The following is a 65,381-nucleotide window of genomic DNA, read 5'->3' on the forward strand; positions in this document are numbered from 1 at the left end:
CCTCCTCCAACACTGGGGATTGCAGTTCCATGTGAAATTTGAACAGGAACATGAATCCAAATCTGGTGACACGTTGCAGCCAGATCGCCCTCACATCCTCTCTACATTATTTCGGCTGCATTCTCTTTGATTACCCCTTCACAAAACAATGGTTTTATAATATCATTTTGTGTAGAAAGAATAGAAAGATAATTCAGTCTTCTAGCATGGTTAAATAAAATTTTCCTCAATTGCACAACGTTTTTCATTAGCAACAAAACTTTACTTGGAGATCTTGAGCTTTATCTTAAACCAAATATAAAAGGGACGATGACTTCTGTATAACTCATTTCCCAAAGAAAAAGGCACAAAGGGATTACCTGTATCAAATTCACCACTTGGCTGAATGACTTCTCTTTCATGAGAATCAATGAGGAAGGTGTGGCGAGACTGTTTGGGAAAAAAAAATCCCTCTTCACAGAACCAGAAAAACGGAGTTAGAGGATTCTCTCTCCTACTGTCGATGAAAAAATTTAAACTCTGTAAAATATTTGATAAGATTTATTATGAGCCAAATATAAGTGATCAATAGCCTGTGACATAGCTGTCAGGAGATCCTGAGAACATGAGCCCAAGGGAGTCAGCCTACAACTTGGTTTTTATACATTTTAGGGAGACATAAGACATTAATCAATACATGTAAGATGTACATTGGTTTGGTCCAGAAAGGCAGGACAACTGGAAGTGGGGGCTTCCAGTCATAGGCAGATTCAAAGATTTTCTCATTGGAAATTGGTTGAGTTATAATCTAAAGACCTGTAATCAATAGGAATGTCTGGGTAAAGATAAGGGGTGGTGGAGACCAAGGTTTTATCATGCAGATGAAGCTTCCAGGTAGGAAACTTCAGAGAGAATAGATTGTAACCATTTCTTATCAGACTTCTATCTCTTCTATCACCCTTAAGATGTGTTTTAATGTTACTGTTGATCAGATGTGTCTGAATTACAAAAGGGAGGAGGGAATAATGAGGCATGCCCAACTTCTGCTTCCTATCATGGCCTGAACTAGTTTTTCAGCTGAACTTTAGAATGCCCTTGGCTGAGAACAAGGGTTCATTCAAATGGTTGGAGGGCTTAGAATTTTATTTTTGGTTTACCTTACCTTCCCCAGCATTTTGCTCCAATAACTTTTTGGGCATAACCATTAAATCTATGGTCAAAAGAATGCTGTTGGTCCCCTTGGAGGAGAAGACCATAGTGGATCAGGGAGGTCCTGCTCCTACTTTCCTTCAAAACCAGGCCCTGCTGTTTTGCAGCTCATCTTGACTATATTGGCAGGCAGCACTGATTTTTGTCCTCAGAAAATTTCTCAAAGTGGCTCAGAAGCCCAGAAGTACATTTACTTTAAAGCAAATGAAATTTAAGTTCTAGAGCTCCTCCATTGTACAGGCCTCTTCAGAGGCTCACTGTATTCCATAGAGAAAAAAGCTAGGTCTTTATTGCCTTCTGCAACATCCCCAAAGATCTGGGCCTCAGGTGGCTCAAGCTGTCTTTCTGCCTGGAGAGAAGTGAAATTTGTTACAGAAATAAGGCAAGGAGAAACATAATTCTCTGCTTCTGACATGGAAAACAGGATTATGCAGCAAGATTTCAGCCAGGGGAGGCAGGCTATAGTGTTAAAAAGGGATTTTCTAAATGCCTTTATCCACCTTCCTTTTCCCTCACCCTAAGACCAAACATATCTTTTTCCCTGCTAAATCCCTAGTGCCTCCAGAGCTCCTGGGACAAAGTTGGCACTCAATTAATACAAGGTGAATGGGTCAGTGAATATATCCAGAATCTAATCCTGTTATGCATCAGAGCATATTGTCAAGAGAGTGAAAAAGCAACACACAGAATGAAAGAAAATATTTGCAAATCACATATTTGAAAAGGGATTTATACCCAGGATATATAAAGAACTCCTACAAAAAACAAAAGACCTAAATTTATAAAATGGGCAATGGACTTGAATAGGCATGCCTCCAAAGAAGACACATAAATGGTCAATAAGCTCATGAAAAGATGCTTAACATCACTAGTCATCAGGGAAACACAAATCAAAACCACAGTGAAATGCCACATCATACCCATTAGGAAGGCTATTATGAAAAAAAAAAAAAAAGGCCAGACATGGTGGCTCACACCTGTAATCTCAGCACTTTGGGAGGCCGAGTCGGGTGGATCACGAGGTCAGGAGATCGAGACCATCCTGGCTAACATGGTGAAACCCCACCTCTACTAAAAATACAAAAAATTAGCCGGGCGTGGTGGCGGGTGCCTGTAGTCCCAGCTACTCGGGAGGCTGAGGCAGGAGAATGACTTGAACCTGGGAGGTGGAGCTTTCAGTGAGCCAAGATCACACCACTGCACTCCAGCCTGGACGACAGAGTGAGACTCCATCTCAAAAAACAAAACAAAACAGAACAAAACAAAACAAAAACCCAGAAAATAACAAATGTTGGCATGGATGTGGAAAAGCAGAAACCGTCCCACATTGCTGGCAGTAATGGAAAATGTGAAGTGCTATGGAAAATAATTTGGCAGTTCAAAAATTTAACAGAATTAACATATGATCTAGTGGTTCTACTCCTAGGTGTATAGACAAAGCAATTGAAAGCAGGGGATGGAACAGATACTTGTACATTCATGTTCATAGCAGCACTATTTACAATAGCCAAAAGGTGAAAGCAATGCACATGCAACAACAGATGATTGAATAATCATCATGTTGTGTATGTATATATGTATGTAATATAACATCATGTGGTGTATGTATATATATGTGTATTGTAATATGTATATATGTATATAATTAGACATATATGTGTATATATATACACACACACAACAAAATATTATTTAGCCATAAAAAGGAATGGAGTTGTAATGTTAGCAGTGGTGAATTCATACGGGTCTACAGCAACCTCGATTCTTGCCTCCTCAGAAGAAAGAATTCAACCGAGGAGCATAAAGCAGAGGGAGAGACTGAGGCAAGTTTTAGTGCAGGAGTGAAAGTTTATTAAAAAGTTTTAGAGCAGGAATGAAAGGAAGTAAAGTATACTTGCAAGAGGGCCAAACAGGTGACTTGAGAGATTCAAGTGCGTGGTTTGACCTTTGACTTGGGGTTTTATATGTTGGCATTCCACATGTGCAGTGGCCTGCCAGCACTTGGGAGAGGCCGTGTGCACAATGTGTTTACTGGAGTTGTATGCGTGCTCACTTGAGGCGTTTTTCCCTTACCAGTTGAATGTTTCTAGAGGAAGGTCATATACCAGTTAAACTCTGCTATTTTGCCTCTTAGTGCAAATGCTGGAGCCCCATCTGCCTAACTCCTGAGATCTTATTGGGAAGCTGCTGATGACAGTTTTGGGTGTTTCTATCTATTGGGAGACTGCCGTTCCCTGGCACCGGTTGTGACCCATTATTATTTTAGAGAAACAGTATGACAACTGCCTGGCCATTGCCTGCTGGTTCCCTGACATTCCTGATGGAGGTGGGGGAGCCCTCTGCTGCGCTGCTCATGTCTACCTAACAACCTACTCTAACAGTGACACATGCCACATGGATGAACTTTGAAGACATTATGCTAAGAAGCCAGACACAGAAAGATTGTATGATTCCACTTATATGAGGAACCTAGAATAAGTATATTCATAAAGACAGGGAGTAGAATAGAGGTCACCAGGGGCTGGGGGAGGGAGGAATAGGGGTTGTTGTTGAATATGGGTACAGAGTTTCTGTTTGGACAGATGAAAAATTTCTGTGGGTGAGTGGCAGTGAGCCAATGGTGTCAATGTCCTTAATGCCTCTGAACTGTACTCTTAAATATGGTTAAGATGGTAAATTTTGTGTTATGTGTATTTTACCACCAAAAAAAAAAAAGAGAGAGAGAAAATTTGGGAGGCCACTGGGGGAAAAAAGTCCAATCCTATTGACTCAACTTACACATCTCTCAAATAGCTGTGCTCTTTTCTGTTCTCACTGCTACTGGCCTAGTGAGTCCAGCTCCCATGGCCTGTACCTAGATTATTGCAGTGGCCTCCTCATCTGTCTTCTGTGTTCATTCTTGCCCTTTCTAACTGATTCTCTGCAGAGCAGCCTGAGGGGAGACCTTCTTCGAAACGTAAATGGATCATGTCAGCCCTCTGCCTAATAAGTGCAGGATGCTGGAAGGTTCAAGCCAGGAGTGCCATGACTAGATTGACCCTATTTTAAAAACCGCGGCTTCTGTAGGGACATCAGATTTATAAGAAACCAAGAGAAGTGGTTCTCAGACTTTAGTGCCATCAGCTGGAGGGCTTGTTAAGAGCCAGATTTCTAGGTCCCACCCCTAGAGTTTCTGACTCGGTAGGTCCGGGGTGAGGCCTGGAAATGTGCATTTCTAACAAGCTCTTGGGTGATGCAGTTGCTTCTGGTCCTGGAACCACAGGGTTTTTTTTATTTTAAGTTTTTATTTATTTCCTTTTTTATTGTACATACTTAAGGCATATCACATGTTTTGATGTACACATACATGGCAAAATGATTACTACAGTCAAGCAAATTAACATATCCATTATCTCACATGTTCTTTTTTGTGTACATGTGGTTAGAACCTACTCTGTTAGCAAATTTCCAGTATACAACACATTATTATTAACTATTGTCCCCTGTGTGCAATGGATCTCAAAACTTATTCCTCCTGTCTAACTGAAACTGTTCATTTGTTTTCTGTTTTGAGATAGGGTCTTGCTCTGTCACCCAGGCTGGAGTGCAGTGGTGTGATCTGGGCTCACTGCAACCTCCGCCTCCCAGGTTCAGATGATTCTCATGCCTCAACCTCCTGAGCAGCTAGGATTACAGGTGCCTCCTATGACACCCGGCAAATTTTTGTATTTTTAGTAGAGATGGGGTTTCACCATGTTGGTCAGGCTGTCCTTGAACTCCTGACCTCAAGTGATCTGCCCACTTCGGACTTCCAAAGTGCTAGGATTAAAGGCATGAGCTTGAAACTTTGTCCCGTTTGACAAACATCTCCCCACTACCACCACCCCACCTGCCTAATTCCCGGCCCCTGGCAACCACCATTCTACTCTTTGTTTCTATGTATTCGACTTTTTTAGATTCCATATGTAAAGTGAGATCACGCAGTATTTATCTTTCTGTGCCCGGCTTGTTTCAGTTAGTATAATATCTTTTAGGGTCATCCATGTTTTCGCAAATGGCAGGATTACCTTCTCTTTAAAGGCCAAATAATATGACATTAATGTACATACCACAGTTTCTTTATTCATTTACCCAACAACGGACACTTAGGTTGATTCCATCTCTTGGCTACTATGTAGAGTGCTGCAATGAAAATGGGAGTGCAGAGAGCTCTTCAATGCGCTGATCTCAATTCCTCTGGATATCCATCCAGGAGTGGGATTGCTGCATCATGTGGTAGTTCTAGTTCTCATCTTTTGAGGAACCTCCAAACCATTTTGTGTAGTGACCAATTCACATTCTGGGACCACACTTTGAGAACCATTGTCCTTACATGTAAGCGGGGAGAGCGCAGCTCTTTGTGGCCTGATCTTACTGTCTTAATTCTTGCCCTTCTCTCCCTCAAATGGAATATTTGCCAACGTATCCATTTATATTTTCATGTTCCCCAGGCCTCCATCTAGTAAGTTCTGTCTGGCAGGAACACTCTTCTTTCTCTATTCCTCCAATCTCCTCTCTACCCCTGTGTTCTGCCTGGTTAATTATCATTCATCCCACAGGTATCTATCTATTTGGGTGCACGTTTGTGCATCTATTTTTAAAAAGCAAATGTATTGAGATAGAATTCACATACCATACAATTCACCCGCTTAAAATACACAGTCCAGTGGTTTTTGTAGAGTCACAGATATGTGCAGCTATCATGATCGTCAATTTTAGATGATTTTGACTGCCCTGAAAATAAATCCCTTAGTCTTAAGCTATCACCTTTCTGCCTCTCCCTTTTCCACTCCCAACCCTAAGTAACCACTAATCTAGTTTCTGTCTCTATAACTTTGCCTGGTTAGGATGTTTCATACAGACAGAATCTTACAATATGTGGTCTTTTGTGACGGGCTTCTTTCACTTTGTATAATATTTTTAAGGTTCATCCTTGTTGAAGCATGTATCAATACTGTATTCCTTTTTATAGTGGAAGATATTCCATGCCACATTTTGGTTCTCCATTTGTCCATGTGTAACCATGGACATTTGGGTTGTTTTCATCTTTTGGCTATTACAAATAATGCTGCTGTAAACATTCTTATTTTGAGATGGAATTTCACTCTTGTAGTCCAGGCTGAAGTACAGTGGCACAATCTCGGCTCACTGCAACCTCCACCTCCCAGGTTCAGGCAATCCTCCTGCCTCAGCCTCCTGATAGCCGGGATTACAGGTGCATGCCGCCATGCCCGGCTAATTTTTGTATTTTTAGTAGAGACAGGGTTTCAGCATGTTGGCCACACTGGTCTTGAACTCTTGACCTCAGGTGATCGAACTGCCTCGGCGTCCCAAAGTGCTGGGATTACAGGCATGAGCCACTGCACCCGGCCCTGTAAACATTCTTGTACAAGTTTCTGTGTGGACAGATGGTTTTATTTCTCTTAGATATATATCTAGAAGTGGAATTGCTGGGTCATATGGTAAGTCTATGTTTAATCGGTTGAGGAACTGCCATCTCTTTTCTAGAGCAGCTGCACCATTTTACATTCCTACCAGCAGTGTGTGAATGTCTAATTTCTCTACATCTTGCTAACACTTATTATTATCTGCCATTTAAAAAATCTTAATCATCCTCGTGTGTGTGAAGTCTTATCTTATTGTGGTTTTGATTTGCATTTCCTTGGTGTCTGGTGATGCGGAGCATTTTGTCACGTGCTTCTTGGCCACTTGTATATCTTCTTTGAGGAAGAGTGTATTCAGACATTTTACCCATTTCTAATTGGATTGTCTTCGTAAGAGTTCTTTAAATATCCTAGATACAAGTCCCTTATCAGATGTATGATTTGCAAATATTTTCTCCCGTTCGGTGGGTTGTCTTTTCACTTTACTGGTGGTGTCCTTTGAAACATAAAAGCTTTTAGTTGTGATGAAATTTAATTTATCTATTTTTTCTTTTGTTTTTCATGATTTTGTTGTCATATCTAAGAATCTTTTGCCAGATTTAAGGTCATGAAGATATATCTCTATTTTCTTCTAAGGGTTTTATAGCTCTTGCTCTTACATTTAGGTCTTCGACCCATTTTGAGTTAATTTTTGGATATGGTTTGGGTAGAGGATCCAACTCCATTCTTTTGCATGTAGCTATCCTGTTATCTCCACACCATTTGTGGAAAAGACTGCCCTTTCCCCACTGAATGATCTCAGCACCCTTGTCAAAAATCAATTAACCATGGGTATATGGATTTATTTCTGGAGTCTCTATTCTATTCCATTGATTTATACACGTCTCTGTGTGCCAGCACCACATTGTCTGGATTACCCTTTCTGCTTAAATGTTGTTACAGTATTTCATCAAACGCATTGTGATCTTGGAGATGTTAAAGTGTAAAAAGGAAGGATCAGTGTTTATTGTATCCCAACGCCTGAGATGGGAAGGTCTTAGGATTGATTACATGCATGTGTCTGGGAAAACGTTCTCTATCCCCATAGACTAGATTAATTCTCTGCTCTGTGCCCCTGTTTCACCCAGCACTCATCACAGCATTTACCATACTATTGTGACTGTTTCTCTTAAAGCCAGCAGTTCTCAAAGTGTGGCCCGCAGACCAGCAGTATCACCTTCACTTGGGAACTTGTTAGAAATGCAAATTCTCAGACCCCACCCCAGCCCACTGAATCAGATACTCTGGAGGCGGGGCCCAGCCATGTGTATTTTATCAAGGCCTCTGAGTGAATCTGACACACACTGAGGTTTGAAAGCCCCTTGATTCAGAAGGTCTGTGAGGGTAGGAAGCACACCTATCTGCCCACCATTGTGTCCCTAGCACCTGGCATGGTGCCTGGTATGGATTAACAATCAATAAATGTTGAATAAATAAATAAATGAAGTGACGTGATTTGCCCAAGGTCACATGGACAGTAGGTGAAAGCTAAGAGCTAAGTCACCTCTGTCTTGGTTGCCGGGCTTATGGTGTGAAGTTGACAGGAATATCCTAATTCATTCAACAAGCATTTGTTAAAGAATTACTGTGTTCTCAACATTCTGCAAAATTTGGTCAAATGCTCTAGCTTTGGTAATAAAATGTGAAGCATCAATAGATAACTTTGTAGGATCATTAGAAGCACTTCATGTTCAGAAAGAATTGGGGAAAGTTAGACTTTATTAAACAGCAGGGGGAGCTTTGTGAAGAAGAAAGCAGCCCACGTTGTAGGGCAAGCCAACCCAGCATAAGGACACTTACTTCTTTATTTAAGAACAAATTGGCTCGAAGCTGCTTATACACTGAATTCCTATAGACAAACCCTTCTTCCTACTGGATTTCATTATCTGGCCATTCTCTTTACCTAGGCTTAATAAAATCACTCTTAAGACAACAACAAACCTTTAAAGAACATATTTGTGAAAAAACAATAAATTCTAATATTCTGAAATAATAAAAAATGCAGTTAATCACAAAATAAATGCATGTCACTGGAGTTATATATGTTTTGCCTAATAGTTTTAAGTTCTAATGAGGTAAAAAAGGTGAAAGGTTAACTAAACAAAGGACATTGTTCTCCTTGATTTTTGAATCGTTATATGGATTCTGAGGATGTGATTTCATAATTATTAGAACACCGATGCTTTTCTTTTAAGTCTTTGAGAGTATTTAAAGTGCATTCTAAACAATGTTTGGCACAGTAGTAGGAAACCACTCCTGTAAATTTTATTAGATTGCTTTGGGAAGGTACAGGTTATCAGAACAGAGGAAACTGAGTTACGCAGAAGACAAAACACACAGTTTATGGCCAACTTCTGCATCCCCACACAGAGTTTCATTACTAAGCAAAAGCCTTCCTCAATCATCCAACTTTAATTTTACAATACTGTTTAATAGAAATCCACATTGTATCCTGCTTTATTGGAAGTGGATCTCATTTTGGTGGAGCCAGTACTTTGCACAAGGTTTACCCTGAAACCTCCTGAGACTTTTATCAGTGTGCAAAGGAGAGAACCTACAGCTGTTTTGTGTGAATTGGCTGCTGTTAAAACAAGACAGGCAAAAAAAGAGAAGGCAAATTTAAAGCTGTAAAGCAAAGACTTTGAAATCAGAGTGCAGTGCCAGTCAGTCATTCTGGAAATATTTTAATCATTCAGTAAGAAAAAAAGGTTTTCTCTAGAGTGAATGATTCTACAAAAATTTTCAACTATAAGCTTTCAACTTCAATGGAGATGGAACAACGAGTGTGTTTATTAGTCATATGACTTCGAACAAGTTACTTAGCCCATCCATGGCTCAGTTTCCTGATTTTTAGAATGGGGATAGTGATCAATAGCACTTACCTTGCAAGCTGGTTGCAAGGGCCACACATGTACAGAGCTTTGCAGAAAGCCTGGCAAACATTCACCATCCAGTAGATGTTCGCCACCATGTGCAATTGTTTTCTCTGATGCTCATGTTCACAATCCCTTATCTGCATTTCCCAAATCCCAAAAAAGCTCTATAAACCCCAAACTTGCTGGTACGATCTGTTCTGAATTGACAGGAGGCTGATGTGAGACTTTTTCTTTTTTTTAAATTCCATTTGTGATAAATATTTATATGTTTTGCAGTACAGATATAAATGTATTTACCCTTCTAAAATCCAAAATGTTCTAAATTCCAAGCCACTCTAGCCCCAGAGGTTTCAAATACATGATTTAGGGCCTATTTCTACAAGATGCCAATGCAACTCAGAGAAAAATGAACGAACGTTGGATACCTGGATTTGAATCCAGATGTGGTCATCCACGTTGTGGCCTTGGGCAAGCGACTTACCTTCTTTAAAGGCTCAAGTGATTGATACACAATTCCTATTACAGCACAGGGTGCAAACTTCTTCAAATTCTTGCACCTCCACTTACAAAGGTATCTTTCCCTTCATTCATCCTTACAACCAACCACTTTTGGGGAATTGCCACATGCCTAGCTTGTTCAAGGCCACTCTCCCACTGCACCCTTAGCTAACTATACCACAGGTGATCGGTGTATGAGCCAATGAGAAAGTTCTGTGGATTCCAAGAATGGAGGGAATGATTCAGAGGAAGGAATTGGGTTGATACATTTCTGATACCAGCTAACAATCAGCTGGGATAAATTCCCAAAGGGCTGCTGCCCCACAGTTAATTTGCACCAAGGTAAAAACGGTTAACAGCTCAAGGTGGTGATGGGTTTAATTCACTTGCAAATTAGGAAGGGAAAAAGTAGAGTTTCACCTCACCCTATCATTGCTGGCTGCCAAAAGATTGGAGAATAGGGGGAAAGGCAAGATCCAGAGGTGGTTCATTGGCCTGGACTGATTTATTAGAGAGGTTTCTTCAGGCCAGAGAACCTCAACCCTGACTGCACAGTAGACTCTTCAGCCAGCACCTTCAACGATACACATCCAAGGCGAGCAGATCGCTTGAGCCCAGGAGTTCAAGGTCAACCTGGGCAACATGAAACTCTATCTCTACAAAAAATACAAAAATTAGCCAGATGTGGTGGTGCGTGCCTGTGGTCCTAGCTACTCAGGAAACTAAGGTGGGAGGATCGCCTGAACCCAGGGAAGTCAAGGCTTCAGTGAGCTGTGATTGCACCACTGCACTCCAGCTGGGGTGACAGAGTGAGACCCTGTCTCAAAAAAAAAGAAGAAAAAAAAAAAGGCAGGTCCCTGTTCAGATCAACTGGATCAGAAGCTCTGGCATGGTGTGTGCAGGGGCGGTGGGGGTAGCAGGTGCACTGGGGGCTTGCAGGCAGATATCAGTAGTGTAAAAAAAATCTCCAGGTGATTCTATATTCAGCTTGGTTGTTACCTGCTCACTGAAGACACCTGGGAGTTTTAGGAAATAAATATCCCCCAGAGATGCTGAGCCAACTGGCTTGAATATAAATAGCCTGGAGTGTGATGGATCATCAGGATTTTTTTTAAAAGTCCAGAGTGATTCTCAGTGATTCAGGTTATCTCCCAAGGTGCAGTATCCATTTCGTTTCACAACTAGGTTTCTTGGAATTTTTATCAAGAATTCCAGCTACCGTAACAATAATGTTCACAGAATACAATTTGAGAGTTTATTTGGTTCCTTACTAAAAATTCACCTTTTCAGGAAAAGATTTAATTTTTGAAGTGCTTTAAATAGGTTGGGCATATTCTAGTGAAAATTGAAAATACAACTGACAGTCATTGAATTGATTACCTGCCTGGGTACTTTTCTCATTACCAAGAATCACTATTATCAGATGAAGGAATGGAAAGAACTGGGGAATACAGAACATGATTCATGATTGTTTTAAGTAAGTCTGCAAGGTTAGCGTGTGTCACATACATGACGTACCTTTACATATTACTATATATTTCATATTTAAGAATGTCTTATTTTTCACTGGCGCTAAATAGTTTATTGACATCCTTGCCTTTATGGCACTTCACAGGTACCTGAGACTGCTTGAAGTGAGGTGACAAACCCTGCCTCTCAGAGCTGAGCAGTGACTGAGCAGTGGAGACTGAGCTCACTTTCTCTGCACTTTCTCATCATTCAATGACTTTGCTTTGCATCTACTGTTGGCAGCTGGAAGGGCCAAGGGTCCTTGTGTTGCCTTGACCTTCAAGGGCTCCGGATTTCCTGTGAGAGATGTCCGAGCTCCTTATCTGGGCATGTATGGCCTTGTTGCATCATCAGCCTCTTGCCTGCCAGCCCCAACCATGCCAGCCACGTCGGGCTGCCCCCTGCTCCTCCAGGCCTCTCCTGGCCCCCGAACCTTTGCCACTCTCCACCTGTGGTGCATATAAATACCTCTTTGGGGAAAATAATAATTAAAGCCCTAGTCCCTTTATGATCCAACAGAAGTGTACTCGTTTTGCTTAAGAGAGCCCTGGTTTGTATCAATATATGTCGGCACTTTACCTTTCCTAGCACAAGAGTGTTTTATATTTATTTTGATAAAAACATAATTCAGAATATTAGGTGAGCCTTTTAGGAAGCTTCGATTTATTTAAGGCATTGGTGAACTCCAGAGTTGACACAAATATGCTCTTTTGGGTGAGAACTCATCCTGCCTCTTGTTTATAGGACCTAGTGAGATAGAATGATAACGTAATTTCTTATTTTATTTTATTTTATTTTTTAAGATGGAGTCTTGCTTCTGTCGCCCAGGCTGGAGTGCAATGGCATGATTTTGGCTCACTGTAACCTCCACCTCCTGGGTTCAAGCAATTCCCCTCCTCAGTCTCCCAAGTAGCGGGGATTACAGGCACCCGCCACCACGCCTGGCTAAGTTTTTATATTTTTAGTAGAGATGGGGTTTCTCCATGTTGGCCAGGCTGGTCTCAACTCCTGACCTCAGGTGATCCGCCCATCTCAGCCTCCCAAAATGCTGGGATTGCAGGTGTGAGCCACCGCACCCAGCCAATGTTTTTTACATATAAGAATCCTTTCCATCCAGTCAAAACTCTAACACTGACTGAATGGTCATTGTGGAGTTTGAGAAGGAAATCTACTTAGAGGATGAAAGACTGGCCTGATACCCTGGGCCTTCTGATTTCCGGTTTTGAGACATGTTCTTTGCAGTGAGTACTCACTCTTTCCTCTGTCTTCTCCTTGACTTTATTTCTCTCTGTGGGCTTTATGCTCACTAGGTCAGGCTCCAAAATCCCCAGATATTGCTTTATTTTAAAAATAAAACACAATTGCTGGTACACATGAACATAAAGATGGAGAAAATAGACTCTGGGGACTCCAACAGGCTGGGGAGCTGGGTTGAAAAATTACCTACTGGGTAAAATGTCCAAGATGTGGGTGATGAATACACTAGAAGCCCAACTCCCACCATTATGCATGTAATACCCATGTAATGAACAAGCACATGTATCCCCTGAATCTGAAATAAAAAAATAAAACACAATTGGTATTTGACAGGCAGTGTGGTCAGAACACAACTGGTATTTGACAGGCAGTGTGACAGGCAGTGACAGGCAATGGTAAGCACACAGAGCTGAATTCAGCCAGTTTGGGTTCACAGCCTGGTTCTGCCACTGACTAGTTCTATGATTGTGGCAGTGAACTTAATTTCTTTTTGCTTCAATGTGTGTGCGTGTGTGTATGTGTGCGTGCATGTATGTGTATGTAATGTAGGTTTCAAACTCTAAGCTCTAACAAATTGAAAGTTTCCAAGGTGGGGAGTGGCTAAAGGCTTGTCTTTCTGGGTTCTGAAATCGTGCCTGCTCCATCACTCACCTGTCCCAAGAGACACACCACCACCAGGTACTCACTCTTTATTTTGAAACCTAGCTCCTGCCCTGAAACTCACTTTCTTTCTCACCTGGTAATTGAGTTGAAAAACTAGAGCAGCCTGAGATGTCCACTTACTGGTTCCTTACTGGGGGTCCCAACTGGATCCCTGTTGGTTCCTGAAAATATAAGTCATTCTATACCCTGAAATATACTTCCACCCTAGAACAGTTTTCAAAAGACTATTGCCAAAAAATCCTTCCCTAATGTCTATTAGCTGTTATCAAATGTCTTTCCTTTCAAATATCTTACCCTCAGCTCAATCATTCATTCATTCAACCAACTGACCAACCAACCAACCAACACACCCAACAACCCACCAACTAACCAGTATTTCCTGAGTTCTAGGCACTCTGTGACAAGCCCATTCCCATTTGAAGTTAGGTATAAGTGATATAAGTTATAAGTTAGTAGGAAGCTCTGGTGACCTGGGAGCCTGGAGGAGAGACAGACAGTCCAGCTGAAGGGTAAAGGGATAGCCATGGCAGGCTTTCTAAAAGAGGTCACTTTGAGTTGAATCCTTAGGGCAAGTGGGAATTAGCCCTGGGAGGGGCTGGGATATGCAAGAAAGGCTTTCCAGGTGGAAGACAAAACAACCAGGTTGGGAGAGGTTGCTGCAAGCCAACTCCCATGGCTCCTTCTGGGAGCTGCAGAGGCTGAGTTCAAAGCTTAGTTCCACTCCTTTCTTACCAAATGAGCTGAGAAGTGGAAGACAGAATAATGGCTCTCCAAAGATGCTGCCGTCCTCATCTCTATATCCTGTGACTATGTTACCTTACCTAGCAAAGGGATTTTGCAGATGTGATTAAGTTAAGGATCTTGAGAAGAGGAGATTATCCTGGATTATCTGAGTGAGCCTAATGTAATCACAATGGCCCTTAAGAAAAGGAAGCAGAAGGTCAGAAAGGAGAGGAGGAAATGGATGATGGAATCATAGGTTGAGTGATTGTAGCCTTGTGGCAAGAATACAGACAGCCCTAGAAGGTGGGAGCAGTAAGAAAATGGATTTGCCCCTAAAGCCTCCAGAAGGAACGCAGCCCTGCAGGCACCTTCATTTTAGCTCAGGGAAACTGACTGTGGACTTCTGACTTCAGAACAGTAAGATAACAAATTTGTGTTATTTTAAAGCACTAGGTTTGGGCCGGGTGCGGTGGCTCACACCTCTAATCCCAGTACTTTGGGAGGCTGAGGTGACAGATAGCTTGAGGCCAGGAATTCAAGACCAGCTTGACCAACATGGCGAAGCCCCATCTCTATTAAAAATACAAAAATTAGCTGGGCTTGGTGGTGCACACTTGTAATCCCAGCTACTCCAGAGGCTGAGGCAGGAGAATAGCTTGAACCCAGGAGACAGAGGTTGCCTCAAGCCGGGATCGTGCCACTGAACTCCATCCTGGGCTACAGAGTGAGACTCTGTCTCAAAAACAAACAAACAAACAAAAATAATAATGACACATATAAATAAATCACTAGGTTTGTGGTAATATGTCACAGCAGCAATAGGAAACTCACATATGGACAAGATGAACATTCCAGCGCCCCGTTGCCTCTCATATATATAATGGGGCTAGGATAGCATTTCCATGGGAGTGCTGTTCTGAGAGGTAAGTTGAATAACAGAGTAGACAATGCTTAGAATAGTGCCCTGCATGTGGGAAGTACTAAATTATCATCTCTTGCTAAAAAGTTTGCCTTTTTATTCCACAGGAAGTAACGCTACAGGAGCATTTTAAGCAAGAAAATAACGTGAGGAGATTTTCATTTTAGGCAGATCCAATGGGAGGGTGTGGAAAATGGGTGCAGGGGGTGAGAGAGAGCAGGAGAGAGCTGCTAGTAGCTGGAAGACCAGTCAGGGGGCTCCTGCCATAGCCCCAGGCAGTGGCAATGGGGACAAGATCTAGGGCAGCCTTTCCCAAGCCCTCCGTCTCATTACCCTGTTGGGTTTTTAAATGCCTTTTTAGTGTTGTCAGTACCGTTGGCTGCCAACCCAGAATTTGTTTCCCTCCTCTTTCTCCTTAAAGGAACCCTAATTCTGGTCAGATTTCACCTTCCTACATACCTCCTTGGGGCAGAGACTCCATCCTGTTTGATCAAAAGTTAATTCGATTCCCTCTGCCAGTTTTTGGTTCTGGGATGCGCAAGTGACCCAATTCTAGTTAAGGAGACATGAAACAAAGTCTGTGAGATCTTTTAGCGAACAGTCCCTCTCTCCTTGGGGAGCCGTAAGAAGAAAAGGCCTCTTCTCCCTCTGGTCCTGGTTATACCTGAATGGACGCCTGAAGCTCCTGCAGCCATCTTGCTTCTAATCTTAGGATAAAGCAAAACAAGAGAGGTGGAAAGAACTCCAGTCCTTGATGACATTTTTGAACCACTAAGCATAACCGTTTGTAAGTTATTTTCATAGCTAGAATTAAGCCAGTTTCTTTTACCTAACAGAAAAGAGCAGGCTTATGTACAACCTGAAGCAATTTTATTTATGTGCTTATTATTGTCTCCCCTGACAAGACTGGAAACTCTTTCACTGTGAGGCCCTCATGCCTGCAACCCCCGAGTATCTTGACTGTGCTTGGCACATTGTCCCTGCACAGTAAATTTTTTTTTTTTTTTTTTTGAGATGGAGCCTCGATTTCAAGCAATTCTCCTGCCTCAGCCTCCTGAGTAGCTGGGGCTGCAGGCGTGCACCACCACGCCCAGTTAATTTTTGTATTCTTAGTAGAGACCGGGTTTCACCATGTTGGCCAGGATGGTCTCGATCTCTTGACCTCATGATCCGCCTGTCTCGGCCTCCCAAAGTTCTGGGATTACAGGCATGCGCCACCGTGCCCGGTTGTAAATATTTTTTATTTGACTTTTAAGACAAATCTGACAACTGTTGGATGCGAAATGGTGAGGAAAGGGAAGAATCCAAGATGACTTTGTGGTTTGGGGCGTGAGTGAGCAATCAAGTTGAAGAGTGTGCCATTAGCAGAGTGAAACGAGAGGTGGAACGGCCCAGACCTATGACCCCACTGGGCATTTTTATGGTGATCCTTTTGTCTTCTCTCTCTACTGAGTCCCTGGTTGTTACCACAGATGCTTTGTGAAAACAGTGAGTAAGGAAAAACAAAGACAAGGCTAAGAAACAGGGATTTGGCCATTTACAATTCCTCATCCCACCTTTTCCCATACTCCACTGTTCTGGGGACACACTAGTCTTTAAATATGGGCCTCATCCTGATTTGGCATTTTGTGAAATTGTTCTTCACTTGAGAGCAGTTCTTCTTGTCAAACAGTATCAGGATTTTGATGTTAAAGGTGCCTTGGGAGATGAAGCTGACTGACAGGTGATACAGGAAGCAGGAAAGCCTCCCTACCCCATTCAAATTAAATAAAACCCATTTTTATTGCTAACTACATATATAAATTCCTCTTCCAGTCTGCCCCCCTCCCTTGCCTGCCCAAATGTTACAAAGTTGTCACTTGGGCTTTGAGATTCCGGGTCTCCTAAATGGCCTGGCAGGCTGGGAGGGCCGCCCCAGGTTGCTGTGGGCCTCACGGTTTGGCCATAAGCAGGCCCTCCATTGCCTGTATTGTTTTGGGGCCCTGGAGGTTGCTTTTTGTTTTCAAGCTTGCTTACTCCTACTCTCTCTGTTTTCCTGATTATCAGGAAATACCTCCTTCCATGGTGACAGCCTGAGCTGTGCATGCATTTCCCGCCCTCTCCTTTCCCACTCTAAATGCTTGGCAGGCAGACACAACTCCCTATCAGAGGTGTTGGTGCAGAAGTTGTCACCTCTGCCTACGTTGACAACTAGACGCTGTCTGCTCCAGGACTGTGTAAGCGCAGCCGGTCTGGAAATTGATTTGCTCGTTGTTACTGCCTTCTTCTTGAATTCCATTTTTTTTTTTAAAGAAAAGTGAGAGAAGCTAAAAGTAAAAAGACAGATGCAGAAGAGAAAGACAGCTCTCAGATCTTGCTTTGACTCATCTTTCTTTTGGGAGAGGGGATTTTTTTCCCTTGTCTTTATGGAAATATAATTGACAAATAAAACATATGAATTAAAGGCATACAACATGGTAATTTGATATAAATATATATTCTGAAATGACTACTAGCATCAAGTTAATCAACACAAATGTCACCTTATATAGCTACTGTTTCATTTCTTGTGTGATGAAAACACTCTACTTGCTCTCTTAGCAAATTTCAAGTATATAATACAGGATTATTGAATATAGCCACCAGGCTGTGCGTCAGAGCCTCAGAACTGATTCCTCTTACAACTGCACGTTTGTATCCTTTGACCAAATCCCCATCTCCCCTCACTTCCCAGCTTCCCAAACCCCATTCTGCTCTGAGTTTGACATTTTTAGATTCCACATATAAGTGAGGTCATGCAATATTTGTCTTTCTGTGTCTGGCTTATTTCATTTCGCATAATGTTCTCATCTATGTTACAACTAACAGGATTTCCTCCTTTTAATGAATGAAATATATATATACACACATATATACACACATATATAGAGCACTTAATAATATAAATTTAAATATATATATATATATATAAATGTGTGTGTGTGTCCCGTTTTGTTTAACCATCCCTCTGTTAATAGGCACTTAGATTGTTTCTATATTTTGGCTACTGTGTGACTAACGCTGCAATGAACACAAAGGTGCAGATCTCTCTTCCACACCCTGATTTCACTTTTTGTGGATATATACCTAGAAGTAGGAATGCTGGATCATATGGCAGTCCTATGATTGCTTTTTGAGGAACCAACCCATTCTTGATCAAGGTGGAGGAACCAAGAAGGAAGTCCTGTTTAATATATGAGGTCAGGCAGTAAGGCCCTGCAGTCACTGATTGAATGCCACAAGAAAGGGAAGACGGCACAGCCCGTAGGAAAAGATATTGGTGCTTCTTTTAATGTTTGGTGTGCTTAACACAGTTGCTTTTTACTTTTTTCTTTTCTTTTTTTTTTTTTTGAGACGGAGTTTCGCTCTTGTTGCGCGGGCTGGAGGGCAATGGCGTGATCTCGGCTCACCGCAACCTCCACCTCCCAGGTTCAAGCAATTCTCCTGCCTCAGCCTCCCGAGTAGCTGGGATTACAGGCATGTGCCACCACGCCCGGCTAATTTTGTATTTTTAGCAGAGACGGGGTTTCACCATGTTGATCAGGCTGGTCTCCTACTCCTGACCTCAAGTGATCCGCACACCTCAGCCTCCCAAAGTGCTGGGATTAGAAGTGTGAGTCACCGTGCCCTGCCCACAGTTGCATTTTTAGAGAAAACATGAGCCAGAGTATATTGATAATGAAACAACTAGTGCTCAAACACTGCGTGGCTTTGGCTAAAGCCGTTGTGTGGGCAGGGTCAGGATGAGAGGGGCCATCCCCATTCATTCTCCACCTCTCTCTACCCTGACTGTGGCCCAGGAGATGCAGCTGTAGGGACAGCTTCACCAAAGCTCTTTGCCTGATAGCTTCTGGGTGTTCCTGACTAATGGGGGCACCTGGTGGGGATGGAAGGGAGGAAGGCCGCCCTGGCAGTGGCTTTGTCCCACAGCTCCTGGGAAGCAGTCCCTCTCCTGGTTCTAGCGGTAGTACTGGGCTGCGGTACTACATTCCATCCCTTTGCCCCTGCAGTGCTAGAGGGGGTAACCGCTCCCAGCGTCTGTTGTCTCTGGTGCCACACCACCCCGGCAGACTCCTTTCATCCTGCCTGCACTTCTGTAAACAGTCCCCTCATTACTTTTTTTTTTTTTTTTTTTTTTTCAGTTGAGCAATTTGGAGTGTGCCATCTGTTTCCTGCCCTGCTCTGGCTGATACTGTGACTAACCTTTTCACTGAGGCTTAAAATAAGTCGGTGACGCCTGTTTACATGGATTTAGTAGCCAACACCTGCAGTTTGCTGTTTTAGGTCTGAGCTTGCAAATGAGCCCCTCTTGCCAGGGTCTTAACTGTTGACTCTGTGCTTTTCAAACTTTTTTTGGGATGCTTATTATTTTGTTTCCTAGCCTGAGTTTGTGGTTTGCAGTGAAGTAGGAATAGCAAAAATATAGGAAGCTATAGGATAGAGTGGTATAGTTGCATAACCTCAGCCATTGCTTAACTTCCTCCTACCTCAGTTTTCCTCATCTCTAAAATGGGCATAATAATATCTCAACCTTATCTTATAGGCTTTTCCTGAGGGTTAACTAAATTTAAGTGTGTAAAGTACATAGCATAGGGCATGACACATAGTAAATGCTCAAAACAGGTAGCTCTTATTATTTTATTGGAGGAAGGATTTTACTCAGAATTATATGATAAGGTTAGAATCTCAGCTCTGCCATTGAGTTGATGGGTGACCTTGGAACTATTGCTTAAACTCTTAACTTAAACTCTTAAACTCTTCGAGTCTAAACGTCTACATGGGATTAGTCATACTTGTCTCACTTAGTGGTTGTCAGACGAAAATTTGATCATGTGTGGGAAAGGTCTTCATAAACTTTTGTTTTGTTTTGTTTTGAGACAGGGTCTCACTCCAGTGCCCAGGCTGGAGTGCAGCAGCACGATCTGAGCTTACTGGGTTCATTCAAGTGAGTCTCCTACCTCAGCCTCCCGAGTAGCTAGGATTACAGGCATCCGCCACTACGCCTGGCTAATTTTTGTACTTTTAGTAGAGACAGGGTTTCACCATGTTGGATAGGCTGGTGTTGAACCACTGTCCGCAAATAATCTGCCTGCCTCAGCTTCCCAAAGTACTGGAATTACAGGTATGAGCCACTACACCCAGCTGGTCTTTGTAAATTCTAAAGCACAAATATGAAGTACAAATTGAAGATAATCTGACCTACACATTGTAGAAGATTCCTTTTTGTCCTGCATGGGTCTTTGCTCTGGTTCATAAGTTTGGAGGGTTTTCTAATGGAAAAATGGGTGTTTGTTTCTCATCTAATCATTATGGGGAATGTAGTTTTATCCAGGGAAGAGAAGAGAAAGGCAGTGTGGTGATTTTCGAGGGAATTTGTCATGGGGATGGAGGAGGAGTGAGCTTGTGTCAGGGAAGTATAATTTCTTTTTCAGCTTTCTGGAAGCGTGATGCTCTTCAGAAGCCTGAGGCCAGCACTCCCTAGCTAGTTGGCAGGCATGCCTAGAAACCTGGGTGACAAGGAAGGATACGGCAGGAGAAGACCTGTGTTAAAAGGAAAACTTGCGCCATGTTGGCGAGGCTGGTTTTGAACTCCTGACCTCAAATGATCCACCCGCCTCGGCCTCCCAAAGTGTTGGGGTTAGAGATGTGAGCCACCACGTTAGCCGGGCATGGTGGTGGGCACCTTAATTCCAGCACTCAGGAGGCTGAGGCAGGAGAATCGCTTAAGCCTGGGAGGTGGAGGTTGCAGTGAGCAGAGATCATGCCACTGCACTCCAGCCTGGGCAACAGCGCAAGACTCTGTCTCAAAAAAAAAAAGAAAAACTTTAGACAGGGTGAATTTATTGGAGTTTAATGAAGCAAAGAATGATTTGCAAATCTGGCAGCCTCCGAAATCAGAAAAGGTTTGGAGAAACTCTGGCAATTCCGCATGGTCAGAGAGGATTTAGGGACAGAAAAATGAGAGGGACAGTGACTACCAAAACAGCCAGATTGGTTATCACCTGGCTTCTGCCTTATTTGCACACGGTGTGAACAGCTGGCTGCTTGTTGTGGTTGGCGGAGACTGCACTACTTCTTCCCAGAGTAATTTACAGTCTGTTTATACCTCTAGTTGGGTTACAGTTCACCGTGTATGGAGACACCTTAAAGCTGAATGTAAACTATGTAAGGAGGCAACTCAGGCTAAACTGGAATATTCAGCCATGAGAAAAGAGACAGTGCAGCTGGGTTGGAATGGACGGAGAGTTCATTCTGAGTCCCCTCTGAGGGGCTACAGAGACCACTGCTGCTTATCTGAAGGGCCCAGCCTGGGAGTGGACACTAGACTGCATGGGTGCCGAAGGCTGTCTTGGGATGTTTGTGTTTGCATTTCCTCTTAAGGGGGCCTCTCTCTACAGGAGCTGGTATATGGGATGCTGCTTAGATAGATCGCGCTCCCCACTCCCAAAAGTGGTCCTTGTCCACGTCTCCGGCTGTTTTTGGTACAGAGGTGCAGAAAAAAGGTTGCTGTTACAGTTTCCTGCTCTGGGATCCAACCACCCACATATAATTTGCTCTGGTCTTCTTGCCCTAGGTGATTTCTGGAAAATCCTGCCAGCTCAGCTCCTCTGTGATCTTGCTGACTTTTCACAGCATGGCCTGAGGCCCATAGCACGCTCAGAGCCCGCAGCTCTCCTTGAGCCTGGCCAGCTAGCAGCGGGACCTTGGTGGCCTGACACAAATGCTACCACTTACAATGACTCAAAGGCCATTTTTGAGGCTCTCCAAGCAGCTGTCTCCTAAAGGCCATCCTGCCAGCGTTTAAGTGACGCTCATACAAGTTTTCTTCATCTCGGGGCTCTCCTGCCTGCTCCTGCTGCCTTTTTTTTTTTTTTTTTTTTTCCTGGCAAACATATTATTCTGTGACTTTCTCTTGATTGACATGGGGTGATGGGATGCTTCTATGCTCCTATTTGGGTATTTTTAGAAGCTGACTGACTGACCTGCTCCTCCTTCCCAGAATGGTTTGTTTTTGTGTGTCACTTGGCAGAGACACTGCAGGGCACTGTGTAGCATCTGCCTGGTCTGTTTGTCAAACACCGGCTCGGGGTCATGGCTGTCAAGTCTGGAGGGCCCAGAGCACAGGCAGCCTTTTCCTGCAGCCCAGATGAGTTGACATGGGGCCTGGGCTCTCGCCGGGCTCAGCCCACACCTCATAGAACAGAAGGCAGCTGGAGGAGTGGAACAGCAGACTGAAATGTTAAATCAGGGAGCCCCAAGGTTCTCTACCAAAAAATTCATGCACCCTGATTCCCAATTTCACTTAGAAATAATTCTACTTAGTCCCGTCTTTCAAGCCCACTGGGCACCACCTATGAACTATTAGGGGCACCAGGCAGGTGAGCGACTTTCTGTCCACTTCAACATGTTCTGTGACCCAGCCCTGGCTGGGGTGAAATTTTTAAATGATTTTTTCGTTTGCATTATTTCAATATGGACTATGAGATTCCTGAAAATGCCTATGCTTAAAATAATGAAAATGGAGAATTAAAAATAATTAAAATGCTTCAACCTTCAAGAGTGCAGTTATTATTAGATAAAAAGGCTCCCATTATCCTCAAGGAAAAAAAATCAAAGATCCAAAATAACAACTTTGGTTTTGGTTGAGATATATATATATATATATTTTTTTTTTTTTGAGATAGAGTTTCATTCTTGTTGCCCAGGCTGGAGTGCAATGGCACAATCTCAGCTCGCTGCAACCTCTGCCTCCCAGGTTCAAGCGATTCTCCTGCCTCAGCCTCCCAAGTAGCTGGGATTACAGGCATGTGCCACCATGCCTGGATAATTTTTTTGTATTTTTAGTAGTGACGGGATTTCACCATGTTTTTCAGGCTGGTCTCGAACTCCTGACCTCCTACCTCAGGTGATCCACCCTCCTTGGCCTCTCAAAGTGTTGGGATTACAGACATGAGCCACCGTGCCCGGCCTGATATATTTTTCTTTTTTGTTACAGGATGCATATGATAATGTGGTACACTATCAAGGTCTTTGGAAGGCAAATCTCAAAACAGGGTTTCAGTTGCAGAAAACTGAATGACACACTCTGCCGTAGAAAGGGAATTTTTTTTTTTTTTTACAGTGTTCTTCCCACTATGTGATTTGATGATCACTGCAGTAAACCGTATGTCCTTGAGTCATATCCTAATGAGAAATTGCTAGCTGACTAGGAAAAAGGAAGCTACGAATCAGAGCTGTACAAAAGTACTTTAAAATTTTTATCATGAAAACATTAATCTTCCAAGGATACTTGGAAGAGGATGTATGAATTCTTCCTGTCATTGATGGGTTGGAACACGATGGTCTTGTGAATATTTATTTTAAGTGGTTTATGACAGAAAATTTCAGATGATAATGTGATGAAACTCCACCAATCTGTTGACCAATTTTAACAATTATCAACATTCTGTCAATCATGTTTCATCTGCCCTCCTTGTTTTGGTGTGTGTGTTTTTTCCCCAGTATTTTAAAGCAAATCCCAGCATATATAAATGCTTTTAAACGCTTTGATATGTATCTCTAACAGACAGGGGCCTCAAAAACAAAACAAAACAAAACAAAACAAAAACAAAAACAAAAACAACAAAAAAGACCCATGCACAATTATACCTAACAAAATTAACAGTAACTTATAATATCATCTAACACAGATCATGGTCAATTTGTCACACTTGTTCAAAAAATCTTTTTATCAGTTGGTGTGTTTGAGTCAGCGTTTAACAAGATCTACACAGATCTACACATTGTGTATGGTCGAAATACTTCTTGAGTATTTCTCCCTTCCACTCCTTCTTGCATTAAAAAGATTTTTTATTATAATGAAAAATTTCAAACATACACAAATGTAGAGAGAATAGAGAAGTAGAGCCCCAAGTGCCCATAACCCAGTTTCAATTGTTTTGTTTTTTCTATTAATCATGCCACATTATTTTTAATTACATACAAAGACCTAACATGTCACCCAGGGACCATTTCACCCACTGCTCTGTTTGGCCACCAGTCTTTTGTCTCTCTCTTCAGCGATGGTAAGGTGGATACCCTTTTCTCAAGGAAGAGAAATCCATGGTTTTTTGCCCTTGCCAATAACAAAAATGTTGGAAAGTCGAGTGGCAAAGTTGTGGCCATTGGCATCTTTCATGTGAACCACGTCAAAAGATCCAGGGTGCCTCTCTCTCTTGGTGATCACACCAATTCTTCCCAGGTTAGCACCTTCAGTCACCATACACAGGTTACCAGTGTAACTTAATGAAATCAAGTAATCTTGCCAGGTCTCCAAATCAATCTGAACGGTATTCACCTTGATGAAGGGATCAGGGTAGCAGATGGTGCGAGCATCATGAGTCACCAGATGAGGGATTCCTTTTGTGCCCACAAACATTTTTCTCACTTCGCGCAACTTGTACTTGACTTCCTCAGGTGTAATACAATGTTCAGCAAAGCAACCCTGGGGTGTCATACATCAGCCAAAAATTCTCTCCCATCTTGTCAATGCTGATGACATCCATGAATCCAGCAGGGTAGGTTATATCAGTTCGGACCTTGCCAGCGATCTTAATGAACTGCTGCATGCAAATCTTCTTCACCTCCTGTCAGGGGATACTTAAGTCTGTTCCTTAGGAAAATGATGAGGGGGAGACACTCTCTCAACTTGTGGGGACCGGTGGACGGACGAGGAGCAAACACATCAGTCAAGTTATCCAGTATCCAGTGCTTTGGAGCTGCTACCCACGTCAGATGCTTCTTGGGACCATGAGCCATGGCTGCGTTAGGCAAGGAAAGAGGAAAGATGACCTCGGTCTTCCGGTGCATGTAGAAATTCTTTTTTTTTTTTTTTGGAGACAGGTTCTCATTCTGTTGCCCAGGCTAGAGTGCAGTGGTGCAATCACAGCTCACTGCAGCCTTGACTTCCCAGGGCTCAAGCAATCCTTCCAGCTCAGCCTCCTAAGTAGCTGGGACTACAGGTCTGAGCCACCATACCCAGCTAAGTTTTTATATCTTTTTTAGAGATTGGATATCACTTTGTTGACTAGGCTGGTCTTGAATTCCTGGGCTCAAGTGATCCTCCCACCTCGGCCTCCCAAAGTGCTAGGATTACAGACGTAAGACACAGTGCCTGGCCTTCACTGGTTATTGATATATGGATGATCTGGTTTCACCTGTATCTCCTTTCCAACCTCTACTCCTACCCCTAATATGTTATTTTAAAACAAATCCCAGGCTTTCTATAATTTCAAAGGTAAATACTTTTGTATGTATCTCTAAAAGATAAAGAATTTTAAGAAAGCAACCACAACATTTTTGTTACATCTACAAAAAATTAATGATTCCTTAGTATTATCTAGTATCCAATAGGTGGGACGTTACTATTTCCCTGATGAGGCTAGGTGTAGTGGCTCACACCTGTAACACCAGCACTTTGGGAGGCCAAGGCAGGAGAATCACTTGAGCCCAACAGTTTTAGACTAGCCTTGGCAACACAGGGAGACCCCTTCTCTACAAAGAAAAAAAAAGAAAGAAATTAGCCAGGCCTGATGGTGTGTACCTATAATTCCAGCAACTTGGGAAGCTGAGGTAGGAGGATCACTTGAGCCCAGGAGTTTGAGACTGCTGTGAGCCATGATTACACCACTGCCCTTCAGCCTGGGTGACAGATGAGATCCTATCTCAAACCACCACCACCACCACCACCACCACAAAGACAATTTCCCTGATTGTCCCATAAATGTCTTCTTACAGTTGGTTTCTTGCAAGCAGGATTCAAACAAGGTCCATACATGGCATACGGCTGATACATGCTATGGACTGAATTGTGTCCCTGCTAAATTCATATGTTGAAGTCCTAACCTCTAACATGACTATATTTGGAGATAGGGCTTTTGAGGTCATAAGGGTCTTAATCCCATAGGATTGGCGGCCTTATAAGAGGAAGAGAGACAGACAGATCTTGCTCTCTCCACAAGCATGCGCTGAGGAAAGGTCACGTGAGCACACGTGAGAAGGCAGCCGTCTATAAGCCAGAAACACAGCCCTCACCTGAACCCAACCCTGCTGTCACCTCGAGCTCAGACTTCTGGTCTCCAGAACTGCGAGAAATACATTTTTGTTGTTTAAGCCACCCAGTCTGTTGTATTTTATTATGGCAGCCAAACCAATACAATATGCTTCTTAAGTCTCTTACATTCCCCCACTATCATGCCCTTTTTATGCCATTCATTCATCAGAGAAACTGGATCACTTGTCCTACAGAAATTCCCACATTCCAGATTTCACTGGTTGTAAACAAGTCATTTAACTTGTTTCTCTATCCCTGTATTTCTTGTGAACAAGTAGACAGACCTTGGTTTGATTTAGGTTCATTCTGGTAAGACATAAAGGTGGTTTGGTATGCATTCTGATTGTATCATATCGGAAAAATACGATGTCTGATTTTTCTATCTTTACAGGTTTAAGCTGATGGGTTAGTGCTAGATGTTCTCAACCTGATCCATCCATAATAAAGATCCTCATCAACCTATCATCTAATGGTTTTTGCAGCCATTGCAGTTCATTGCCAGAGTCCATTAATTCAATAGTGACTTGGAACTGATAATTTTCTAGTTCTGTTATTTCTTTTTCTTGGCTGTGATCCTTACATAAAGAAGAAATTTCTCATATCAACTACTCAGTTACACTGAAATACAGTTTATACAGAAAAAGGCAAAATAAGATCCTTTCCTTTTATTTATCAGCCTGTCAGGAGTTGGTGCCCTTCCAATCTCCATAGGTGACAATGGATTTGTTTTTAAATTATCATTATGTGAACTATGGATTTTTATATATTTGATGTGTTCCACTCTATTATCTTTGTCCATGAAACTTACCCAACTATGGCCAGAGAGAACCCCTTCAAGTTGGCCTTTGCATTCTTTCGCTGACATCCCAAGATTCTTTCACAGTGCCTTTGCTTTGGGGCATAATAAGATGTTCTAGCCTTATATCGAAAAACTCCTGTCCCAGATCATGACTCAGTTGTTTTTCCAAGGATCCCTGGTGTCTTTTTAGTAAGAGGTAGTATTTAGAGGTCATATCTGGTGCTAGGGTTGCTCACTGCTGCTGAACCGAAGTCCCATGATGGTGGAGGAATCCCATGGAGGAACAAGAGAGAGGATGCTGAGCAGAGCGTCTAGTGCATTGACGTTTGGGGCAGGGTGCCTGTCACGCAAGAACACTGGATTTAAGGAAGGAACTATCAGAAAACGGCAGAGGTAAGAGTAGCGAGCATAGTACTCCAAGAACACGCTCAATCCCAGCCTCAGCACAGGACTAACTAGGATGAAGGATTACGCCCTGTGGATAAGCCAGCTGGGGGGTCGAGGATGCTAATGAACTTCTGCTGCTGAATTGTCATTGCTTCTAGGTCTGATGGACAGTGCTGAAGATTGCAAATGTCTTCCATCACCAATGAAACTGTAAATAGCTCTTTGAAACTTAGTAAATTGCTCAAAGACTTTTTTGTTTTGATTCAGGGTCTTACTCTGTTGCTCAGGCTGAGTGCAGTGGTGTGATCGTGGCACACTGCAGCCTTGAACTCTAGAGCTTAAGTGATCCTCCTGCCTCAGCCTCCTGAGGTAGCTGGGATACAGGAGTGTGCCACCATGCTTGGCTAATTTTTTATTTTTTGTAGAGACAGGTTCTCGATGTGTTGCCCAGGCTGGCCTCGAACTCCTGGACTCAAATGATCCTCCTGCCCCTGCCTCCCAAAGCGCTAGGATTACAGGCGTGAGCCATAGTGCCCAATCAAAGACTTCTTAAGAGATTCTTCATTTTACTAAGAGAAGAGGGCCAGGCATGGTGGCTCACGCCTGCAATCCCAGAACTTTGGGAGACCAAGGCAGGCGGATCACCTGAGGTCAGGAGTTTGAGACTAGCCTGACCAACATGGAAAACCCCATTTCTACTAAAAATACAAAATCAGCTGGGTGCATGCCTGTAATCCCAGCTACTCAGGAGGCTGAGGTAAGAGAATCGCTTGAACCTGGGAGGCAGAGGTTGCAGTGAGCCGAGATCGCGCCATTGTGCTCCAACCTGGGCAACAAGAGTGAAACTCCATCTCAAAAAAAAAAAAAAAGAAGAAGAAATAATAACTGAAAAAACTGAGCACTGGTAGAAAAATAAGTACTAAAAGATAGTCAAAGTATCACCTTGCACAGATAAATGTTGGATACAAATGATGGCACAAAAACCAAATTAAAATATATGTTACTGAATATTGTGTTTCTTTTCATGTTATTTTACTCTTTCTAATAATGATGGTTTATTCAATATATAACAAAGTATTATTTAAGTATTTATACTTATTAGTAAAGGCCAATAATGACAGTTAAATACATGAATGACACTCATAAATCAGGCTAAAGTTCTTTGTCAAGCCCTGTGTTCTGATTTGCAGTTCAGACATATGCTTACCTCTAGTGGAGAATGGTGCGTCAAACGACCATAGCTGGAATATTTGACTGGTAGCCCTTGTTCCAATGCTTTACTCACACGTTAACCTTTTGATCATTATTTGCATTCCTCTACAGATTGCTTCATAGGGAAAGGAATGCATTGACCAACAGACTTGAATATTTCAATCTGCTACGCAGTGGTATTTCCTGTGTCAAAACTATACATAGGCATTTTGATTTATACATCTGTTTTCTGTGACTTTGGTCAGTGTGAGTCAATACTCTGAATCTAATTGACCAGATGAACTGGAAAAACTGGATTTTCCGACATTCTCAAATCAAACTCTGGACTGACATCCCCATCAAGATTCCACCATCCTGGATAAGTCCTGCGTATGAAGCCAGCCTGCCTCTCTTTTTAAGGTAGTACATTACTTTTGTCCTTTTAGGAGAGGGTGCGGTCACCATTTAGAACAATAGAGGGAGCATGAGCCTTGTTTCCAATCATGCTGACCGTAACTCTGTGTGCTGTGGCCCTGCATTCTTCTGCCTCATTCCTCCATGGTTCTGCCTCAGTCTTTGCACTGCTTTCTTTGGCCTGGAGCCAAGGCCACCTACAACACACACTGTAACACAGCCACCTCCTGGTCACTCTCCAGGTCTCAACTCAATTATCCCTTCTTGGGGAAAACTTCCCCAACCCTCAGACTAGGCGATGTTCTACGTTCTCATGGCATGCTGCACCTTTCCTTCCCACCACCTGTGACAATTCATAATTCAACATTCATGCGTGATAATTAGATTAGGGTTGAGAGATAGGGACTCCCTCTGTCGTATGAACCTTTTATTTTCTGTGCCTATCATAGAACCTGGGATGACAGTAAGTGCCAATTACCCATGTCAGTACCTGAATGAATGAATGACGTCTGCCCAAGAGAGGCCAGTGAATGTGGCACACTGGGAAACCAGCTCATGGGGGCCCACATGAGGGGCAAATTCAGCCTCACCCATACTCTCTTTTCCTCTCCTGTAGCTCAGCACCCCTTAAGCCTGGGCCAGAAGTTCATTAGCATCCTCAGACCCCCCAGCTGGCTTATCCACAAGGCGTAATCCTTCATCCTAGTTAGTCCTGTGCTGAGGCTGGGATCGAGCGTGTTCTTGGAGTACTATGCTCGCTACTCTTACCTCTGCCGTTTTCTGATAGTTCCTTCTTTAAATCCAGTGTTCTTGCGTGACAGGCACCCTGCCCCAAACGTCAATGCACTAGACGCTCTGCTCAGCATCCTCTCTCCTGTTCCTCCATGGGATTCCTCCACCATCATGGGACTTCGGTTTTAGTCTGTCCCTTATTTGTTGTGTGATCTTGAACATACTGCACTGGCTCTTGAGCCCTCACTTCCTTAATTAGAATACTGTATAGGGCTTATCACGTGCCATTCTACTACCATGCCCTGGTGCTTGAGGAACTAACTAGATAATAAAGACAGCAGCACTTCTTCACTGAAGGTAACAAAAGAGTGCCTGGCCAGTCTAGATTTGGGGAAAGCATCTCTAAAGAGGTCACCTTGGAAGGGAGAGCTGAAAGACAAACAGGAGGTACTTTAAAAGGTGTGAGGTGGCTATGATGACAACCTAATCCTTTTCAACAAGTATTTAATGGAGCAATTTCTGTTTTTGGAATTGGGTTATTAGTCAATTTAGAGAAAACAAGAAGGCACATTATACTCCTGGGCTTCCTGCTGCTGACAAGTGAGCTCTAGGGACCATATATACACACAGCCCCGTGGTTCTCAGCTACAGGGGTTTCTGCCCCACACAGAGGGAAAATCTGGAGACATTTTTAGTTGTCATAGCAAGGGTGGCATGCCACTGGTACCTAGGGGGTAGAGACCAAGGATGCTGTTGAACATCCTGCGATGCACAGCACAGTCCCCCACGACATATGTGAAGTGTTGAGGATTAGAAACCCTGACACAGCCAAAGCAATGAGCCAAAACCACAATACCGAACATCAAGGGCCAAAATCAGGGCTGCAGACATTTCCACTCCTAAAAATTTTTACTCATTTTCAATATTTGTCTCAAATATTCTCTCATCCTTGAAGCCACCCCAATGCCCCCTAGTCGGCCTTCCTAAGGCCCATTGTTTAAGAGCACGGGGCTTGAAGGCAGACACAGCTGGGCTCACATCCCAGCTGCACAACTGACTGAGTGGCTTTGGGTGAGTCCCCTCACCTCTTGAAGCCTCTTTCTCATCCATAAAACAGAGGTAACAGCACTGGTAGTACCACAGTGGTAATACCACAGAGTGTTTGAGTGGTGAGCACATGTAAATAAATCATAGCATCCGATGTCCAGTGTGCATCCAAGAAAGGGGAGAATTCTTTTCTTTGTATTCCCACAGGGGCTTTGCCTGTAAGCTGCTGAGGTGACTTGGCTAATTTCACCCTGTACCAGGTATTGCTGTACTGCTTAACGAATTTTAATCCATTTAATTTTTATAACAACTGTTTGTGTTCCCCTCCAAATTCCTATGTTGAAGCCCTACTCCCAGTATGATAGTATTTGGAAATGGGGTCTTTGGGAGGTCATCAGGTTTACATCACGTCGTGAGAGTGGAGTCCCCACTATAGGATTAAAATGACAAAGAGACACTAGAACTGTCTCTCCTCTATGTGAGGATTTGGCAAAAAGTGGCCATCCTCAAACCAGGAAGAGAGCCCTCACCAGTTATCCAATCTGCCAGCACCTTCATCTCAGACTTTCAGTCTCCAGAACTGTGAGAAATAAATGTTTTTTAAAGCACCCAGTCTATGGTTTTTTCACAGCAACATGGACTAAGACAACAGCCTCATGAAATGGGAAGCATTTTTACACCCTTTTTACAAATACGGAAACCGAGGGCAGGAGAGTGTGCGTGGTCGCTAACATTCAGCTGAGAGAGATGCAGGATTATAAGCAGGACTCTTTGTTTCATTCTTTCAGGAACCTTTTTGAGCATATGCTATTTATCAAGGACTTTACTAAGGATTGGGATATGGAATCAACGGAGACACTTCCAATTTTCACCATCTAGTCAGGGAGTCATGCAAATAAATCAATGATTACAGGATCTTGTGACAATTCCAAAACTGTCACACACGGAGCTGAGGGGTAACAGAGGACGGAGAGTTAGGTCATATGGCTATGGGATGGGTACAAGACAAAACCTGGCTTTTAATCTCACCTCTGCCATTTACTAATGTTTTGGCCTTTTGTGAACCACTTAACCTCTCCAAATTTTGGTTTCCTCATCTGAAGAAAGGGCATAGCACTTACTGGCACCTGGTGAAGATTAAACTGAATTTTGTATGTGGGACTCCCTAAAATGCCAGTGAGAGCCCTGTGGCATTGCGTAGCAGGGAAGGCTTCCTGAAAAACAAGATGTGAGTGCCTGGTTTGGAGAGAAGCGGTTGCTCTATGAGGACAGCACCTGGGTCTAGAGGGTTGTGGTTCGTAAGAACTCAATCGCTAGTCTTGAATTGTAACTGCCTCTATGAACTGCCACGGTTTAAGATGGCCTCCTCACTGGCCCACAGCTGAGCACTCTGCGTAATGCGTCGCCCTCTACCTTTCTTTCGCCCAGCAGCTGTGGTAAGCTGAAAAGCATTTTCACCTGGCTAATGCGATGAGGGAAGTGGTAATAAATTGTTCAACGTGAAAAAAGTGAGGGCCTGCCCCCGTGGCTCCTGCCTGTAATACCAACACTCTGAGAAGACAAGTTAGGTGCATCACTTAAAGTCAGGAGTTCAAGACCAGCCTGGCCAGCATGGTGAAACCCCATCTCTACTAAAAATATGACAGTCAGCCAGTTGCGGTAGCGCATGCCTGTAATCCCAGCTACTCCGGAAGCTAAGGCAAGAAAATCGCTTAAACCCAACAGAGATTGCAGTAAGCCCACCTTGGGTCGAGTTGATAGGTTCTTATCTGACTTAAAGAACGAAGCTGCTAACTCTTGTGGTGTTACACTTCTTACAAACATTACATCTGCAGTTTGTTACTTCACATATTCACTTCTTAAAAATATCACACCTAAAGTTTGTTACTTCAGATATTTCAGATACTCAGATGTCTCCAGAAAAAAATTTCTTTTCCAGCGAATTTGGGATCTTGCTTGCCTCAGAAAGAAAGCTGCAAACCTTCATGGTATCACATTTATACAAAGACTACCCATCTAAAGTTCTATCATCGCTCCCAGCAGTTTCACAGCCTCGACTGCTTTCGGGAACAAACCCACAGATTTTCGCGGCAAGTGTTACAACCATACGAGAGTGACAATCCAAAAGACAAGAAACAGCAACAAAACACTAACACTTCCACCACCTTGAGGAGAAAAAAAAAAAAAAAAAAAACCAAAAAAGTTTGCCAACGCTAACGCAGGTGGCTTGCTTTTATTCCCTTATCTGGCTCCACCCACATCCCACTGATTGGCCCATTTTACAGACAGCTGATTGGTCCATTTTACAGAGAGCTGATTGGTCCCTTTTACAGAGAGCTGATTGGTCCCTTTTACAGAGAGCTGATTGGTCCGTTTTGACAGAGTGCTGATTGGTGCACTTACAAACCTTTAGCTAGACACAGGGTGCTGATTGGTGCGTTTACAATCCTTTAGCTAGACACAAAAATTCTCCAAGTCCCCACCCATCCCAGAAACAATCGGCTTCACCTTCCGGTGGCACTCACCTCTGGACTTTGTGGCACGTAGTCCGGGGACTTTTGGCAATGTAAAGGGAGCTCGACCCAGATAACCAAAACGGAAAAAGGAGAAGCGAGAAAGAGAGGGAGACTCACTCTGGTGGCCAGCGACCACGCACGGGTCTTAGACTCCCATCAAGCCCAGCAGGTGCCGCCCGCAAGCGCTGTGCGCAGCCTCGGTTACCCCCACCCCCTCCCGCGCCTCTCTCTCCATATCTTTCTGGGAGCAGAGGGAGCCGACTCTGGCCTCGGCCAGCCCTAGAGAGGGGCCCCCACAATGCAGTGGTGGGCTGAAGGGCTCCCCAAGTGCGGCCAGAGTGGACACCGAGACCGAGGAGGCGCCGCGAGCGAGGGTTGCTAGCACGTTGTTATCTCTGAAGATCACGCCACTATACTCCAGCCTGGGAGATAGAGACTCCATCTTAATAAAAAAAAAAAAAAAAAAAAAAAAAAGAGGAACTAAGGTCTCTGCAGCACCAGTGAGGCAGGCAGCCTTGCCCCCACCCGCCATCAGATGACACATTGCCGTCGCGTGTTCGCCTTCAGAGTCTCAGCCCTCTTCAAGATGGCCCTGGATGTTGAGCTTGTACAAGAGGTTCTTCACAGTGGGAAATAGCGCTGGGCCCACACAGTGGCGTTTTGCCCCACTTGGACTTCAGGAGGGAGCCTGGGCTTTGGAGCAGATGCTGGCTAGCTGCCTAGCTCTGGGCAAAGGTTAAACATCTCAATTTTCTTTTTTTTTTTTTTAAATCTCAGAGCTGGGGACAGTGTTAGCTATTTTGAGCGTCTGTTGTAAGGACTGGAGTTAATCTATGTATCGGACCTAACACAAAGCCCAGTGCACAGTTGTTATGCCATAAAACGGTAACCGTTCCTGCTAAAGATTTGCAGAGGCATTGTGCTTTTGAGCAAGGAATGAGCTATTTAGTTTCCTAAGCTACTGGACGGTTGAAAAAAAAATTCATGCTTATAGTCAGCCCACACTTTCCTCTCAACAGCAATCTTATTTTTTTTTAAAATACTAAAGTCTGTCCGGGGATGGTGACTCACACCTGTAATCCCAGCACCTTGAGAGACTGAGGCAGGCAAATCACCTGAGGGCAGGAGTTCAAGACCAGCCTGGCTAAGATGGCGAAACTGCGTTTCTTCTAAAAATACAAAAACTAGCTACCCAGGAGGAAGAGGCAGGAGAATCGCTTGAATATGGGAGGCGGAGGTTGCAGTGAGCCGAGATTGCACCACTGTACTCCAGCCGGCCGACAGCGGGAGATTCCGTCTAAAATACATATATATATCTATCTCATAACAGAAAAGTGCGCCAGTCATCACACACATCACACAAACATCACAAACTATTACAAAATAAATACACTCATGTGATCAATATGCAGATGAAGTAACAGAACACGACCAGCACCCCAGAAGACAAGCTCGAAACCCCTCCCAACCAACCCTTCTTTTAGCACACGATTCTGACCTGTGTCGCCATAAATTAGTTTCCTGTAAATGAAATCACACAGTATGCGCTCTTTTGTGTTTGGCTTCTTTCACTTTGTATGTGAGATTTGTCTGTATCATTTCTAGTAGTTGTAGTTCATTCGTTCTCATTGCTACGTAGTATCCCACTGAGTGAATTTTCTTGTTTGTTTATCCCTTTTAATCACAACTCTTAAAAAACATGTTCAATGTGAGGTATCAGGATAATTTTCTTAACCGGCTGTTTAACCTTGTATTTAAACTTGCACATACAAAAAAGTTAATGTCTTAACCATGGGACCTTGCTAAACTTGGCATGAAATAGGTTGAGTAACCCAAGGGGTGCTGGTGAGCCCATTCTCTCACGATCCTGCCAGAGAATAAATTCAGAGCTTTACAGGGGTAATAAATACAGCTGTACACGGAAAAATCAAGTTTCGGTGGGGGGAACAGCACCAGTGGGTATTTTAGTATCTTTTGGAAACCTTACCCACTGTATTTCCAATTACAATTGTTTATTTCATATCAGGAGGAAGGAAGCTTCCAACCTTAGATACTGTGGTGGTTTATTTTTTATTTTTTTAATCTTCAAACCTGTCCTACTTCTTGGTGGAACTATGGGAACTATGGTTATATTTTAAATGTTTGCTTATTTACTTAAGCTCCGGTGAGTGACGTTGCTTGATAGTGGTGAGTCTAGCTTCTCTCAGTGTTTTGTTTGTTTTATTGAAATCCCCATGATACGAGAAAGTCAGAGGTTGTCCAGCCTAGCTGTGAATTATTTGAGCTTAACATCTGGAATTCCTTTTCAGCTATTTTGGCAACAAGGAAATCCCCAGTGTATTTTGCCCCAAGCACTTTTGCACTTCTTTTTAAAAAAAAATCTGTAGTTTAGAAAGTAATTTAATCTCGAAACCCCTAATTATAGTATTTTAAACTTACTCATTCAAATGGTGTTTGTAAAAAGATACTTGTTCCAAGAAACCTGTAAGACACTAAAAATCCTACTCACTCGACTTTCCCTTGCCAGAAATAGAAAGAGTGACTGCCAAGAATAAATGAAGCTGTACAACCACTTTGTAAAACTATTTGGCATTACTTCTCAAAATTGAACATTCGTATAACCTATGACCCAACAATTTCATTCCTGGGTATCCACCCAAGAGAAATCCATGCAGTGATACGCACCAAAAGACATGTGCCAGAACATTCATACCAGCACAATTTGTAACAACCTCCAGTTGTAACCAAATATCTCTGAATAGTAGAATCAATGAATAAACTGTGGTTTAGTCATATGATGGAATATTACACAGCAATCAAATAAATGAACTGCAGCTGTGCATAGCACACTGGCTGAATTTCCAAAACATCATGTTGAATAAAGGAAGTTGTATGAAACAGAGTACATATTATATCATTCCATTATATGATGTTAAAAAAAAAACCCCTTTGTCATTAGAGGTGAGAATAGTGGTTGCCTTTGGGGAGAGGAGAACAGATAATGATAGAGGGGCTGGAAGGGGACTTCTTGGGTGCTGATAATGTTCCATTTCTTGACCTGGAAGGTGGTTACACAGATGTGAGCCAGCACCTTGTGATAATTGACGAACATCACTTTTGGTTAGTGTACTTTTTAATAACAAGTTTTTTAAAGTAAAACAGAATAAATACATGCTAAACCTCATGAATTTTAATATTTTTGAACACCAATCTAACTCTGAGAAAATATATATATTTCCCCCCGACATCTCATAATCTTTACTTCATCTAATTAGAAGGTAGCGTCCATTATAAAGTACATAGTTGTGTGCCTTAATCATTTGCAATACCCAAATGAACCATCAGTATAACAGTGTAGTTATGACAAAAATAGCTCATCAGTTGGTCTGATTGGAGCAGATAAAAGATCCTTACAGCTCTCTTTACAAATAAACTATGGTTTTCTTATGATTCATTGAAAATACTTCTCTATTAGTTAAAAAATAAAAACTAAAAAGAATTCCACTATATACAGCTCATCTCATTTCCAGAGCAATATGGTTTTTTGAATCGTGACACAATTTTGACATGGGATTATATATGTAGAAATATATGTGTAGAAACTTTCCACGTCTCCAGATGATAAAATATATTCTGTACATTTCATTTGCTTCCTGAGGAGTTACATGCTCCTGCTAAGAGTAACTGTGAATTGAGTTTTGAAAGATTAAAACCAACCACCCAGATTTTCCTTCAAAGCTCCTGGGTCTTTGGTCAGGTTATGAATGCTAATGAGGTTGGCATAGTGTCCAGCACAGGTATACTCAGGTCTTAGGTCTCCATGCAGTGGATACAGTGATAAGTGCTTCCACTGTTCTCAGAGAAAAAAAAAAAAAAAATGTGGCCATTGCATTTTGGAGCCAGCTTTCAGGGAGTGTTCTGCTTAACCACAAAGCCTGTGCGCACACAGGTTTTATAAAGAATATGCGATGGTTAGAGGGAGTGAGAGGGAAGAAAAGCAAAGGCAGCCTTCTGCCTTCCAGATCAACATCTGGACTGATCTGAACTTCCACTACAGACCACTTATTTCTGTGTACTTTTTTTTTTTTTTTTTTTTTTGAGACAGAGTTTCGGTCTTGTTGCCCAGGCTGGAGTGCAGTGGCATGATCTTGGTTCGCTGCAACCTCTGCCTCCCGGGTTCAAGTGATCCTCCTGCCTCAGCCTCCTGAGTAGCTGGGATTATAGGCATCCGCCACCACGGCCAGCTAATTTTTGTATTTTTAGTAGAGACGGGGTTTCACTATGTTGGCCAGGCTGGTCTTGAACTCCTGACCTCAGACAATCTGCTCGCCTCAGCCTCCCAAAGTGCAGGGATTACAGGCATGAGCGACCACGCCCAGCCTTATTTCTGTGTACGTTTTTTAAAAATTGATTGAGTCAGTGACTTTTACTGTTTCTCTTTGCCCCTATGGCACAAGCTTGGATTTCCAAAATAGTCCAGCATGGTACCTGGCAGGTATTTACTCTTCGTGGAATGAATGGATACAAGGCAGGGGATACTGGGACTGGCCGGGACCTTGGGCACCCACTAGCATTTTCAGATAAGGAAACCGCGGCCAGAACAGCCTTGAGGGTAACTGGACATAGAGGTGCAGAGAGGCTGCGGGTTTCCCTGCTTCTTGTCTAGTTCTCTCGCTGAACCCCTGCCTGGTAGAGTTGGGCATATGTCTGTTACCCTATTTGGTAGAACTTTGGGTCGGGAAGCCGATCAAAGAACCAGGACTTTTCTCCCCAGCACTGGACACAGTGTCCAGCCCATACTAGGTTCTCAATAAACACTTGAGTAATGAATATGCGGGGGCTTAAGAAGCAAATTCTTGGCCAGGCTTGGGGGCTCATGCCTGTAATCCCAGGGCTTTGGGAGGCAAAGGTGGAAGGATTCTTGAGGCCAGGAGTTTGAGACCAGCCTGGGCAACATAGCAAGACCCTGTCTCTACAAAAAGTTCAGAGAAATCAACCAAAAAAAAAAAAAAAAAAAAAATCTCCAAAATACAACAACAACAAAAAACTTAGCCAGATGTGGTGATGTGGGCCTGTAGTCCCTGCTGCTTGGGAGACTGAGGTGAGAGGGTCACTTGAGTTCAGGAGTTTGTGGCTGCTCTGAGCTATGATTGTGCCATGGCACTCACTTCAGCCTGGGCGACAGAGTAAGACCAGGTTTTATATATATATACACACACACACACACACACACACACACACATACACACACACACAAATTTGTTCTAACTGGTTAAGGTCACAGCACAGGGTTTCTCAGCCCTCGTTGTCTGCCACCCACTCATACTTGGTGTCGCTGCCTTTAGAAGCTTCTTTTTTTTCTAACTTTTAAGTTCAGGGCACAAGTGCAGGTTTGTTACATAGGTAAGCTTGTAACATGGGAGTTTGTTGTACAGATTATTTTATCACCCGGGTATTAAGCCAAGTACCCACCAGTTGTTTTTCTTTCCTCTCCCTCCTCCCACTCTTAACCCTCTGAAGGGCCCCAATGTGTGTTGTTCCCTTCTATGCGTCCATGTGTTCTCATCATTTAGCTCTCACCTATACGGGAGAACATGCAGTATTCAGTTTTCTGTTCCTGCACTAGTTTGCTGAGGATAATGGTCTCCAGCTCCATCCGTGTCCCGGCAGAGGACACCATCTCGTTCTTTTTTATAAGAAGCCTGTCCCTGTGGTCTCACACTTCCATCCCAGGGCTCTAGTCTGTGCTTCTATTTCCAAAGCTTGGCTTTCAAGTCACTGTCTCAGATGTTGCCAGTAAAAGTCCTACACTCTTATCTCTACTGAGTGTTCTACATAGATGCTGTGATTGCCATTAGACTTTGTACCCAGCTTCATTCTAGTGAGTGTTTTTTCCCTGCTACTTTTAACCATTCTACTGACCCTTATACAACAAAACCGTGGCCTCGTTGTGTTTCTGCAACCTGGGCAAGAAGAGAGAGGTCACCTGCTTGACACAGTCTGAACAGAATCTTTCACAAGTTGAAAATTGAAAACAAAACTTATCCAGAGAAGGAAGAGATTCTGAGCAGTTGAAGGGCCAACTAATTACAAATAAAACTGGTGCTTCTACTTCCGGAGTCTCTTGAATAAATAGCACGGAACGCCACTGCTGGAGCAAGCTCCTGCCTTTAGTCTGGGGGCTCAGTGGTCACTGGTGCATAGCCCTGGCAGGAGGCAGGCCAGGTAACTTACACAGAGGCCGATGTGAACACCTGTATGTCCCGTGACCTCCACAAATGCAGGCCTCATTTCAAAAGGAGCCAGAATTTGGTTAGCAATTGTGGGTGCCTTCCAAGAGTGACGGAAATGAAAATATGTGGCTCCTGAACAAGAGGAAATTCCATTAGGCTAAGGAGAAATGGGACCTTAGGACCACTGAGAACACATAATTAACTCAATACACATTTACTCAATACACATCCATCCATTCTTGAAACATATGTATATTATAAATATAAATTAGTATTTTAAAGATTTTTCAGGTTGGTGTTGGTACAAACAAAAACTATGTTATTGATTAAAGATTTGAAATTTTATTAAGAATTCCAGGAAGTTAGATGCTTCCTGGCGGTAATACAAAAGCCACAGAGATGTCAGTCCAGATAGCATTGAAAGGTCTAGCTTTTGGTGTTGGCGAGGGTGTGGGAAAGTGTAAACTGGAACAACCTTTCTGGAAGGGACGGTAACTTGCCAGTGTGTTTCAAAAGTGATTAAAATATAGCTATTCTTTGGTTAAGCAATTTCACTTTAGGAATCTATGCTTAAGGAAATAAAAAGATAAAAATGTGTATATTTGAGGATTTTCATTGCAATAATATTTGTTAAAGAAAAACCCAAAAAACGAATCTAGAAACAACAAAATAGCTATAAATAAGAGATCGGTTAAATAAATTAGACTTCAACTATTCTCTGAAAGACATTATTCAGGGTTTCAAAATATTGATGTGGAAAGATGTCTGTTAAGACTGTTTAAAAATTATTATTTTAAAATTATTATTATTTTTTACAGACAGGATTTCTCCATGTTGTCCGGGCTGGTCTTGAACTCCTGGGCTCAAGCAATCCTCCTGTCTTGGCCTCCCAAAGTTTTGGGATTGCAGGCATGAGCCACCGTGCCTGGCCTTGCTAAGACTCTTTTACTCTGGTATTATATATACTAATGTATATATGTTGCACATTCGTATATATAATGTATATATACATTTTACATTTGTTAATTTTTGTCAGTCTGATGGATGGGAAATAGAATGTCACCCTGGTTTAATTGGCATTGCTCTTGTTACTAAAGATGGCTTAATGGTCATTTAGGTTTCCTCTTCCATGAATTATCTATTTATCTGTTTTACTTATTTTTCTATTGGGATGCTTATCTTTTACTTAATAATGGATTCTTTTTATGTTCTGGATATTATATGATGCAAAAATATAATATACTAATGTATATATAGTGTATGTATGTTGCATTATAATGAATATACATATATTATATATACTAATTTACTAATGTTGTATGTATATTTTATATATAATATCACATGATTATGCAGGTGAGAAAGTCCCAGGACCTGCAGGGTGAGCTGGCAAGCTGGAGACCCAGGAGAGCTGAGGGTATAGTTCCAATCTGAAGGTGGCAGGTTCTGCACCCAGAAAGTGGTGATGTTTCAGTTTGAGTCCACAGGCAGGAAAAAAGCCAGTGTCCCAGTTTGAAGGCAGTCAGGCAGGAGAAATTCTCTTTTACTCAGGGGAGAGCTGGCCTTTTTGTTCTAATTAGGCCTTCAAGAGATTGGATGAGACCAAGCTCCCCCTCTACCAGGGTGAAGGCAATCTGCTAAATTCAGTCTACGTATTCCAATGTTCATCTCATTAAATGGTATTCTATTATTCAAACATCCACAGTAATGTTTGGCCAAATATCTGGACACTTTCTGGCCCAGTCATTTTTACATTTGACATATAAAATTAACCACTGCTGTCTTCCCAGTCTATTTTTTAAGCCATATATTGAAGTTTAATTTACATATGGTTTTAGCACACAGTCCTTTGAGTTCTTCCAATTTATTTTAAACAGACAGACACACACACACATGCACACACACATATACATTCATTAAAATGTAGAATTGTTTGCATGTGGTTTTAACATCAATATAAAAGTAATCACATTTTTATTTTACTCAATGTTATGTTTCTGTGACCAATGCATATTGAAATCTATAACTGTAGTATATTCTTTTAGTCTGATATAGTATTGGTTTAAATATACTATCTTTTTTTTTTTTTAAGTTGTTCTTTTTTTGAGACAGAGTCTTGCTCTGTCACCCAGGCTGGAGAGTAGTGGTGCAGTCTCAGCTCACTGCAACCTCTGCCTCCTGGGTTCAAGCGATTATCCTGCCTCAGCCTCTCAAGTAGCTGGGATTACAGGAATATGCCACCATACCCAGCTATTTTTTTGTATTTTTAGTAAAGACAGGATTTCATCATGTTGGCCAGGCTGGTCTTGAACTCCTGACTTCAGGTCATCTGCCTGTCTCAGCCTCCCAAAGTGCTGGGATGATAGGCGTGAGCCACCGTGCTTGGCCTTAAATTACTGTATTTTATTTATTCATTCTATAAATGGACATTTAGGTTGTTTCTAATATTTCTCTACTGCAATCAATTCAGCAATAACTATCTTGTATGGGCCTTCTTGTGCTATTGTGCCAGAAATGCTCGGTGGAATCTCTGAAACTGCTAAAAGTGGACTTGTCAGCTCACAGAGTATGTACATATTCGGTTTAACTACATACTGCCAAATTGCTTCCATAATGGCTGTAACAATATGTATTCTCACCAGCAATGTCTGAGAATTCCCATTTTCTCACATCCTGATCAACCCTTGATATTTTTATATTTGTTAATAACTTTTGTCATTCTGATGCATGGGAAATAGAATGTCACCCTGGTTTAATTGGCATTGCTCTTGTTACTAAAGATGGCTTAATGGTCATTTAGATTTCCTCTTCTGTGGATTATCTATTTATTTATTTTACTTTTTTTTCTATTGGGCTGCTTGTCTTTTACTTAATAATTGATTCTTCTTATGTTCTGGATACTGTAGGATGCAAATATCTTCGCCTTGTTTGTCATTAATCTTTTAACCTTGATCATCGTGTCTTTTTCTTTATTGCATGTGTCTATGTGTATGTGGATATGTGTCTGATTTAAGAAATATTTTCTACAACTACAGATATTCTCACTGCAAGCTCTGCCTCCCGGGTTCATGCCATTCTCCTGCCTCAGCCTCCCAAGTAGCTGGGACTACAGGCACTCACCACCACACCCGGCTAATGTCTTATATTTTTAGTAGAGACGGGATTGGGATTGCAGGCATGAGCCACCGCACCCAGCCTCTTATTTTATTTTCTAAAAAGTTCTAAAGTTTTTTGTGTAAGGTGTGATCCAATTTTACTTCGTTTTAGGGATAAGGCATTATATTAGTTATCTACTGCTGCATAACAAACAATCCCCAACCTAGCAGCATAAACATTTATTATCTCATAGTGTCTGAGGGTCAGGAATCTGGGAACAACTTAGTGGGTAGCTCTGACTCAGCAGTTAAGCTGTGGGACAGGGCTGCAGTCATCTTGCTGTGGACGAAATGTTTATGTCCCCCCAAGTTCATGTGTTGAAGCCTTAATCCCCAGTGTGATGGTGTTTGGAGGTGGTGTCTTTGGGCAGTGATTAGGTTTCGATGAGGTCATGAGAATGGAGCCCTCATGATGAGATTAGTGCACTTATGAAAAGAGATCTGCTGGCATCTTGATCTTGGACTTCCCAGTCTCCAGAACTGTGAGAAACAAACGTCTATTGCTTAAGGCATCCAGCTTGTGGTTGTTGTTGCTGGTTTTTTTGTTTGTTTTTTTTTTTTTTTTTTTTTTTTTTTTTGAGAAAGAGTTTTACTCTTGTTGCCCAGGCTGGAGTACAATGATATGATCTTGGCTCACTGCAACCTCTGCCTCCCAGGTTCAAGCGATTCTCCTGCCTCAGCCTCCTGAGTAGCTGGGATTACAGGTGCCCGCCACCACACTTGGCTAATTTTTTGTATTTTTAGTAGAGATGGGATTTCACTATGTTGGCCAGGCTGGTCTTGAACTCCTGACCTCAGGTGATCCCCCCGCCTTGGCCTCACAAAGTGCTGGGATTACAGGCGTGAGCCACTGCACTGGGCCTGTATATATATATATATATATATATATATATATATATATATTTTTATTTTTAATAAACATAGCAACACAACTAGACTCCCCCAGAGTGGAAGGCCATGCTGGAAGATCTGCTTCCAAGATGGCACATTCAGATGGCTGTTGGGGGAAGGCCTCAGTTCCTCTACAAGGTTGCCTAAAAATCCTCATGACATGGCAGCTGGCTTCCCCCAGAGTGAGTGAGGTAAGACAGAGGGAAAGTGTGAGTAAGTAGGAAGCTGCAGTGCCTTTTATGACAGTTTCTAGAGTCACTCACTGTCCCTTCCACTTTATCCTGTTCATTAGAAGTGAGTCACCAAGTCTAGCCCACACTCCACGGGAGGGGAATTACACTCCATATCTTAGAGGGAGGAGTATCAAAGAATTATAGCAGTTGAAATTCATCATGGGTACAAAGTATCATTTGTCCCACCCCTACTTTTAAAAGTCTACCCTTTTCTTACTGATGTATAATGACACTTCTTTCATCAAGTTTCCACATATGCAGACATGTTTCGGGGTTCTCTGTGCTGATCCATTGACTGATTTATCTAGTCTTGCACCAACACTACAGTGTAACTTTACAAACATTACACTATACTGTAACTTTACAAATCTTGATGGGTGATAAGCCCCTGGTGGCAGATTCAATGATGAACACACCTCCTGTATACAAACCCTTGTGTAGTCCCCTCCCCTCAAATCTAGGTTGGCCTTGTGACTTGTTTTAATCTTAGGATGAACTAGAAGTAATTCTGTGTCCGTTCCTGATCTAAACCGTAGGCAAGGGGCCAGGCCTGGTGGCTCACGCCTGTAATCCCAGCACTTTGGGAGTCCAAGGGGGTAGATCACCTGAAGTCAGGAGTTCGAGACCAGCCTGGCCAACATGGCAAAACTCCATCTCTACTGAAAAAACAACAACAAAAAAATTAGCTGGGCATGCTGGCAGGCACCTGTAATCCCAACTACTAGGGAGGCTGAGGCCTGAGAATCGCTTGAACCCAGGAGGCAGAGGTTGCAGTGAGCCAAGATTGTGCCACTATACTCCAGCCTGGGGGACAGAGTAAAAAAAAAAAAATTAATAAAAATAAATAAATAAAAACAAATAAAAAATAAACCTTAGGCAGGCCTTGCACTCTTGGAGTCCTGAGCCACCATGTGAGTAGTCTGGCTACCCTGCTGGAGAGACCCACAGGAAGAGACCACAGGCCCTGAGACTTGCTAGGCAAAAAGAGGAGCCCAGCCATCTTAGCAACCCAGACGAGTGGTCCCCAGCTAACTGTGGCCACCTGAGTGACTGCCTGCAAGCACACTAGCACTGCACAGCTGAGCCCATTCCAGACTGCAGCATCACGATGGTTGCTTCAAGCCATTATGTTGTAGGAGGTTTGTTATACACCGATAGATAATTGAAACAGCTCTTTCACCATCCTTGTACTCCGTTTTCCAAATTACCTTTATTGAGCTATTGACTCATCTGGGGAAAGAGTATTAAGCCTTTCTTTTTATTCATGTATTCAGCTTTTCTTTTTCCTTTTTCAGCAACTTTTGATATTTTCCCTATAAAGCCCTGAACGTAATTTGCTTAACTTATTCTCGGGATCAATATCATTTCTGTTGCTATTGTGAATGATAATATTTTCTTCACTGTGTTTTCTAATTGGTATCAAGGAATGCTATTGATTTATATAAGTTGATCTTGTATCCAGAAACTTTGCTGAATCCTCTAACAGTTTGCATGAAGATTCTCTTGGGTTTGAAGTAGACAATCTGATAATAATAGCCATATCAATTGGGCGCAGTGGCTCACGCCTGTAATCCCAGCACTTTGGGAGGCCGAGGCGGGTGGACCACCTGAGGTCAGGAGTTGAGACCAGCCTGGCAAACATGGAGAAACCCCATGTCTACTTAAAATACGAGATTAGCAGGATGTGGTGGCACATGCCTGTAATCTCAGCTACTCAGGAGGTGGAGGTTGCGGTGAGCCGAGATCAGGTCATTGCAGTCCAGCCTGGGCAACAGGAGTGAAACTCTGTCTCAAAAAAAAAAAAAAAAAAAAACCGCCATATTATCTTTTCCTCCAAGATTCTTCTGCCTTTTCTTTTCTTGTCCCTTTTCACTGGGAAGAACCTCCAGTGTGATACCAGGTAGTAGGAATGATAATGAATACACTGGCTTAAATAGAAATGTGTTTGAAGTTTCATCAGTTATTGTAACATTATTACAGTTTCAAAAATAATCTTGATCAAGTTAAAATCTCCATGTATTCCAAGTTTGCTAAAAGTTTTACTATTTTTAAAATAAATGGGTGTTGAATTTTATTGCCAACAATTTATGGCTCTCCTCCCTTTAATATCTTCATATTTTAAAGTAACTTAATATAGTCTTCTAATGTTGAGTCATGGATATTTTTACAGGATAAACCCCACTGTTATGATTACTTTTATATACTGTTAAATTAGATTTGTAAGGTTTTTTATTTAGAATTCTTTATATTCATAAATGATATTGGCTTATAATTTTCTGTAGTTTTTATTTAAAAATACATACTTTTATGTCTATAGTAACCTCAAAAAATGAGTTAAATAGCTTTTCCCTTTTGTTCTATTATCTGGAACTGCTTGCCTAAAATAAAATTGTCTGTTCTTTGAAAGTTTGGTTAAACCTGCCTGTAAAGTTGTCAGAACATACTGCCTTTCTTGAGGAGAGGTATTTGACCAGCCATTCAATTATTTTAATAGTTACTAGCATATTAAGGTTTTCTATTTCCTTTTGTGTCCATTTTATAATTTCTGTAAAGTTGACCATTTCAGGAAAGTTTTCACAATTATAGGCAAAGATTTGTTTATAGTATTTTTTATCCCAAATACTGTTTTTAGCCTTTTCTCTGTTTTCTAATTGGTCTTTCCAGAAATTTATCTATTTTATTAGTCTTTTTTATTAACAACCTTTTGGTTTATAAATAATATTTATATTCTTGGTTTTAGATTCTTTTTATGGTTTTACATTTATTTCTCTTTTCTTCTAGTTTTTTCTTTCTAGATTCTTTATTATTATTTCTTTCTAAATCATTAAGTTGAATGCTTAATTCCTTAAATTTCAAACCTCTTTTGTTATCTAAAAAAATGAATTTAAGCTCCAAATTTCCACTCGGGTACAGTTTTAGCTGTACCTAATATGTTTTTATATGGGTGCTTTTATTGTGTTTCACTTCTAAATATTTTCCATTTTCATCACGGTTTATTTTCTAATCCAGAACTTACTTAGAATAATATTTTTAATAGTCAAATGTATGGGGTGAGGGGATACGTTCCTACTGTTGGTTTCTATTTTCAGTGCCCTGTGGTGAAAGAACATGACCTAATTACCTCATTCCTTTGGAATTTGTTGTGATTTCCTTTGTGGCCCAATAAATTGTCAAGTGTGTAAATGTTCTGGGTAAGTTTATAAAAAATGTGTATTCTTTGTTGGGTAAAGATTTTTTTTTCTAAATATCAATTATTGTTTCTAAATACAATGTAAATTTATTGTTTGCAAAAGAGGAAGAGAAAGAGTCTACATCTCAGGAATCTAGTCTTATCAGAAAGGGAAGAAGGATTGCAGAAGCAGAACTTGAATAATATCCTGGGAAACCAAGGGAGCTAATGGCTTGCAGTGTGTGTGTGTGTGTGTGTGCATGCGTGTGTGTGGAAGAGAAACAGAGAGGAGGCTCCCATAGAATGTAGCTTACCTCTGTAATTGCACTTCTCACACACTATATTGCAATTATCTGTTTAATTGTTTGATGCACAAAGCCATGAGCTCCTTAAGGGACAGCTTAAGGATGGAGCTTTTAGCTTTGTATTCTCAGTGAGTATCTCCAGGACTCAAACACAGCAGGCAGTAAATGAACAGAAGTGGAAAGAAGGTAAGGCTGCTGGTCAGCTGGTATACGCATACCAGATATGATCATGCTGCTTGGTGAAATATTCAGCTGCTGCCCTGAGCTTTGAGTACCGCTTTGTCACCCACTGCCTTGACCTCTTCCCAAGATCCCCCAAGCCTTACTGTGATCTAGTGAATGAAAGTGTTGAGGCTTGGTCTAGCAAGGAACCTCCAGGACTCTGCTCCAGAAATATAGATATTTGTTCTGATTGTTCGGTGCCCATGGCATACCAGTTGTTAAATATTTTTTCTATAAGCTGTGGTTGAAGAAATGAATAGTCTTGGTTTCCTTTTACTCCTTTTTTGCTGAGTTGTGTGATGTGTTCTCTCTGCCATCCTTCTCCCAGGCTGCACTTTGGCCCTGGTTACTTCTATACAAAAACAGACCCAGTGTCTTTCAGCCTTTTGAGTGGCTTTCCTTTGGACCTCATAATTACAAGGCCACAGCCTATGTAGGGTGTTACTGCCTAGATACTTCTAGATCTATCTTGGATTCTGCATGTTGCATCTATTAATAAATAGGTGAGATGAGGCTGGGCGCGGTGGCTCATGCCTGTAATCCCAGCACTTTGGGAGGCCGAGGTGGGCGGATCACGAGGTCAGGAGATCGAGACTATCCTGGCTAACATGGTGAAACGCTGTCTCTACTAAAAAATACAAAAAATTAGCCAGGTGTGGTGGCGTGCGCCTATAGTCCCAGCCACTCAGGAGGCTGAGGCAGAGAATTGCTTGAACCCGGGAGGTGGAGGTTGCAGTGAGCTGAGATGGCACCACAGCACTCCAGTCTGGACGATAGTGTGAGACTCCGTCTTAAATAAATAAATAAATGAGATGTTTGAAATGGAGCATGTATTGTTTTATGTATCTGCTCTTTAAACCAGAAACTAAGGGTATAAAATAGTGCTCTTAATTTGAATTGCAGATGTTATGTCATTTTCCTCTCTCAATTGGAAATTAAAAATTTGAATAGTATTTACTTTCTGCTAGACTGTTACAAAGGTTATTTTTCTGGTGTGCTAAATCTGTGTGTATAAGCAGCGTGTTAATGACTTGGGATGCTAAATAGTTTTCCTGTGTGCTTATCGATCTGCCTGGAAAGGGCACCATCCTTACTGTCTGCTTATTTATAGCACAATTATATCATCTGCCCTACACACCTTAATAGGCTGACAGAGGCAGCAGAAACATCCACTGAACAGCATTACCCCAGAGAAGTTGTATGCATGAAGAGGCCAAGCACCTGAGACCTTCACACACCAAAAAAAAAGTTCTGTATTTTGCATAGAAGCTTCTGGAATGCCTAAACTCCTGTGAATTGACGTAAGCACATTCCCACTCTCCAAGAGCCATGGATTGGCTGGTGGTAAGTCAAAGAGTGTCTAGGCTTCTCTTGGCCTAGTGGGTGAAACAGATAAGGAACGTGTTGCAGTACAACCTACTTGAGTCAACTATTATTTTTGGCATTTCAGAGGACTAGTGACTAACTAGACTCTTTTAGGTCTTGACAAGTTCATGTACTCAGAATGGGAGAGGAAAGAGATATTTCAGCATCTGACCAGAACTGTTAGTTCACTTACACATGTAAATGATTTCTTTTCCTTATTGTGACTGTAAGAAAAAAAAAGGAAAAACCAGAAATGTAGACAAAGGTGTATTACTTTTCATTTTATAGGTTATTTATTCTTAAAAATTTATAGTTGTATGCACAAGAATGTGAATTACTTAAGGTCACTGTACAGTTAAAATAATTAAGATGGTAGCTTTTGTGTTATACATATGTTATCATAACACAAAGACAAAAATATGTAGTCGTGATCATATTATATATACAATACTGACTGGCCTTGTAACCCCAACATCATGCTATAAGCATTTTGTCATGCTATTACATGACATTAGAAAATGTTCTCATGGCCGGGTGCAGTGGCTCATGCCTGTAATCCCAGCACTGTGGGAGGACGAGGCGGGCAGACCACCTGAAGGTCAGGAGTTCGAGACCAGACTGGCCAACATGGTGAAACCCTGTCTCTACTAAAAATACAAAAATTAGTAATCCCAGCTACTTGGGAGGCTGAGGCAGGAGAATTCCTTGAGCCTGGGAGGCAGAGGTTGCAGTGAGCCGAGATTGCACCACTCACTGCACTACAGCCTGGCCAACAGAGCCAGACTCTGTTTCAAAAAAAAAAAAAAAAAGTTTTCATACCTGTGTGGCTAATTTGTTCATCTAACAAGTATTTATTATGTATTAGTGACGTACCGAGTACTGTTTTAGGCCCTGGGATATAGCAATAAATAAACCAATAAGATCCCTTGCCCCAATAGGCTTACATTCCAGCCAGGGGCCAAGGAAGTGAACTCAAAGCAGACTGTGGTAAGTGCTGTGAATGGAATTAAACGGGATGGTGTTGGAGAGCAACATCAGGGGTTTGGGAAGAATGGCTACCTCAATAGGCTGGGAAGGATGCAACATATAAATTGAGCCCAAATGGCCTCTCCATCCAGAAGAGTGAAGGGCTGAGGGAAGAGCACTTCCCAGAGGAGAAAACAGAAAGTCTAAGTGTCCTGAGACAGGAAAGATCCAGGCAAGACTGAGGAACCAAGGGGAGGGGAGTGTGACTGAGGCAGAAGGGGCATCAGGCCAAGAGTGGGTGGCAGTAGAAGTGCAGACGACAGAGCCACCTGGGTTATGCTGAGGGGTTTAGATGGCATTGTCAGTGCAGCGCAGCGAGCAGGGGAGGGCTCTAAACAAGTCAGTGTCATGAGTGATGCTTTTGAAAGCTCTCTGTTTACCTATGAATTGCAGAAGGCAAGAGAGTGACAGTGAGTCCTGACAGAAGGCTACTGTGGTAGTCCAAGGCAGAGATTATGGTGGCCGATACTGTCCCATGCCTCTGTCCCCGAGGAGCAGCACCACAAGCACAGTGTTGCTTTTCCTGACCTGGACGGCAGCTCTAGTAACCCCCTGCTTAGGGAGCCTATTGACCTGTGTTAGAAGGGGAATTAAGTGTGCTTCCCTTCCCTACAGGGACCAAGTGCTTGCAGGGGAAAAGAGGGGCTATGGTACCCTATTGTACCACAATGTAAGTTCAAGGGCAGCATGCTCAGTGGTCACATACTCTGATTTTGAAGTCAGGTGACTTAGTCCAAATGCTTGCCTTTATGATCTCAGGAAAATTACTGAACTTGAAAAAAAAAAATCTATCAGTTTCTTTTGTAATAATGGGGATAATTGTATCTTCCTGAAAGAGCTAAATGTAAATATATGCAAAGTGCTTAGCTTAAATACAAATTGGGCCTGGTGTGTTGGCTCACACTTGTAATCCCAGCACTTTGCGAGGCTGCAGCGGGAGGATCACTTGAGCCCAGGAGTTCAAGACCAGCCTGGGCAACATAGTGAGACCCCATCTCTCAGAAAAAACAAAAGTGCTTAGCTTAGTGCATCATGTATAATGAACACTTAGTAAGTGGTACCTATTATTAACAACAAAAAGAACAAAGAGTTGAATGTATAATGATGAATGGGTGCTTTTAAAACTCTCCTAATGAAAACTAGTTCTGGAACATATCTCAGTGCTATGAATATTAGACCTGTTTATAGACCTGCTTAAAGATCTTCAGCAGTCATAACTATTCAAGTTTCTCAACCTGGCAAAGCTCTTATAATTCCACAAAGAGCAAAAGTATTTCACTCCACAGATTTTAAGATTTATTTGAACACTGGGCATTTATGGACAGTCAACTAAAAAGAAAGCCTCTTTCTACTTTGTGTCATAAAGAACAATAAACAAATCTAACTAAAGAGCAAAACTTTTCTATTTCATTGAAATAGTAACATATTTCCAATACTGTGGAAACAAGTAAACCAAACTATTTACAGTGGCTATGTAAGGATAGAATGATTAAGGCTGATTTCATCTTATTTTCTAAAATGTCTGTAATATGTACAAATGACTCTTACAGTGAAAAATACTATAAATTGTCATTAAACTAAATTAATATGAGAAGAAATTCCATTTTATCATCATCTTAGAGCTAGGAATAAAATTATTTCATTTATTTTATTTCATTTTATTATTATTATTATTATTATTAATATTTGAGACAAGGTCTTGCTCTGTCTCCCAAGCTGGAGTGCAGTCAATCATAGCTCCTGAAACTTTCGACTCCTGGGATTATGCAATCCTCCTCCCTCAGGCTCTCAAGTCAATTTCATGAGTGAAACTCTCAAGTAGCTGGGACTACCAGCACACACACCATTCCTAGCTAACTTCAAAAAAGTTTTTATAAAGATAGGATGTTTTAAGTTGCCCAGGCTGGACATTTATTTTTCATGACATTCAAATGGGCCTAAAATGTTCACATAAATGCAAATAGTAGAGGCTGGCAGCTAAATCATGGATGGAGGGGAAAGACAATTTTAGGCTTATTTTCAGAACTGTTTTAAAATGTCAAAACCTCAGGTTGTGTTACAGGTTGGGATTCAGCATCCACGGTTTAAGAGGGTTTCACATGAAGAACTTGAAGAACAAGACTGTCTGTGGGGACCATGTGCACAGGCACTGTGTGTGCAAAGGTCTGTGTCCTCAGAACCTTAGAATAGATGCATACTCAGCGTAATCCTCGCATGCCCAGGACGGATGAAGCAAGACCTGTCTAACTAGTGAGGACACAAGCGCACACCCAGCTTCTCCACTAGCCTCAAGCTGAGAAGTCACGCCAACATTGTTTTACTCTCCTCCCATGTCCAATTAGCTGCCAGGCCCAGGAGACTTCATCTCCTTGTTATCTCATGATATCTCTGTGCAGGTATCTTGATTCCCATAGCTGCCACCTTTCTTAGTCCTCTTCTCCTCACTTTGGGGTCACTGTAGTGGGCTCCCTGCAGCGCTGGGTCTAGTGGCCCCTCACAAGACACCCTCCGTACTGGAGGTTGAATAATGGCTCTAAAACACCAATCTACTTATTCATTCTCCCCACCATGTTCTGGCCTCCACATACACCTTTCCACCTTGAGTTAGCCTGTTCATAGCTTTCCTCTGTCTAGACTATTCTCCTCTCTTTCTTCTGGCTAACTCCAGTAAATCTTTCAGAACCTGGGCCCAACCCACTTCTCAGTGCATGTCTTCACAATCTTCCCATTCAGATTTCAGAACCCTCCTCTTCTCAAATCAACCCATGCAGACCAGTCTTCTGGGTGTGTTATGCTGTGTTGCCATGGTCAATTCATGTCATCAACCAACGGGCTACCAGGCATAAGCAACGTGGGTGCAGGGACTCTGTCCTCCTCCACTGTGCATCTCCATTGCATGCGCCATTCTTGCACATGGCACTTGGCACGGTTCTGATGACTGACTTTATAAATATCAACTCATAACAGCACACGATTGTTAGAAGAATGTGCAAGCATTTATTCAACAAATGGGTACTGAATATCTAGCAGGTGCCAGGCACAATTTTAGGTGTTTGGGACTCAGAAGCGAATGAGACACCCAAACTTCTTATCTCAGTGACTTTGGAACCTGTCAAGGCAAATGAATGATAAACAGATAGGCAGGCATATAATATAATGTGAGGCAGTGACAGGAGGTATAAAGAAAAATAAAACTGGACAAAGGGATGAAATATGACAGAGGTGTCATTTTAGAGGAGATGGTCAGGCCAGGCAGTCTGAGCAGAGGCTTGAGCAAAGTGAGCAGAGAGCCCCGTGGATTTGTGTATGTATGTGTGTGTGTGTGTTGAGGGGGAATGAGGTGTCAGGCAGATGAAACAGTAAGTGCAAAGGCCCTGGGGCAAGAACAAACAGCCTGTAAAGGGCATAGCAAAGAGGCCAGGGTGCTGGAATGCAGGGTATGGGGCGCTATGCAATAGGCTATGAGATGCAAGGTGCTGTGGGTTAGGCCAGATAGAGTCTTTCAGGCATGCTGAGGCCTTTGGAGTTGATTCAAAGTGAGATGGGAATTCCCTGGCAGGTGCCAAGCATGATGGGAGATGATTCAACTTATCTTTTATGGGATCTATGGACTATGAGGGGCATCACTGGAAGCAGGGAGACCAGTAAGGACAGTGGTCCTGATAGTGATGATGGTGACTTGGACTCCCCAGCCATGGCAGGGAGAGGTCGGCAGACTCTGGATGCATTCTGCAAGTGGAGCAGACAGGATTTGCTCATGGTTGACTATAAAGGATATGAAGACCAGATGATTCCAAGGCTTTTGACCAACTGGTAAACTGATGATTTTATTTGTTGAGGGAGGAATGGCTTGAGAGTAAGGTTGGAAATGAAGTGTTCTGTTTTAAACCTTTAAGTTGGACTTGCTAGCAGGACTTAGTTTTGCCTTCTACGAAATGGAGATAATAATGTTTATTTACAAATTTTAATGAGAATCAAATGTGATCATTTTCTTTGATGTTACATAGATGGAAGTTCTCTCTTTTTTTTCTTTCTTTTTTAGAGACAATGTCTCCCTCTGTCGCCGAGGCTGGAGTGCAGTGGCATGATCAAGGCTAGGCCCACTGCAGCCTTAAACTCCTGGGCTCAATCCCACCTCAGTCTCCCAAGTAGCTGGGACTACGGACACATAACACACCACCATGCCCAACTAATTTTTTAATTTTTAGGAAATGGGGTCTTGTTATGTTGCCCAAGCTGGTCTAGAACTTCTGGCTTAAGCGATACCCCTGGTTAGGCTTCCCCAGTCAGTGGGATTATAGGTGTGAGCCACCACAGCAGGCTTAGAAGGTCCATTTTATTCACATTCAAGCTAGGGGTAGAGTTCCCTTTAAAAGAACACAAACAAAACTCCATCTTATTAGCTAGATATTACTGCACTGTACAAGGGTCTCTCTCATCAAGAAATGACATCGGTAGCCGACCCATTCTTTATATTTATTTATTTAACATTTATATAGAACTTACTATGCACCATGCCTTATTCTCAGGACTTTGTAAATGTTAATGAATCGAATCCTCTAAAAACCCTTGTGGTATGTACCGTTATTACCCACCCATTTTACAGATGAAACTATGCCGCAGAGAAGTGATTTGCTCAAGGTCCTACAGCTAATAAATGGCAGAGCCAGAAGTCAACGCCAGTGGCTCTGGCTGTGCTCTGACCACTACTGCACATCCTCGGCTCCCTGAGATCCTGGCCGTCTCTGACATGTGACAAGTCTGTGATGTATCCAGTCCCTTGGGTCCGACACCACTGCCTGCTCCTGTGCCCAGATAGGCGTTCCTGCCTTGGTTCTTACAAAACCCCTGCTCAAAAGAAGCCTGTTAGTGTTGAGGGCAACACCCCTCTTTGCCTCTCAGTCCTCCCCAGCTGCTGTCAGCCACCCAGCACTGTGTCCTTTGTGCTTTTCTTCTAATGCCCTAGGTCAGCCTCCACTCCGCATTGCCACACGCAGCTTTTTTGATATCCTGCTCTCTCCATGCGCGCCCCGCCTCACTGCCAGTTGTTACAAGTTGTTTTAAACGCTTGCAAGTATCACGTTTTCCACTGGTGTTGCGGCAGACCATGTGCTACATTGAGCCCAGTGCTGAAGACAGGAGATGAACATGACCTGACTCATGACCTCTCCAAAGACCTTCAGCTAGAAGATGTGCCTTTCAATGTTTAGTGTCCGCTCCCAGCACCAAATGGGTGCGAAGCGGGCATTCGATGAATATGCATTCATTTATTTAGCAAATGTTTATGAGGGCCCACTACACACAGGCAGGCCGTGTGCCAGGTGCCAAGGATATGGTGGAAAATCAGACAGACACAGAGTCCCCACGGTCCAGAGGTGCGGGGCCATCCTTGGCCAGTCCCCCTCAGTTCCGCCTCCAGGGCCTGAGAAGGGTGCAGGGGGGTGGAGGTGGGGACAAACTGGGAGAAGTAAAGGCTGCTGGAAGTGGCGATGGCAACAGGAGCCGAAGCAAGAGGCGGGCGTGGCATCTGGCCAGGGCGACATATCGGTCTCGAAACCTAGACACGAGACGCACGCGCCGCAGCGGCCTCGGAGACCCCTGCCCCGCTGCGGCAGTCCGGACCACAGCGTCTACGCGGGGGCGGGCACGGGCCTAGGGGCAGGGAAGGTGGGGAGCAGATGAGAGCCCGCCAAGACTGGACTGTCTGGGAAGAAGGCGGCTGAACCGTGCGTGCGCGGCCGGAGCGGGGGCGCGCGATTGGAGCAGGCTAGCTTGGAAGGAGACCGGAGAAGTCTGCGGTTCCATGCCCAGACTCTGGGGCCTGGATTCCAATCGCAGGCCTGTTGCTTACATATGTCACCTTGCGCAAGTCCCTTAGCCTTCACTGGGACTCATTTACATCGCTGGTAAAATGGGTTTCCAATAACCTTAGGTTGCTGCGAGGACTAAAAGGGACAATGCCTGGAAAGGCTTCAGTATGATGCTCAGCACGCAGGAAACGCTCCGGGGACCGAGGTTGTTAATACCGGCTGTTCGCACCTCGCCGGGTCCCCTCACATTCCCCAGGCCAAGGCGCCCACTGCTCTCTTCCAAAGGACAGGCGACTAACCTACTGGGGCGCGCCCTGCCTAGATAGATTTATTTGCTTGCTTGGGGCGGGGTTTGGAGTGAAGCAGGGAGGAGAAGAAGATGGTGAGGGCAAAGAAAGGGAAGAAGCGGAGGGGCAGGAGGCGAGCGAGGCGGGGACGGGGAGGAGCCGGGCTGGGCTCCCAGGGCTCGGGCGCAGCGCGCACCCGGAGCTGGCGGCGGCGGGGGCGGGGGCGGCGCGCGGCGGCCAATGGCGCGCGGCGCTGCGGCGAGGGCGGTGCAGGAACACCGGCCGCTGACAGCCAAACTCGCCAACTCCGCCCTCGTCCCCGCGGGATCCCGGAGCCTGAGCCGGCCTGGGGCCGAGGCCGCCCGAACCGCGAGGCGAGCGAACATGGCAGCAAAATGAGGAGGCTGGCGCCGGGTCGTGGCCGCCGCTGCAGCGCTGCAGCTTGAGATCCCCGTCCGGCGCGCTCCGGGCCGCATCCTTAGCCGGCCTCCTGGCAGTCGCGGGATTATTTCATTCCGATCGGAGGGCTAGGGATAAAGGAGACTCCCCAGCGGAGCGGGTCCGTGCCCAGACTCTGGGGCAGGGTGTAGACGTTTGTGTGTGCGATTCGCCGGCTGCGCAAACGACGCGGGAGAGAGACGGTCCCGGGCTGCGGCGGCGCGGCCGCGGGGATGAGCCGGCCATGGAGCGGCCTTGGCGGGGCGCACGCAGCGGACTGGCGCTGCCGCGGGAGCGCCGCCTGAGCCGGGGCTCCAGGGGGCTTCGAAGCCTCCGGCGCCCTGAGGGGGTCCCTGTCGCCGACTCCGGGAAGGACGCAAACCCCGCGTGGCGGACACTGCCGCAGTCACCGTACTGAGGCGCCCCGAGCTTGCTCCGCCTGCAGCTCAGTGCGCGCTGGGCACCCGGGCGCCTTGCCCGGTGCACGGCGGCTGGCGCACAGCGGCTAGATTGGCTGCAGGAGGCGGGTGCAGGACTAGCTGGAGGTGGGTGTGTGCGCGTGTTGGACTGGAGATCCGAGTAGAAGCAGAACCAGCGGCTCTGAGCAGCCATGCTTCCCGGGGTGGGCGTGTTCGGTACCAGCCTCACGGCCCGTGTCATCATCCCTTTGCTAAAAGACGAGGGCTTCGCGGTGAAGGCGCTGTGGGGCCGCACGCAGGAAGAAGCGGAGGAGCTGGCCAAGGAGATGAGTGTCCCCTTCTACACTAGCCGCATTGATGAGGTGCTGCTGCATCAGGACGTGGACTTGGTGTGCATTAACCTGCCGCCGCCTCTCACCAGACAGATCGCTGTCAAAACCCTAGGTGAGCGACCCCTACCCTGCATCCTCCGTCCCACCCCCGCCCTTTAACCTTCTCTGCGTTCCTTCCCCGCTGCCTTTCCCTCTCCGCGTCCCAGAAGCTTACCCTGCATCTACGCTGCCCCAGGGATCTGAGATCCCAGATCCGACTCAGAGCTCCCTCCTTCCTCGTCCAGGGCCTTCCCCACCTTTGCACTTCCCTCCTGCCTCCTGGCACCACTTGGACGCGCTTCCCCACGTGTGTGGCTTGCAGGCTGGAGGAGGAGTGTGTTCCGGGGATGCGAACTAGGAAGATCAGATGCCGATATCAGGGGATGGGGTGCTCCGCAAGAAGAGGAAAGTTAGTCCTCAGCTGTGTGTGTAGTGTACGTGTGTGTGTGTGTGTGCGCGCGCGCGCGCGCGCGCCTGGGAGACGCGAGTGCGCGCCCAGAAACGCCTGAATAAAGGGCCGCACACGTGTCTCGGGTTTTCTAGGGTGCGACAGAGGACCTGCCCTTCAGCAGCTGTGGCGCCCTGTTGGGGTCGTTTGTTTCTTCCTGCTGTGAGTTAGTTTAGCGTGAGATTGGAGGTGTGACCATCGGCTGGAATTATTTCGTCTGCGCTGGAGGCAAGGATGATGGGAGTGGTTGGATGGGGGTGATGATTTAGAATGTTTTCAGAGGCGTCATAGGTTAGTAATGACTGATTTGATAAAACCAGGGGTTTTAACTTTTGACTGCAGCCTTCCGGAAAACGTCTTCTGCCCCAGTTTGGAGTAATCGATTTAAAATTTTTACGGGCATGGGCGCAGTAGCTCCAGAGGCATGGACGCTTTGCAGCTGAAAAGGCCCTCCCTAATCGACTTCAGGAATAGTTTCTGAAGGCACAGTGTTGACCCGCGGGGGCCGGAGATGAGTTCAGGGTGCCTCACCATCTGGTCCCTGCTCCCCTCAACTCCCAGGCAGTCTAAACAATCTCTGAGCACAGAGTAGCAACCTCTCAGCCCATGCTCAGGGGAGAGAGAAGGGCATGTTTTGTTCATCATCAGTTCTTATATATAACCTAAAAGAATCCCAGGAAACTTGCTTGATCTTACAATTCCAAGAAAATTAGCAGCTCACCTTTGAAAGCTGAAGTTTCTATTGGTGAGGAAAACGCAAAGCTTATAACAAGAACAAAGCTTATAACCAGATGAAGCGAATAGTAGAACAGATTAGAAGGGAGGAACTGCCAAGGAACAGAGACCATACAGAAACCAACCGGAAGTTATGTAGTCTTGGAAAGACTGTTTTATTTTTTAAAAATAGGTGTGGATTCAGGGTGGGTGAAATATATGTGTGTTTTAATTCTGCCTTCGAAGAGCTCTGAACAGAATGTAGAAACTCTTTCTCCATAGAAAGCCATTTTTATCAGGCCATTTGGCTATTGACTCAGATGCGACATCTGATAGAAGTCCTAAGGAGGCTGCTCACATTGTCAGTTTTAATTGTCAGTTAATTTTATTAAGTGTCTGCCCTTTGTGGCCTGTTTCTTTGGCCTTGAACTGAATGCCATTGAGTCTGGCCAATATTTATTTTCTGTTTGATGGAACATGTGTATTGGGTGGATAACTCCCTTGTTTACATTGGCTCTTTGCATATTAAATATTTTACAACCATCTTGTGGTATAATTCTATTAGTGGAATTTGTACAAAACTGGTCCCTCATGAGCCCTGGGTATACTGGAGAGCTTAGGACTGGTCATATCTGAAAGACCATGTTGTAACTTCATTTCTCCACCGTAGAGATGGTGGCTCCTGTCCTGGGTACAGACCCACAGAGCAAACCTAGAGCAGGAGGGTGGCGATTTGGGGAACAAGGATGACTTTGTTTTCTGGCTGTCTCTGGGAAGTTGGCCATGAAAGTATCTGGGGGCTCTGGTTTCAAGAGATGTGACACAAATTAGACATTTCTGGATACTTCTTCTGTTCTTATTTTTCAAATATCCCTGTGACTTTTCTTTAATTAACAAGACATGTCTGTTATCTCTTCAAAGCCAATGATAAAAGGCATAATAGACCTAGTTTAATAATGGTGATGACAGAATAGGGTTTTGTTCATGTTTTTAGGGTAGGTTTGGAGCTTCTTTCTTCTTTCTTTTTTTAACTCCTTCTTTTGCAGGCTGCCCGTGCGAGTGCACAGTGGGGTGGTCGTCTTGGTTTGCTTTACAGTCACTATTGAAGGTTCAACACATACAACACAGGAAGTGAAAAACCCCAAACAGTTATCAGGCTGGTCTGGCTGTTGGGAGTGTATAGATACGAGTGTTTGCCTGGAATTGAAACTGGCTACTCTGACTTGTCCTGGTAAATTGTCCTTTTAGCAAAGTCCTGGACTTTGAATTGCTTGCTCAGTGATGGTGACAGGTCTGTGGCCCTTGATCCACACTGATAACTAGTCACAGGCCTGTCAAAGTAAGGGGCTGGTCTAGGGACCACAGTGAAAAGAAACTTCAGATCAATTGAATCACACACGTCCTCCTTTAATTTTTTATTTATTATTATTATTATACTTTAAGTTCTAGGGTACATGTGCACAATGTGCAGGTTTATAACATATGTATACTTGTGCCATGTTGGTGTGCTGCAACCATCAACTCGTCAGCACCTATCAACTCGTCATTTACATCAGGTATAACTCCCAATGCCATCCCTCCCCCCTCCCCATAATAGGCCCCGGTGTGTGATGTTCCCCTTCCCAAGTCCAAGTGATCTCATTGTTCAATTCCCACCTATGAGTGAGAATATGCGGTTTTCTGTTCTTGCGATAGTTTGCTGAGAATGATGGTTTCCAGCTGCATCCATGTCCCTACAAAGGACACAAACTCATCCTTTTTTATGCTTGCATAGTATTCCATGGTGTATATGTGCTGCATTTTCTTAATCCAGTCTGTCACTGATGGACATTTGGGTTGATTCCAAGTCTTTGCTATTGTGAATAGTGCTGCAATAAACATACATGTGCATGTGTCTTTATAGCAGCATGATTTATAATCCTTTGGGTATATACCCAGTAATGGGATGGCTGGGTCATATGGTATTTCTAGTTCTAGGTCCCTGAGGAATCTCCACACTGTTTTCCACAATGGTTGAACTAGTTTACAATCCCACCAACAGTGTAAAAGTATTCCTATTTCTCCATATCCTCTCCAGCACCTGTTGTTTCCTGACTTTTTAATGTTTGCCATTCTAACTGGTGTGAGATGGTATCTCATTGTTGTTTTGATTTGCATTTCTCTGATGGCCAGTGATGATGAGCATTTTTTCATGTGTCTGTTGACTGTATGAATGTCTTCTTTTGAGAAATGTCTGTTCATATCCTTTGCCCACTTTTTGATGGGGTTGTTTGTTTTTTTCTTGTAAATTTGTTTGAGTTCTTTGTAGGTTCTGGATATTAGCCCTTTGTCAGATGAGTAGATTGCAAAAATTTTATCCCATTCTATAGGTTGCCTGTTCACTCTGATGGTAGTTTCTTTTGCTGTGCAGAAGCTCTTTAGTTTAATTAGATCCCATTTGTCAATTTTGGCTTTTGTTGCCATTGCTTTTGGTGTTTTAGACATGAAGTCCTTGCCCATGCCTATGTCCTGAATGGTATTACCTAGGTTTTCTTCTAGGGTTTTTGTGGTATTAGGTCTAACATTTAAGTCTCTAATCCATCTTGAATTAATTTTCGTATAAGGAGTAGGGAAAGGATCCAGTTTCAGCTTTCTATTTATGGCTAGCCAATTTTCCCAGCACCATTTATTAAATAGGGAATCCTTTCCCCATTTCTTGTTTTTCTCAGGTTTGTCAAAGATCAGATGGCTGTAGATGTGTGGTGTTATTTCTGAGGGCTCTGTTCTGTTCCATTGGTCTATATCTCTGTTTTGGGACCAGTACCATGCTGTTTTGGTTACTGTAGCCTTGTAGTATAGTTTGAAGTCAAGTAGCGTGATGCCTCCAGCTTTGTTCTTTTGACTTAGGATTGTCTTGGCAATGCGGGCTCTTTTTTGGTTCCGTATGAACTTTAAAGCAGTTTTTTCCAATTCTGTGAAGAAAGTCATTGGTAGCTTGATGGGGATGGTATTGAATCTATAAATTACCGTGGGCAGTATGGCCATTTTCACAATATTGATTCTTCCTATCCATGAGCATGGTATGTTCTTCCATTTGTTTGTGTCCTCTTTTATTTCACTGAGCAGTGGTTTGTAGTTCTCCTTGAAGAGGTCCTTTACATCCCTTGTAAGTTGGATTCCTAGGTATTTTATTCTCTTTGAAGCAATTGTGAATGGAAGTTCATTCATGATTTCGCTCTCTGTTTGTCTGTTACTGCTGTATAAGAATTTTTGCACGCTAATTTTATATCCTGAAGTTGCTTATCAGCTTAAGGAGATTTTGGACTGAGACGATGGGGTTTTCTAAATATACAATCATGTCATCTGCAAACAGGGATAATTTGACTTCTTCTTTTCCTAACTGAATCCCCTTTATTTCTTTCTCTTGCCAGATTGCCCTAGCCAGAACTTCCAACACTGTATCGAATAGGAGTGGTGAGAGAGGGCATCCCTATCTTGTGCCACTTTTCAAAGGGAATGCTTCCAGTTTTTGCCCATTCAGTATGATATTGGCTGTGGGTTTGTCATAAATAGCTCTTATTATTTTGAGATACGTTCCATCAATACCGAATTTATTGAGAGTTTTTAGCATGAAGGGCTGTTGAATTTCGTCAAAGGCCTTTTCTGCATCTATTGAGATAATCATGTGGTTTTTGTCTTTGGTTCTGTTTATATGCTGGATTACGTTTATTGATTTGCGTATGTTGAACCAGCCTTGCATCCCCAGGATGAAGCCCACTTGATCATCCTCCTTTAATTTTAAAAAATTTTCTCGAAATCCCTACCTTAGTGAATGAGGCATTCCTCTGTTATAGAGACACTTCTACCAAGTGTACTTTCTACACTGTCCAAGGCTGCCTCTTATTAAGTACATACTGTGTGCCAGGCAGCATGATAAGTGCTGTGTATAAAGCATTTCATTTCATGACTAATATAATCCTCTAAGATAGATATTAACTCCATTTCACAAATGAAGCAACTGAGATTCAGAGACCTGAGACACATTGCTCCTGGCTAGAGATTTGAACCCAGCACTCTACCTCCCCCCGAGTCATTTCTTCCTCTTCCATCAGCTGTACCTGTTCCTCAGCCATAGATCATGGCAGCCCAGGTGAGACTGTTGGAGTTGTCCTTTGTTCCTTTTTCATCCCAGTCCTGGAATCGGTTCCCAAACCTGGTTGATGCCATCTGAAACTCTCTGTGTCTGTTCCCCGTAGAAGTCAGGTCCTTACGTAGTTTCTGAATCAGGTTCCAGTTCACCCCACCCAACCCTGCCTCTAGCCACTATCCACACTGCTGCCAGGTATGCTGGAGTGCTAGAGACCTGGTTGTATCATTGTTTCCTGTTTCAGGAAAAGCCCCAGCTGATTGGCATGACATGCCCAGCCTCATGTCCTGGTGGCCATTCCCGAACCCAAGGGCTTCAGCAAGCCCTCACACTGCTGGGGTTTCCTTGAAGGGGCCCTGTTGGCGCACATATCCGGGTCTCTGTCAGGAACGCCCTTGTCCCTTGAGGTCTTCTTCCATGTTTGCCCTTCAATACTCAGCCCAAGTGTTACCGCTTCCTCTCCCTCAAACCCCCCACCCTACATACCCTTCTGTCGTCTCTACACTGTGTGCCACCATCTTGCCTAGCACCTATTTTAAGGCATTCATTTAACATTTAAATTTTATTTAGTTATTTTGAATTGGCTATATATTCATGCGGTACAAATTTCAAATGCTATAAAAGTACACATGGAAGACCTTATGTCCCCCAGTCCCTGTCTTCGGACTGGAGGCAATCGTTATTACCAGTTGTTTATGTCTCCCATTCAAGGCCATATATATATGTCTATATAATGTATAATATATACATATATTTTACATATACACAAATATATGAAACTCTGAATGTGAAAGTATTATTGTTCCTATTTTTGACTACCTAGTATTTCATTGTATGGATACATCAAAATTTATTTAAGCAGTTCCCTGTTACTCAACATTTAGGTTGTTTCCAATTTTTGCTTATACAACCATGTAATGAATAATCTTGAGCATATGTCATTGTGTACACATGCCAGCCTGTTTGTGGGATAGATGTGTAAACTGCTGGTCAGAGAGTACATCCTGATTACATTTAACAAAGATATTGCCTCATTAACTGGCACTTAAAATGACACTGTATTTTTTGTCAATTTCCTTGTTGCCTCTCCCAGCAAGCGTCCTGATGGTCAGGATACAGACAAGGCAAAGAAGCCTCACTCACCTTTGTGTCCCCAGCAGCGCAGGGCTCCAGGCCAGCACAGGCCCAAGCCAGCCTGCCTGGGTCCAGTCTTGTTTCTTATGCGGTCTACTCTGTACAATGGGGAAAGTGAGCACATGTGCACACACGTGTGTGTGTGTGTGTAAGGTGTCACTCTCCACTTTCAGTGGCTCCCATAGCACCTGAAATAACATCCAAGCTCCTTACCATGACTTTCTTGGCCTGAAATGGCCCTGCCTTGTCCATCTCTTCCACTTCTTGGATGGCTTCACACATTCCTGGACTCTCTATATTCCGGCCACCTGGCCTCTTTTCTGTTCCTCAGATGCCAATCTCTTTCCTTTGCAAAGACTCTTGGCCTTTGCACCAGCTCATCCCTTTGCCCAGAAGATTCTTGCCTCACTTTTTGGAATGGCTAGCTCATTTTCACTTTCAGGTCTCAGCTTACATGTTCCTTTGGGCAAGAGGCCTTTCTGTATCCTCCCCTCCCAATTAAAAGGTTCTCCCCCAACCTCAGTCCTGCCTCTGTCATCCTCCTTCTCTTCCTCGTAACACTCTTCATGGTGTGTGATGATCTCTTTCATTTGCTTGGTTGTTTTCTTGCTTGCTGTTTGTTTCCCTAGGTAGAATGTGCGTTATTGGAAGGTAGGACCCTTGTCTGCTTGGTTCATCAGGGTACCCTTATCTCCCTTAGACAGTGCCAGACACTTAGTCACCTAGAAGACACACTATAAATATTTATCGAATGACAAATGAATGCATTTTCATTGAATACATGTATGCCTGGCGGAAGGCAAAAGGTTCTAAACAGAATGTGTCAATTAACACGTAGTATTCCTTTTTTTTTTTTTTTTTTGAGCTGGAGTGCAATGGCCGGATCTCAGCTCACTGCAAGCTCCGCCTCCCGGGTTTACGCCATTCTCCTGCCTCAGCCTCCTGAGTAGCTGGGACTACAGGCACCCGCCACCTCACCCGGCTAGTTTTTTTTTTTTGTATTTTTTGGTAGAGACGGGGTTTCACCATGTTAGCCAGGATGGTCTCGATCTCCTGACCTCGTGATCCGCCCGTCTCGGCCTCCCAAAGTGCTGGGATTACAGGCTTGAGCCACGGCGCCCGGCCAACACATAGTATTCTTATCCTCCTGTATGCAGTAGCTGAATGCCTCTCAAACTTTCAGATGTGGTTGCATCACCTGGGGATCTTATCAAAAACCAGATTCCAGGTCAGGCACAGTGGCTTACGCCTATAATCCCAGCACTTTGGGAGACCAAAGCAGGAGGATTGCTTGAGCCCTCGAGATCAGCCTGGGCAACATAGTGAGATCCTGTCTCTAGCCAGGCATGATGGTGCATGCCCTGTAGTCCCAGCTACTTGGGAGACTGAGGTGGGAGGATCACCTGAGGCCTGGAGGTCAAGGCTGCAGTGAGCCGAGATCATACCACTACACTCCAGTCTGGGCGACAGAGTGAGACCCTGTCTCAAAATAAAATAAAAAACAGATTCCTGGGTGGGACCTGAGATTCAGAATTTCTATCCAGCCCTCAGGCAGTGTGGATGCTGGAACAGTCAGACACTAGAGATGAGATAGCTCTCTGCCCTTGGGAACAGAAGACATCCCCTGCTGTGAGTAATTAACCTGTCAGGGGAACTGTGCTGAAATGCCTGTTGCCTTGTGTGGAATGTGGCGACATCTGTTTTCACGATCCCTGTATTTGGAGACAGCAGTGTAGACTCTCTTGGTGAAACTTCTCCATGGGAG

At 43.4% G+C, this 65,381-nt stretch overlaps 1 protein-coding gene and 1 pseudogene across 4 annotated transcripts in view; one reads left to right on the plus strand and one right to left on the minus strand.

The window, feature by feature from the left end:
* Positions 1 to 23,921: 23,921 nt before the first annotated feature.
* On the minus strand, positions 23,922 to 27,324 carry LOC111534351 (annotated as a pseudogene).
* Positions 27,325 to 56,241: 28,917 nt separating this feature from the next.
* Positions 56,242 to 65,381, plus strand: part of LOC111528595 (glucose-fructose oxidoreductase domain-containing protein 1-like) — a 20,547-nt gene continuing 11,407 nt past the window's right edge. For 2 of the 4 annotated variants that reach the window (XR_003307270.2, XM_026449423.2), the window contains exon 1: positions 56,242 to 57,267. Coding sequence is in view for 2 of the 4 variants with exons in the window: in XM_026449423.2 (XP_026305208.1) it covers positions 57,015 to 57,267 (253 nt within the window). In the remaining 2 variants the exon portion in view is untranslated. Of the gene's footprint in view, positions 57,268 to 57,737; positions 59,470 to 65,381 lie in introns of those variants that run through there. The other 2 variants (XR_003307269.2, XM_023195312.3) reach the window with 2 other exon arrangements.

This window comes from Piliocolobus tephrosceles, chromosome Y, assembly GCF_002776525.5.
Source record: "Piliocolobus tephrosceles isolate RC106 chromosome Y, ASM277652v3, whole genome shotgun sequence".
NCBI lineage: Eukaryota > Metazoa > Chordata > Mammalia > Primates > Cercopithecidae > Piliocolobus > Piliocolobus tephrosceles.